Source organism: Quercus lobata, chromosome 4 (assembly GCF_001633185.2).
Source record: "Quercus lobata isolate SW786 chromosome 4, ValleyOak3.0 Primary Assembly, whole genome shotgun sequence".
Lineage (NCBI taxonomy): Eukaryota > Viridiplantae > Streptophyta > Magnoliopsida > Fagales > Fagaceae > Quercus > Quercus lobata.
The window spans coordinates 15,752,642-15,824,730 of record NC_044907.1 but is presented as its reverse complement, the minus strand read 5'-3'; the positions used below and the strand labels follow the sequence as shown (position 1 = coordinate 15,824,730).

Here is a 72,089-nt window from a genome sequence, read left to right as displayed (position 1 = left end):
ATGTTAATGACTTGTTTGGGCAATGCTCCTTTAACAAAATCACGAAGGTCAAAGTTGTCTTTGAAAATGTTATCAATAGGTCTTTTTCCTGTGAATATTTCCAATAATAATATGCCATAACTGTAGACATCACCATAAGTTGATATTTCGTTTCCCAAATCATATTCTGCAGTTGTACAGAACATTTACAATATGATTGACCTACTCATTTTGTTTACTTAAATTTGTAACCTCTGTCTTTCTTTACTTTATAGTTTCTTCCAGCCTTTCTCTCTAACATCTTTACCGTGGGTCTATCTACTTCCCTTCTTCTTCATCTTCCTTTCACAAGTAAAATCGTCTGCTTCATCTTGCCCCTGTTTTTTCTTTTCACCTTCTCTGTTCAGTGTTCACACTTTGAAGTCAGTTACTTAATTAGCCACGTGTAGGTATTTGGTTGGTTCTAGTTTCATCCTAGGTGTGGCAAAGTGGCTTTTTCACGTCTATGTTTGAGAACTCTACACAATTTAAGCAGCAGGTGCTTTAACAATTCAATGAGCTTTCTGGCCTGACTATGAATCCATCAAAAAGTGAGGTTATATTCTCTCAGTCTTAAATTTCAAACAAAAAATCTAAGCATTCAAAACTTAAAAGAGTGTTCTAATCATCTCAAATATTTTGGCCTTCCTCTCATCTCTTCAAAGAGTGTTCTCATCATCTCAAACATCTACATTATTTTTAGAAAAAAAATTTAGTTTCAACTAAATAAGCTGTTTCCAAACCAAACTCTTGTCAGCTTAAATGTTGTCACTGGCAGAGCGCAACTAATTCAGTCAATGCTATTTGGCATTCAAGTTTCTTAGACAAGTTCCTTCAATTTCAGTCCAATTCGTTCAAATTAGCAATCAAGTTTCTTACACAATATGATTAATCTTCATTCTTTATAGATTACCATGCTGGATGCAAGTGATTAGATACGATAGGAGCCATTTAGTCCAGGAAGTAGCAAAAACAGCATGCTTTATACGACAAGAACCCGGTGGTTACCAGATCAAAATTCCAAAATGTCATAAATAGGTCCAAAGTTATATAACCACAACGCAGAGCATTTTATTTGGGCTCAAAATTTCATAATTTAAAATGAATGAAATATTATGAAATTGATGGGTCAGGCTTGAGTTTCTAATAGCCTAGTATGTAAGAAATATCAATTTGGTAAAAACTGATTTCTTTATTTCATTGATTGATGATGAAAACTATATATACAATGCTAAAATACATACTCTGTAACTGACTTAACAACTAATCCTAGCTGGCACAGTAATAACTAACTGCTACACGCGTGAAAAAAAAAGCTAACTAACTCTAAAAGCTAAACTGCAGGTCGTTAAGTACGAGTTTCATTTACAGAACAAATGCTGCACTGCCGTTTATGCAGTAACTTCATTTTCTTCACTTGGCAACTCGAAGCTTGAGTCCCTGAAGGCTGTTCTTGTTCAAATTGCTTGGATGACTTCAACTCTACTTGTTCTGCTATTGATTCCTTAGCTGCCATAGTTGAATCTCCAAGTTGCTTCACTGCAACTTCCTTATGCTTCACTGCAAGTGCCTTCTGGTTTCGGCTTTGATATAGTAATAATGGTATTTCTTTTGGGCTATAAACTAGACCCAATCGTTCTTTAAAAATCATGACTTGGGGACATTGCTGACCATTCATTGATTCTTTTCTTGAATTATCAATTTCTTCATTGAGATTAAATATTAGAAATTTAAATATGCATCCAGTGTTGCATTATTTAAAATTTAATATAAAGTTATTTTGTGTATACTGTTGAATTTATAAAATAAAATATAATTAATTATGAAATCGCCTCTCTCTATTTATTTCAAGTAAACTTCAAAAAATATTATCTGAAAAAAAAAAGAGAAAAAAAATGATCTTGTTAAGCATGAAAGGACTTTCATTACAAGATTTACAGGTAACTATTGGGTGTAATGCAATAACCTTAACAGTATGATCTTGCAAGTACGTATCACTTTTTCACTTTTTCTTGTACATAATCATCAAATTATGGATGACAAACATCTGAATAGTGCTAATAATCTGATGACAAATTATCCAAGGATTGAAGTTGTAGCATTCTTTTGTGAAAAATGAAGGCAAACAAAAGAAGGAAGACAACAATTTTAATGTGGTTCGGCCATAAAAGCCTACATCCACAGAGTCTCTATTATTTTTTAAAGTAATGTTATAGCCACAAATTATTTCATAGATATGATTAACAAAAAAACAAAAAAAAAATCTATGACAAATACAAAATAAACTAATAAGTGATTGCTAAAAGAAACAAAAGGAGGTTCTACAAATCTAATTTTTTTTTCCAATATTATGCAAAATCAAAACCTCATCAAGTCATGATCGCACCTTCCAATGGAGAAATTGGCCCTGTGTACTAACTTGATCACACCTTCCAATGGGGTCATTGGTCCTCTATACCTACATTCAAGGAAGACAATCATCTCTTTAAACCATTGAACAGAGGGAAGTCTTTTTTTTTTTTAAAGGAGCAAGGTTGACCGGTGTGGCTTCCTTATTTGGGCGTAATCATAATAGCACCCTACTTGTTCTCGAGTGAGACTTCTGCGTGAGGAATTGGGAAGTCATTTCTATGTATAAGAAAAACATGCTTTGGTTTTCAAAATAGATTATAGAAATGGATTTTGGGTACTTGTGAGATAGTTAAGATTATAAACAACTATATCATTCCCAATAAATTAGTTAAATTTCTTACCCATTAAAGTTTCATACTTGGACATTCTCCCAAAAAAAAAAAAAAAAAAAAATCCTACTTGAAGTAATTTAAGCCCATGTATACATCAAAGTCATCAAAGATGTCTCTATATAAAGTACAGAGTGTTAGTACAGTGCCAATAATCTTAACCACACCAATGGTAGAAATCACCAAATCAAAAATAGCTTAAACGTCATTTTGATTTATGTATATTTCAACAAACATTTTGGGGGTGGGGGGGGGGGAGGGGGGGGGTGGGGGACGGGACTAAAAAGAGCTTATTCTAAATCATAGAAAACAAATTGGACTAATCTTAATCATATGAATAGCACCATCATGTAATCAAATTTCACATGGCATCAATATTATCAATTCCACTATAATAAAAGAAAGTACCGTGACAAGTAGATGACATTGTGTAGGCTATATGATCCCCCTCCCTCCATAAAGGTTAGAGCAACAAGTACTATAAGAAACAATTTACCTGTAAGTTAAAGTACTCTTTCTCCGCATATTCTAGTTCTAAGGAGTTTCTCTCTAATCAAATGCAACTGAGCTACAACATCAATCATGTTCATCCTTTCTCTTGGAGATTCCATAGAACAAGACACTCCAATTCCAAATATCAAAATCAAGCACTCCAGAATTTTGGGACTTCCTATTCGATTTTGAATGTGAGTATCATTTGTCCTTGTTTCCATATCTTCTCTTTCCCAAAGTATAATAGGATCCACAATGTTAATGACTCGTTCGGGCAATGCTCCTTTAACAAAATCATGAAGGTTCAAGTTGTCTTTGAAAATGTTAACAGTAGGTCTTTTTCCTGTTAACATCTCCAATAATAGTATGCCATAACTGTAGACATCACCACAAGTTGACACCTCGTTTCCCAAACCATATTCTACAATTGCACAGGACATTTACAATATGATTGATCTCTTGTTTCATATAAAAAAAAAATTATAGTAGCACAACTTTGAAAGAGCTCTTTAGTGGCATATAAAAGGAAAAAAATTATGAAAGGTGGAAATTTATTTCAGGACATGCTTCATCTTCTAAAAGGCTTCCTTAAGCTATTTCATGCTTGAAAGTACATCAAGAAATATTAAGAAAGAAAAGAATTTAATATTCAAAAATAGAAAAGGTACTCACCTGGAGGAGCATAACCAATTGTTCCTCTTAATCCAATAGAGCTTGATTGATTAGCATGACACTCTAGGGTGGCCTCAAGAAGGAACCTTGCCAAGCCAAAGTCCCCCACATGTCCAATCATTTCATCATCAAGAAGAACATTGCTAGGCTTGAGGTCGCAATGAACAATTGGTGCATGGCAATGATAATGAAGATATTTCAATGCATTTGCAACATCAATAGCAATATTCAATTTTTGAAGAAGATTCAAATTCTTTTGTTACTTAAGAACCTCATTTGTTCTTGAAATTGGATGCAACCACTCGTCTAGGCTGCCATTAGTCATGAACTCGTATACTAATGCTTTGAAATCATGACCTTGATAGTCAACACCTGAACATACTGTGAGTACCTTTACCAAATTCCAATGTCTGATATTTCGCAAAGCCTCACATTCAGCAATAAAACTTTTGGAAGCTCCATGGTGCAAAAGGTTGAGCACCTTAATAGCAACTATACGTCTATCTTGATCAAGAACTCCTCTATACACAAATCCAAAGCTTCCCACACCAATTAAATTAGTGGAGGAGAATGCATCTATAGCTTTTAGGAGACTTTGGTAAGATACATTCAAAAATATATTTTGTGAATTATTTAAAGTACTTTCTCTTCTCTTTCTTTTGAAACAAAAGAGAAGTAGAAATGAAACCATCAAAGATACTCCAAAAATTCCAGAAAGCATAGAGATTATTAGCTTTAAGGAATGAGTCAACTTCCTTTTCTTGAATTTATTGTATTTGCATACAGGAAGCTTGAACTTTGGCACTCCTCCACATAGCTCAGTATTTCCCTTAATTGAAGTTGCACTTGTGTTCCTGAAAACTCCCTCTGTTGGTACCTCACCCTTAAAATGGTTATAAGACAAATTCAATAACCTCAAGTAGATAAAGCTCTCCAAAAATTTTGGAATATTTCTAGAGAAATTGTTTTTAGAAAGATCTAAAACTTAAAGACCCCTTAATGATTCCAAAGATGAAGGAATGACACCTTAAAAGAAGTTTCTTCTCATGACTAGAAATTCTAGTTTCACACAGCTACCAAGACTTGTTGGAATTTTTCCAAAAAACATATTTTCAAAAATATCCAAAAATTCTAAATTTTTGAAATTTCCTACTTCTATAGGAAGGACACCAGTAAATTTGTTGGTTGACAAGTCTAGCAAATTTAGTGAGAATGAGAGACCAATGACTTGATATGATATGGTACCACTGAGATTGTTATTGGCAAGATTCAAATGAATCATATTTTGACACTGGACTAGACTCAAAGGGATGCTTCCTCGAAGATTATTAGCCTCCAAATTCAAGTTTATCAATAGAGTTAAATTTCCAAGAGAGAAAGGAATGTTCCCAGAGAAATTGTTTTGAGATAAATCCAAATCATGTAACTTTCAAAGTTTTCCAATTTCAAAAGGAATATTACCTGATATTTTAGTGTTCGGCATGCCCAGCACCTCCAAATTGATCAGATTTCCTATCCCAAGAGGAATGTTCTAAGATATTTTATTTTATTTCTAAACCCAAAGTTATTGGCAATGCACTTGGGCAACTCTCCCCCAAAGTTATTGCTGCCTATCTCTAAAACAATTAGATATGTAGAATTTGTCAAAGAACAGAGAAAACTCAAGTCATTTGCCCCTCCATTTCCAAGCTCATTATAAAATATGGTAAAAGTTGAAACTCTATATAACTTCTCCAAAGAAGGAACTCCTCCTCTTAGTTTATTAGTGGAAAGTTCAAGACACTTTATATTTGAGGCATTAGATATTGAAATAGGGATAGGTCCAGTAAATTGGTTAAAGAAAATGCTAAATTGTTCGATATTAGGTGGGCTGATACCTATATTCAACGGAAGATGCCCTTGGATTTGGTTGTTTCCTACATTAAACACAATTAACGAAGACAAATTGAAGATTGAGGGAGGAATTGTAGACAACCCATTTGTACTGATAGAAAAAAAAGTAAGTTTCGTCCATTGGCCAAAAGAATGAGGGATACTCCCACCCAAGTTATTATAAGATACACCAAACACTTCTAGAGAGGATAAGTTGCCGAAAGAAGGTGGGATACTTCCTGTCAAATTATTAATGTCAAAATTAATGTATCGGAGTTTTGACAAAGTGCCAAGAGTTGTAGGGATTTCCCCATCCAAATGGTTTCTACCGATACTAATGATTTTGAGGTTGGTGCAATGGGATAAATTTCTTGGAATTTTGCCAATATGTGCGTTATTGTACATTTGTAGGAATTGCAATCTGCGTAAACGGTCAATTTTTGAAGGAATTTCATTATGAAAGCTATTGTCTATGAGCGATAGAATCTTCAAAAAACTTAAATTACCAACATGTAGTGATATAGAGCCTACCAGTTTCGAATATTGCAGGTTCAACACAATGACCCTCTGATGTCGACGACCACAGGTAACCCCTTGTCATTGAAAAAAGTGGATGCTATCATTCAAGAGCTCAAAACCTGGAGAGGATCATCAGTGATCTTGGCTTTACACTCAAGCAACGCCAACCAGTCCGTCTCATTATTCCCGCCAACAACAAAGGTGACTAACAAGCCACACCACCAGAGAAGGATAAAAGCATGCATGAAAAAAGAAGAGGACGGTGGAGATGAACTCCACTGGGAAAGCCCCATATGCAATATGGTTGAAGAGGCAGTTGGTACAAGGGTGTATTGTGAGGGAAAGCTAATTTGGCTGTGTATAGAATCTCAAGAAGTGGCAAATTTATAAAGAGAGCGAGAGAGAAGAAATATGGAGCTAGGATTTTGGGGATTATAGTCAGTCTGATCATCTTTAATTAATCAGACCGTGTACCCATGATCCACGTGGAATGCTATAGTTTTGCCCCCTTTATATTAATGTATCGGAGTTTATTTGGTGTATTTTAAGCTTTTAACAATTGAGGATTTGGAAGTGCAGCGTCCGTACTCGGCTGAGCCCAAAATACACGTTTCCAGACCCTTCTGGTCTGTTTGGATGTTAAAAAATAGAGGGGAAGTAGAGTAGAGAGAAGGAGAGTAGTTCAATTACCTTGTTTGAGAGTTTTTTAAGGAAGGAGGGGGAGGGGTTTCAACTACCTCCAACCCCTCATTTTTAATTCCTCCAAATTGGAGAGATTTGGAGGGAGAGTAGAGCACATAAATTATTAAATATGTAAATTACCTAATTTACCCTAATTATATTAAAAAAATTACAAGATATTTTAACGTAAAAAAAAAAAAAAAACTGTAACCCTCTCACTTCTTAGTTGTCTGGCACGATACAATGTCATATGAGGCCTTTGATTCAAAAATTGGTTGTACTGCCAATGCTCACAATCTCTTGAGCTTGCCTCCATTATTGCTGAGCGCCTAAGAAGGAGGAGAATCACATCACAACAAGCTCTTTCCCTCTAGGCTTCTACAGTGAGGCTATAAGAGCCCACCAATGTGCTCTTTTTCTTATGTTAATAGCAGTTATATTAGCATTAGCACTATCGGATTTTCAGTTATTTATGTTGTGTATTGTGTGTATACTAAAAGGAAGAGTGATGGTTTGAGACACTATGAAAACACATTGGAATAAATGGATAACAATTTATTTATTCCATAAGAATATAAGATATGATTGCATTTTATTCTTGGTTGTGTGGTCCGGCCAGATAGTACAGTCAAAAGTTATTTCAAAGCTTATTATTTTAGATTTTTGTTATTTGAGATACCATTCAATTGATTCTAAAAATAAAGAATAGATTTTTTTTATTAACCAAAACTCTTATGCTTCAATGTCATTGTAAGCCCTTGCCGTAGTATTCAACATGGTGGTATGGCTGTGATTATTAAAATAGTCAAAATTCAATATTTTGTTGATTTTTTCAGTAAATAAACAAACCAAACATTTTTTTCTTATTTTAATTATTATCAAGGATGGTTTTTTTTTAGTATAATAAAAAAGTAGAAAAAATATTTAATCATAGACTAATGTTGATTATTTAATTCACATAAAAAAAATTATCAAAAAAAATATTCTAACAAATTAATCATAGACCAATGTTGCAAGTCTATTTTCAAATAGGGGTAAATTTGTCTATTTTAATCATTTCCTCTCCTCTCCATCCTAATTTTTAAAACATCCAAATAAGGGGAAGGGCTAATTACTCTCTTCCCCCTTACTAATTTTAAAAACATCCAAACAAGGTGGAGGGGAATCATTCCCCTCTACTCTCCTCCCCACTACTCTCCTCCCCTCTACTCCCCTCTACTCTCCTCCTCTCTACTCTCCTCTACTCTCCTCCCTCTCTAAACTTCCAAACAGGCCATTCAGCATGTCTCACACGCTTAAGTCTGATTAAGAGACATGGTTGCCGATGGTTGGCTTGAAGACTTAAGACAAGTTCATCAATTGAGCTATTCCATAAGTGTGGGCTGGAACCCACGTGTGCCACACACCCAACATCTTTTTTATTGTTAAATTTTGATAGATGCAACAAAAACAACAAAAAAAAAAAAAAAAAAGATTATTCGAACCATAGCTCTCATAAAAATTAGCTAACAATACTATTAAATTACAAGACTCTTAAGGTCTATTTGAATACTGTTTATTACTAAAAATTTAAAATACTGTAGCAAAATAATTTTTTAAATGTGTGAATAGTACCGTGGGATCCAGTTTTAAAAAAAAATACTTGCAGGTCTCGTAAATAGTTCATAGGAGCCACAAAAAACGCTGGACGCGCAAAAACGCTGAATGTGGCCGCTGTCCAACCATACACTTAGTATCTGTTTGGATACGAATGAAAACTCATGCGTCTGCGTTTTTGCCTTTTTCTTTTTCTTTTTACTAGCGCCTCTTGCACTATTCATGGGACATAAATAGTGCATTAAGACAAATGTACAATGTTTGGGGAAGTGAACAGTAACCTAAAAATTAATTTTTTTATTGTCAATGATATTCCACATGACCACATATTCATTGTCAATGATATTCCAATGAATCCAATCCATCCTATTCCTATGAAGAAATTTCTACGTAGTAGGAAAAAAAATGATGCTTCAATTATAAAGCAATTATCATTTTGATTATTTTTTTTAATAAGAATAGATTTTCATATTTGAGTTTACTTAACGTGAGTTTTTTTTTTTTTTTTTTTTTTTTTTTTAAATACTAAGTATTTTAACACATACCCGGAGAGTAGAAAATGTCTTATGAAAGCTGACAGTCTTAAAATACTTAACGAGCTAGATAGGCCATTTAGGACTTTCCAATTATAAAGCAATTATCACTTAGTTTAGGTTTTGAATAAAAAAAATGCATTAACTTTTCTAAGAGAGGTCCAATTTTTTGAAAACATAACCCCGTTACTTCTTCCAAAAAAAAAAAAACTAATGCTAAACAAATGCTAAACACATTTATTATTTTTCTCCCCCTTAAAAAAAAAAAAAAAAAAAAAAAAAAAAAAAAACTAATGGCTTAGACTTTAAGCATGCTTAGTATAAAGAATTTGATTGAATCCTTAATTAATTGCACTATAAGGATTTTTTTTTTTTTTAGTTACAAAGTGAAATAAGGGATTTGAATTCTAAATATTTTTATTGAAAATAACAAAAAATTCTATATAAGAGGTGAATTTTATTTTCATAGCATAGTGACTCAAAACGACGTGATGTTCAAAAAATAAGAAAACTTATGTGTGATTTTTTTTTTTTTTTTTTGGGAGATATTGCAGGGTCTAAAGTTGATAATTCAGGACCGCAAGTCAAGTTTGCCAAGATTTTTCCTTCTCAAAAAAAGTTTGCCAAGGTTTTCCAAAAGCATCTTTTGATTTTGTCTTTATATTTCATTGGCTGGGTAAGTTTTTGCAAAGATTTTCCGAAAACCTAACAACCATTATGTTTGTAATTTAGTGAATGTGCTTTTGCCTTTTGATCAAGTAATTAATCTCGAATCTCCACTTGGAAGGGGAGATTTCAAAGTATAGTTACTTAAAAGACTCTGCAAAGTCTAAAGTTGATAGTGCAAGACCGCTAGTCAAGTATGCCAAGATTTTCCAAAGGTAACTTTTGATTCTGCCTTTTTATTTCATCGGTTAGGTAAGTTTTGCAAAGATTTTCCAAAAACCTAACAAACATTATATTAGTATTTTAGTAAATGTGCTTTTGCCTTTTGATTGTGCCTTTTCTTCATACTTTGCAATTTTATGTGAAATAATTTAGGAAAAATACCCATACACCCCCCTAAACTTTGAACTAGTGGTCAAGACACCCCCTAAACTTTTTTATTGGTCAATTTACTCTCTAATCTATATACACTTGCCAAATCATTACTCTAGTTAGTTTCACATTAAAACACTAATGGCCTGTTTGGAAATTTAGAGAGGGAGGAGAGTAGAGGGGAGTAGAGGGGAGGGAGTAGAGGGGAATGGTTCCCCTCCACCTTGTTTGAATGTTTTAAAAATTAGGATGGAGAGGAGAGGAAATGATTAAAATAGACAAATTTACCCCTATTTAAAAATGGACTTGCAACATTGGTCTATTATTAATTTAGAAAGGGTAAATTGAGAAATTTATCTAGTCAATAATTTATCTACTCTACTCTCCCTCCAAATCTCTCCAATTTGGGGGAATTAAAAATGAGGGGTTTGAGGTGGTTGAAACCCCTCCAAACCCCTCCAAACTCCTCCCCCTCCTTCCTTAAAAAACTTCCAAACAAGATAATTGAATTACTCTCCCTCACTCTATTCTACTTCCCCTCCTTTTTTAAACTTCCGAACAGGCCATAAAGGAATATGAGCATGTGAGAAGCACATGACCTTTAAAAACTAACTAAATCACTATTTACACGATAAAAAGAAGAGAGAAAAGAAACTGACCGACAAATAAGAGAGAGAAAGACAGTAAATATTGAGCGGGCTAGCTAATTGTACCATGGTTGTGTTCAAGGGAAATTATTTTTGCTGGTTGCTTTTTGAATGATTGGTTGAAGTTGAAACCCAAGAGTGAATCTTTTCTTCTTCTTTTTTTCTTTTTCATTTTCTATTTTTGGGATGAACTCATGTTTGAAAAATCTTTTTATTTTTATTGAACACTATCTAATCGAGCATTCCCATCCATCCGGGGAGCTAAAAATGCAAAATAGCTCTCATTGTTTACAAAAAATGTACAAAACACATTCCACATTTCACATTCGGGAATGGAAAAATTTTACTTCCTACTACAGTTTGATCTACAGCAAGATGTGTGGGTTAAGATTGGGTTGAGATCATTTTTTTTTTTTTTTGGCACTCATATTAGCATAGGAAAACTAGTATCCTGTACAAAGATATACAGATTAAAAAAGAAGAAGATAAACGACTAATAGGTCGTACAGTAGCTTTTTCAGAAACTTTTGGGGAATGTGGTCTGTCTGATAATTTTTATTAGGATAAATTCCAGAAAACACCCCTGAGGTTTGGATTAATTACAGTTAGGTCAAAGATATTTAAAAAATGACCAATTTGGTCCTTAAAAGACAAAAAAACCCTTATACTGTTATTACCATTTTTATTTCCTCCATTACTTTTTTTTTCTCAATCCTGTCTGTCTCTCTGTTTCCTCTCTTCTTCCTCATACCTCTCCTTCTCCCTCTCATCCTCTCTCTCTCTCCAAGCCGATCCACTCTCCTCCCTTTCAAGCCTCTGTTTCTCTCATCCATGCCTCTTTTCTTCATAGTGGTGCGTGGGTTTGGTGGCTGTGAGTTGTGGTTTAGGTGGTTTTTGCGGTGGTGGTGCGTTTTCTAGTGGTTGGTTTTGGTTTGTCAATGATTTTTTTGGTGGGCTCTGATGTGGTTGGTTTGTGGGTTTTTTTTTTCTTTGGGTCTTGTGGCCAGCGGTGGTGGTGGGATCTAATGTTTGTGTGGCTTGTTTTGGGGTTTTTTTTTTTCTTTGGGTTTTCTGGCCGGCGGTGGTTTTCAGTGGTGGTGGTGGTGGTTTCCGGTATGGGGTGGATTTGCAGTGGAGGATGCTATGGTTTTTTGGATTTGCAGTGGAGGATACTAAAGGTTTTTTGGATTTGGGTCTTGATGCTATGGTTTGGCTAGGTTTTATGGCTGGTGGTGGTAGTAGCAGATCTGAGGTTAGAGAGGGAGAGTGGGGTTTTGGCTGTGAGAATCAAAGGAACCACCAAGAGGGAGAGTGGGAGAGCAGGTCTGTGAGGAAGAAAGACAAGAAAAGAAAAGTGTAACGGAGGGTTAAGAGGGATAACGGTGTAAGGGTTTTTTGGTCTTTTAAGGACCAAATTGGTCATTTTCAAAATATCTTGGACCTAACTGTAATTAACCCAAACCTCAGGGGTGTTTTCTGGAATTTACCCTTTTTATTAATCTAACCGTGTAATAAATGCCTAGACAGTGACCAATGATCCACATGGATTGCTGTAGTTTTTCCTGAATTCTCACATGCCACACTACTAATTATCCCCTTAACAATAAAGATTTGGAAAAGTATTGTGTCTGTACTCGATAAATTAATTTATATTGAAACATCAATTGACCATACACCTCTATGATCATTATGTATCTTGAAGATTAATTATGGATTAATACCATAAATAAACCAATGGTTTTTATTTAAATAAAGTTTTATTTCATGTTGTAAAATTGTAAATTGGGCGTGTCTTAAGTTTATTGAAATAGTTGGAGCACTTGCATTGGTCCAAGCAAAATGATCAAAAATGTAGAATTTCAGCTAATCAATCTTAAAAATTATTCACATCAATCTATTTAAAGTTATGCATATATAATCCATTTTTATTCTTCTTTTTTTTCTTTTTCTTTTTCTTTTTTTTTTCTTTTTTTTTGCTTTTTTCGAGAACAAAGGAAAAAATAGATAGTAATTGTGATATACGAGATAAGAGAGAAACAATCAAAAAAATTTTAAAAATTAATATTTTAATAAAATAAAAAATGTAATAGATACTATTATGTGAATTTTTTTTTTTTAAAGTGGTCTAAAAATAAACCGAAATTTTTGGGTGGAATATATTTATTTTCCTTTTATGGCCAAGATAAATATTGACTGAATTAAACGATTGCTGGACTTCCCACTTCGTACCCATCGTCGCTATCAAGTATGTGACCCATGTCTCACTAATCACTATGAGACATTAATCTAGTGCATAAAAAACTTTTCTGTCATAGGTGATTTTAGTTTTAGCTTTTTTTAGTCACAGCTTTCCTTTCTGACGTGCTTGATGAGTAATGCAGACATCATTTTTGGCATAATTTTATGCTACAACTTGCCATAATTTTGTGTTGCAACTTGTCATATGGTGAATTGTAATTGGAAAGTGTATGTCAGTAGGCCATGTGAGAACACATTTTTACCAATCACAACTCACCATATGGTGAGTTATGGCACAAAATTGTGCTAAAATTAGTATCCCTATCATTACTCCATGCTTGAGGCGCAAGTCACACATGGCCACATTCATTATTCAATCAATTGTACTCCTATGAAGAAATATCTAACATAGCAGGGGCAAAAAAAAATCTGTGCTCTAATTGATTATTATTATTACCAACGACAATTTTTTTTTTCAAGATTAACAAATTCATAGTGTTTATCCAAAACCCAAATCATTTATATACTATATAATAAAAAATGAGCTTAGAAGCTGTGGTTGCGCCAAGTGGCTACACTAAATTGCAAAAAAAACTTATTAAATTTCTTTTAAAAAAATTAAATTTAGTTAATTGATGGCATACAACTACTATATCTAAGAGAGACCAAATCAATTTGAATAGCAAAAACTAAAATAGTTCATCTATATCTTTTCTAATTTAACGTCTCATGGACTCTCTCTTTTTTTTTTTTTAACTATTTTTTTCCTTCACTTTTTTATTCTTTGGATAAACTCCAAAATACAGTTATATATGATTAAGGTTAATATAGATATAGAATTCTAAATACATAAGGCCTACGTTAATTGATATACTAAAATTGTTCATCCATATATTTTCTAATTTAACATCTCAAAACATATCATGGACTCATTTTTTAAAAACTATTTATTTTTTCCTTCACTTTTTTATTCTTTGGATAAACTCCAAAATTTAATATAGTGTTATGATTAACGTTAATATAGATATAGAGTTCTAAATACAAGAGGCCTTTTAATCTAAAATATTTCAAATTAGGTGTCTGAAATGCAAATTTTTTTATTTTTTATTTTTATATCTACAAAAGAGTTCTAATTAATTGATATACATCCTTTTTATCTAACTTTTCAGATTAGGTGCCTGATCATTTTTTTTTTAATCTAAAATTTTATGTTAGACATTAGTTTAGAATATTTTGCCATTTCCTCTCATTACACAGCACAATTTTTTGTTCATATCAACTTCTTCAATGTAGAGACGTTTTGTTCATATCAACTTCTTCAACGTGAAGTATAAATATATGTGATAAAATTATGATTTTTTACCACCTACCGTACAACTTTTTACTCTATTCTTCTCCCACCTACATAACCTTGTAGAGGTATGTATTTTTATATTTCATCAAATTGAATAGATTTTGTGTATTTTGTTTTGTCTTTTGTTAACCTTATTTCCTTAAGTTTTATCCAATTTATATGTTTATGGTTTGAGAATCAATCATTAAATATGGTTAGAGCTGATTTTATATTATTTTCTATATTGTTTTAAAAAAATTGTTATGAACTTGCATGTAAGATTTTTCTTTTTATAATTCTTCTCTCATGATCTCCCTTATTTTTATTGATATTAAAGTTTTTAGTTAACTACAAAGATAAAGTGGGTTCCAATTTTGTATATCATATATAAATTACACGTTTATGACATAGGTTCCAATGTTACTAGGTTGTTTCCATCCCTTAAATTTGATTTTGAGGACAATCTTCTTTTTAACTTTAATTTGATGGTAAATTGTTGATAACAATTTATTTATTTTGTTTATATTACCTTCAATTTTGATTTAGAGGACAATCTTATTTTTGGGTTATTCATGACTCTTAGATTAGAAGAATCCACTCAATGATATTTTCATAGAAGAAAACACAATAAATAAATTAAAAAAAACAACCCATCTTTTAAGAGTTGGTATACAGTGACATACATACACAAACTGATTTTTTTTTTTTTTTTGATTCTCATGTTAGCATAGGAAAACTAGCATCCTGTACAAAGATATGCAGATTAAAAAAGAAGAAGATAAACGACTAAGTCGTACAAGTGATTGAATTCATACGACATGTTAGTTAACAACTATCTTATAAGTGTTCGAATTATACAAGTCGTTGGTTCTGGGTTTTAGTTAACGTGTTGTCATTTTAGTTAGATTGGTTCATGTTTCATCCCAGGTATGGCAAAGTAGCTTTTTCAGAAACTTTTGGCGATTATGGTCGGTCTCATAATCTTTATTAATCAAACCGTGTAATAGACGCCTAGACGGTGACCCATGATCCTCATGGAATGCTATAGTTTTTCCTGAATTCTCTCACATGCCACACTACTAATTGTACCTTTAACAATTAAAGATTTGGAAAAGTGTACTGTCCATACTCGGTAAGTTAATTTATATTGAAACTTCAATTGACTATACACCTCTATGATCATTATGTGTCCTGAAGATTAATTATGGATTAATTCCATAAATAAACCAATGGTTTTTTATTCACACCTATTCACCTAGTCCATTTAACTTAACTGATAAAGTCTTTATCGGTTGAATAAGAATGATATGAGATTGCCTACACAAAAAACCGATAAATGTCTTGGTCTGATATTAAAAAACTATCATCAAAGAGCAAACGTCATAAGTTGAAATTCTCTATAAAAAATTAAAAAATAATAATAATAAAAAAAAAACAAAAAACTAATCGATTGATTAGATAATAAAGATGCCTCATGGACCTATATATCATGTTACTTTTCTTTTCTTATTTTTTATTTACTTTATTTTTAATATAAAAAATATCACTTTGTTGTGTTACTGTTATTGCACTCGAAACTTCTAATAATTCTCTATGTTCCAATGGAAAATCCTAAAGCAAACATAAGAACTGAATAGAGCTGTCAACCACGAATCTGATTATTAATCTTAGTCAAAAGAAAAACCTGGTTTTGTCTTTGCCAAACAGTTTGTAATTTGTTTTGCACCAATAAACTAAACTACTAAGTCTAGAGCTACACCGTTTGTCTATAATAATATGGAATCGTTATTATCAATGATGCAGCGAACATGCAAATTTAATTTAGTGTCAGTTTGAGAACAACTTATTTAACTAAAACTGAAAACTTTTTGTTGAAAACTGTAGATAAAGGTAAAAGTTAACTGAAATAATACAATAGAACTCATGAATAGCATCAAAAAGTGCAGTGAAATAATACAGTAGAACTCATGAATAGTACCAAAAAGTGCAATGGAACTTATGAATAGTATCGAAAATAAGTTGGTAAAAATAATCAATGCCAAAAGTACACTAGTGACAATTATATGCGGTGAATCCAGTGGTTTTATTATGCTAAGTCAACAAATTAGGAATATGATTTTTTTTTAGAGAGAGTTTCACGAATTCAATCCTAGATCTCTTATTCAAAAATCAGAGACTTTACCAATTTCTTATACAAGAAGAAAATTTTTAAAATTAAAAATTGTAACAGGTGCTATCAATAAACTTCAATAAGCGATAAATGCATTTAGAAAATAATTAATCTACTCATTTTACATGACTTCATCTTGAGGAGTCCTTAAATAGGCCCCTATGTCTATAGTGGTGTTTTAACATGCAAGTTTTTTTCTTAAGTCTGATTGCTCCATTAGGGAGCCCTATAGTGGCGTTTTAAATACCTATAGTGGTGTTTTTTTATGGAACTTGAGCTCATGGAGCTCAAGTTCCATGAAATTTATTTATTTATTTATTTTATTTATTTTTTTAAGTTTGATCGCCCCATACTCAATTTTCTACAAATCAAGTTTTACATTGAAACTTGATTTTGAGAAAATCGAGTTACAAAAGATGGGTATTTTCGAAATTAATTTAAGAAAGGGGGCAGAAGGCTGTATAATTTGTGTGAAAAGGGCATTGGCCCAGATTCCCTTTAATTACTGCATATGTTGTCGTTTTGTACGAAGTTAGTTTTCCTTGTGTATGCCGATATTATAAAATGCAAAAATGCTCTCAATACTGTTTACAAAAATGCACAAAACACATTCCACATTTGGGAATGCAAACAATTTACATCCTACTACAATTTTACCAAATTGTTCATTCAGGCATTTTAACAATTCCTTTGATATTTGAACTTAGAACCTATGCATCCAAAACCCATTTACAAGCATATTGCCTAAATGTGAGTTTTAATTAGCTTAACCGGTAAAGTTTCTAATTGTTAAATAAGAGATCTGAAGTTCAATTTATCATCAGGAGTAGATGCTATAAGTTGAAATTCTCTATTAAAAAAAAAAAAAAAAAGAGCATATTGCCTAAATGCATTCATGCACTCAAACACGTAAATTTCTCCTTAAATTAACAAAAAATAAAATAAAATAAAAATCTAGCTCATAAGGTAAAGACAATAATAAATAGACTGGCCAAGCCTAACTGTGTCTATCCTTTGCAATGGCACATTAACATAAGATTAGGCCCGATCTAAAATGAGCCTAGTCAAGCCGAACTAAATTAGTCCTAAACACACTAACTTTTGTTTAAAATTTGATTAGGTCTGATCCAGAATAAGCCCAGTTCTAATTGGCAATTGATCAAAAGTGATTGGGCCAAACCGAAGTTGAGCTTGAATCAAATGCTTGAACCGAGATCAAGAAAAAGGGGGAAAGACCAATTGGTACATTACAAGTCTACAACATCCCAAATCACATAAAATGAACCAATGCTCAAGTGCACAAAAAGAAAAAAGAGAAAAAAGAGAAAATTTCCCTCAAAATTTATAAAATTGGTTCAAATTACATTTTGAATGGATTAAATAATGACTGAAATTCACTAAAAATGAATTTGAACTACACCTTAAACAGTTGAAAATTCCCCAAAATGATTTGGAATCACACCTTCAATAAATAAAATTCATAAAAATTAATTTCTTATACACTTGAGTTGTTAAAATTCACAAAATAACTTTAAATTACATCTTCAATTGTTGAAATTAAATTCTCCATAATTAACTGAATTACACTTAAATTTTTAAGATTATCCAAAATTATTTTGATTACACATTACTCCATTCACATTGTTAAAATTAATTTAGAATTATACAATAAGTTGTTAAAAATGTTAAAATTCCCTAGGATTAGACCTTAGCCATTTCGAATCCACAACACATACCCATTATTAATTGTTGAAGGGAAAATCATCCTTTGGCTAGCACGGAAGAGTAAGGTCAAACTTTCCGTACCAGGCTCTTTAGTCAAAGGATGATCGATCCCATCAGTAACAATACGACCTGATTGTTTATCAAAATAAGATGGATTTATAAGTATGAAAAGAATGGTGAAAACCCAAATATAATTCAGAGGGAACACAATAAGAGGATAATATCACAGCAAGCAAGCGACAATGAATGAATATAGAAAACACAAAAAAAAAGTGCACATAGCTTCTAGCATTGAAATGTAGAGATACGCATTTTGTCTGATTCTCTTATGCTTGGTTCAAGGAATATATCAACTTGTTCTAATATGCTAGATTGGAATTCTTCTAAATATTTCAACTCTATGTGATTGTAGCACTCAAATAATTGATCTAGAGAAAATCCCCAATTTATCTTCCTTGTGTCTTGAGCAAAAGAAAAAACATCTTTTATTTTTTCCCTTAGTGTTGTACAAACCACTATTCTTTTTCCTTCAGTCGGTTTCAAAACTGTGTCTTAGTTTGCAGTCTCTCTCTCTCTCATAAAAACCGCAGGCACACAATATTTGCTTTATATATAAAGTACCTATTTCACCTTGAAATAGAATTCCATGTGGGCTGGACTTCTAGGTGCAACCGTGCACCCCATCATGATTGAAGGGTTTGTCAAATCCCACATTGATTGTTCTACATTTTCATTGCCTACGATATTCAAATCCATTGATATTCTTGGGAAGAAATTTCAAACATGAGAGGAAATATATCAATGCTCCAATTGATTATTATTGGCATGTAGGGGTGAAATCAATAATTTTTGCTTGAGGGGACAACTCCTATTTTTAAAAGTTATATCTTAAAAAATGTTTAATAGTTATAAATATTTAAAAAATTTTGAAAAAAAAAAATTCATTGCCAACGATATTCCAAAATTTCCTATGAAGAATTTCTAACATAGCAAGAAAGATATCAATGCTCAAATTGATTATTGTCAGCAAGCAGGGGCAGAATTAAGTATTTTTTCTTGAGGGGCCAATTCCTATTTTCATAAGCTATAACTTAAAAAATGATTAATAGTTACAAATATTATAAAGGAATTTTAAAAAAATTTGGAGGGGGATGGCCCTCACACCCTTAAATGTAGTTCTGCCCTTGTTGCAGGGATAAAAATTTATTTCAAGAATAACAAATTCATATTTAATATCTCATCCACTACATCCAAATGAGTTGGTATTAACTTGAAACATGATCGATTTTTTCCACCATCAGGTTGTATATTGTTAGATGGATCTTGGTGAAAGGAAAAAATGAAAAAGAAAAAAGATTTTGATACTAACTAAAAACGAGTAAGGATTTTTTATGGGCTAGATGGGCGGTCAAACAGAATGGAGGTCCATCAGGACTTAGGCTAGGTTTTGAATAAGAAACCCATTAACTTTTCTAAGAGAGGCCCAATTTCTTGAAAACCTAACCTGTTACATTTTTTTTTCTTTTTTTATTAACGAACCCCCTTACATCTTCCAAAAGGACCGAGACAAAACCCTAACTAAAAAAATTTATTATTATTTTCCCCTAAAAAATAATGGCTTATGACTTGAAGCATGCTTAGTACGTATATAAATTTGATTTTACTTAATTACTTGCACAGTGAATTCTTTTTTTTTTTTTTTTTAATAGTTACGACATATGAAATATTTAAATTTTAGATATGTTCATTGAATATAACAGAAGATGCTAATACAGTGAATTTTATTTTTATGACATAGTGACCCAAAACTACGTAATGTTCACAAAATAAAACAATAATAATAAAGACACCATGATACTAATCATGAAAATAACGTTCAGTAAAAATTAATTAATTAAATAATAAAACTAACTTCAGTGATAAAATTCACCAATTATTTGAATTGATGTAATAAATTTGAATACTACCGTGTCCATTATTATTATTATTATTTTGGGATACATGGATGTTTGATTAGGGGGATTTACTGTGTAGTCGATTTGTTTAAAGTCAGTTACTCGTTGCTCTTTTTGTGGGCCTTGTTGCCCAGTCTCATTTTTCTTTTAGGAAAGAATGTCTTTAATTTAAACTGTAAGTTCATAGTTCATTATATTACTATATTACTAATCAATGTTATTAATACTGTTTGGTAACCAATGGTTAAAGATTTAAACAAAAAATATAAATTATTACAATGTTTTGTATTTTCATACTTAACACAATCAATTCAATCAATGGTCAATGTTGTTTTATTTTTGTTTCTCAAAAAAAAAAATGTTGTTTTATTTTTATTATTATTAGTGCAACCATTATCTTTTAAAATTAGGGATCATTATGTGTCACTTTGAAAAGAAAAAAAATTATGTCAATTAATAGTTTTTATTAACTTTAGCCTTTAAGCTGTTTTAAAATGTAAGATTTCCCTTAATACTTTTTAGTGAAATTCCCAAATGTGTGACCATTTATTCTACAAGCCTTAAACCTATTTTATGGAAAAATCCTCAATTTTTATTTCATTACAATAATTTGATATGAACCAATAGAAATCTGAAATTTTAGTTATGAGAAATAAACAGTCTTTTTTTTCCTTCTCTGTTCATGTAAGGGATATGCTTCAAAATTCAAGCTTGTATGTCTTAAATTCTATCCTAGATATTCAATAGTCAATACCACACAGATATTGAATTCAGGATAGAAGTGCAAGAGAGTTTTATCTTAAAACATTAAGAAGTGTTATGTGCACAATATTTTCACAACACTTTTTAGGTGGTAAATTGTTATTGGTCCTAATTTAAACTCACTATTAAAATTCCTTGTTTGTCCACTAATAGCCAATAACAACTTAGATGCCACTTAAAATTTTTGAGAAAATATTATAAAAATGTTTAGAAAATAGCATTTCTATAAAAAAGTATTCAAATTGAGAAAATATGCATGAGGCTTAATGTGATGGGAATTTGGAGCTGCTTTAATTACTCGAGTAGTATATTTTAATTTGTCTCTATTGAAAAGATATGCATAACGTTTAATTTTATGGGAATTTGGAGATGTGACATGCATGAGTATTCTTAGGGGATGTGATGAGACCATTTGAGTATTGATTTTCTAAATTAACCTCACCAAAAATGATTATGAATTCGTATTGGGTACGCATGCAATTGCTTTCGCAAATAAGGATAATAATTTATTAGGAACAATATAGGGGAACCAACCATCATCATCCTCAACCAAAGCCCAAAGCAGGGGATGTATGTAATGGGTTGGAGTTTTCAAGTTGAACAAAAAGAAGCCTATCAAGTGTCAAGACATTGATAGTTTTTTCTATATCTTTTTTAAGTTTTAAATTCAAGAAATGCAAAGATGTTTTATTTATATAAATTCTTCTCACTTCTGAACATATTTTGAGTTTTTCTTGAATTGGAAATTCATCAAGTTCTTCATTAAGATTAAATATTAAAAATTTAAATATATATATTTAGTGTTGCATTATTTAAATTTTAAAATAACGTTATAGTTTGTATATAGTTAAATTCATAAAATAAAATCTAAATTAACCATGAAATAGACCATCTTTAATTATTTCAAGTAAATTAACTTCAAAAGATAATATTTGGAAAAAAATTCCAGTTAACATAAAAGGACTTTCATTATAAGATCTACAAGAAACTATTCGGTGCTTAGCAATAACCTTAATGGTATGATCTTGAAGTACAAATCGCTTTTTCTTGTACATAATCATCAAATTATGGGTGACAAACATCTTTATAGTGCTAATAATTTGTAGTGACAAAGGAACTAGTAACTACCAAACTAGAAGCCTTGTTGGCTACTGGTGCTATCCAAGGCTCGAATCTGTAAAATTCCTTTGTGAAAAATGAAGGCAAACAAAAGAAGGAAGACAACAATTTTAACGTGGTTCGGCCATAAAAGCCTACATCCACAGTCTCTATAATTTTTTAAAAGTAATATTACAGCCACAAATTATTCCATGGATATTAAAAAAAAAAAAAAAAAGATAAACTAATAAGTGAGTGTTAAAAGAAACAAAAGGAGGTGCTACAAATCTGATTATTTTGTTCCAACATTATACAAAATCAAAACCTCATTAAGTCATGATGCCTTCCAATAGGGTCACTGGCCATCTGTACCTGCATTCAAGGAGGAGAATTATCCCTCGAAATCATTGACTTAAGGGAAATCATTTCTATGTATAAGAAGAAGTTTTGGTTTTCAAAATAGTAAAGGGGATTCATAGTAATGCAAAAAGGTTCAATTTTCGAATCCTAAACTCATTAAATGTTTTATGGAAATGGTTATCCTGGTACTTGAGAGATAGTTAAGATTATAAACAACTAAATAATTCCCAGTAAATTAGTTAAACTTCTTACCCATTAAAATTCCATACTTAGAGTAATTCAAGCCTATGTCTACATCAAAGTCATCAAACACATCTCTATAAAAAGTACTGAGTGTAAGTACAATACCAGTAATCACTAATGGTAGAAATCACCAAACTGAAAATAGCTTAAATGTCATTTTCATTTATGAATTTTACAACAAACATTTTGAGGGGGGACGGGACAAAAAAGAGCATATTTTGAATCATAAAAAACAAATTAGATGAATCTTAATCATATGAACAGTACCATCATGTATTCAAATTTCACATAGCATCAATATTATCAATTTCGCTAGAATAAAAGAAAGTACCGTGACAAGCACATACCATTGTGTTGGATATATGATCCCCCTCCCTCCATAAAGGTTTGGAGGGGGTGTTAAGAGCAACAAGTACTGTGTCATGAACAATTTACCTGTAAATTGAGGTCTTTCTCGACGTCTTCTTGTTTTGAGGAGCTTGTCTCTAATCAAATGCAACTGAGCTACAACATCACTAATGTTCATCCTTTCTCTTGGAGATTCCATAGAACAAGAAACTCCAATTCCAAATATCAAAATCAAGCACTCCAGAATTTTGGGACATCCTATTCTATTTTGAATGTGAGTGTCATTTGTCCTAGTTTCCATATCTTCTCTTTCCAAAAGAATAATAGGATCCACAATGTTGATCACTCGTTCGGGCAAAGCTCCTCTAACAAAATCATGAATGTTCAAGTTGTCTTTGAAAATGTTATCAGTGGGCCTTTTTCCTGTGAACATCTCCAATAATAATATACCATAACTGTAGATATCACCAAAAGTTGACACCTCATTTCCCATACCATATTCTGCAATTGCACATAGCATTTAGAATATGATTGATCTAGTTTCATATTAAAAATAATAATAATATAATAGCACAACTTTGAAAGATATTTCTATCGGCATATAAAATGAAAAAAAATTATGAAAAGTAGAACTTTTTTATAGGACATGCTCCATCGTCTAAAAGACTTCCTTCAGTTATTTTCATGCTTGAAATTAGCACACTAAAAAATATTATGTAAAGAAAAGTATTTAATGTTCAAAAATGGAAAAGAAATTCACCTGGAGGAGCGTAACCAATTGTTCCTTTTAATCCGATAGAGCTTGATTGATTAGTGAAACACTCTTTGGTGGCCTCATGAAGGAACCTTGCTAAGCCAAAATCACCAACATGTCCAGTCATTTCATCATCAAGAAGAACATTGCTAGGCTTGAGGTCACAATGAACAATTGGTGAATGGCAACGACAATGAAGATATTCCAATGCATTTGCAACATCAATAGCAATATTCAGTCTTTGAAGAAAATTCAAATGTGTTTGTTCTTCAGGAACCTCATTTCTTTTTGAAACTGGATGCAACCACCCATCTAGGTTGCCGTTAGTCATGAACTCGTATACCAATGCTTTGAAATCATGACCTTGATAGTCAACACCTGAACATGCTGTGAGTACCTTCACTAGATTCCGATGTCTGATATTTCTCAAAGCCTCACATTCAGCAACAAAACTTTTTGAAGCTCCATGCTGCAAAAGGTTGAGCACCTTGATAGCAACTTTACGTCTGTCATGATCAAGAATTCCTCTATATACAGATCCAAAGCTACCCACACCAATTAAATTAGTGGTGGAGAATGCATCTGTAGCTTTTAGGAGACTACGGTAAGATACATTCAAAAGTAAATTTCCTGAATTACTTAAAATACTCTCTCTTCTTTTTCTTTTTAAAGTGCGTAGAAGTAAAAATAACATTACCAAAGTTACTCCAAGAAGGCCAGATAATATAGAGATTATTAGCTTCAAGGAAGGAGTCAAATTCCTCTTCTTGCATTTATTGGTTTTACATACAGGAAGATGAAACTTAGGCATGCCTCCACAAAGCTTACCGTTCCCCTTAATCACAGTTGCACTTGTGTTCTTGAAAACTCCATTTATGGGTACTTCACCATCAAAATCGTTATAAGACAAATTCAATAACTGCAAGTAGATAAAGCTCTCCAAAAATTTTGGAATATTTCCGGAGAAATTGTTTTTAGAAAGATCTAAAACTTGAAGACCCCTTAATGATTCCAAAGATGAAGGAATGACCCCTTGAAAGAAGTTGCTTCTCATTGCAAGAATTTCAAGTTTTACACAACTACCAATACTCGCAGGAATTTCACCAAACAACATGTTTTTAGAAATATCAAAGTGTTCTAGATTTTTTAAATTTGCTATTTCCATGGGAAGGACACCAGTAAATTTGTTGCTTGACAAGTCTATATAATATGGTGAGAATGAGAGACTATTGACTAGAGATGACATGGTACCACTAAGATTGTTATAGGCAAGATCCAATACATTCACTTTTTGACAGTTGCCTAGGCTTAAGGGGATACTTCCTTGAAGATTATTATCGCCTAAATACAATTTTATCAAAAGAGTTAAATTTCCAAGAGATGATGGCATATTCCCAAAGAAATTGTTTTGAGATAAAGCCAAGTTTTGTAACTTATGAAGCTTTCCAATATCAAAAGGAATATGACCTGATAATTTATTATTCTCCATATATAGTTCCTCCAAATTGGTCAAATTTCCTATTTCAGTAGGAATGTTTCCAGATATTTTATTATTATTTAGACGCAGACAGATGAGAGTAGTTGAGAAATTGGCAATGCACTTGGGCAACTCTCCCCCAAAGTTATTGGAGCTTATCTCTAAAATGGTTAGATATGTAGAATTTGTCAAAGAACAGAGAAAACTCAAGTCATTTGCCCCTCCATTTCCAAGCTCGTTAGTAGCCATGAGAGAAACTGAAACTTTATATAACTTCTCCAAAGAAGGAACTCCTCCTCTTAGTTTATTTTCGGTAAATTGAATTGACTTTAGATTTGAGGCATTAGATATTGAAATAGGGATAGGTCCAGTAAATTGATTCTTGGAAATGGAAAAATCTTCGATATTTGGTAGAGTGATACCTATGTCCGATGGAAGATGCCCTAGGATTTGGTTGACTCCTACATCAAACGTATTTAACGAAGACAAATTGAAGATTGAGGGAGGAATTCTTCCAGACAACCTATTTACACCGACACCAAAAAATGTAAGTTTCGTCAATTGGCCAAAAGAAGTAGGTATACTCCCCCCCAAGTTATTATAAGCTGCACCAAACACTTCTAGAGAGGATAAGTTTCCAATAGAAGGTGGGATACTTCCTGTCAAATTATTTACTACAAAAGAAACGAATCGGAGTTTTGACAAAGTGCCAAGAGTTGCAGGGATTTCCCCATCCAAAAGGTTGTAACCGAAATCAATGAAATTGAGGTTGGTGCAATGGGATAAATTTCTTGGAATTTTGTCGCTAATTGTGTTATTGGCCAATTGTAGGTCTTGCAATCTGCGTAAACGGTCAATTTCTGAAGGAATTTCATTATGAAAGCTGTTGTTTGAGAGTGTTAGATTCTTCAAAAAACTTAAATTACCAACATGTGGGGATATAGAGCCTACCAGTTTCGAAGATTGCAGGTCCAACTGAATGACCCTTTGATGTCGACGACCACAGGTAACCCCTCGCCATTGACAAAAGTGGATGCTAGCATTCCAAGAGCTCATAACCTGGAGAGGATCGTGAGTGATCTTGGCTTTGAACTCAAGCAACGCCAACCGGTCGGTCTCATTATTCCCGCCAACAACAGAGGTGACTAACAAGCCACACCACCAGAGAAGGATAAAAGCATGCATGAAAAAAGGAGAGGACGGTGGAGATGAACTCCACTGGGAAAGCCCCATATGCAATATGGTTGAGGAGGCAGTTGGTACAAGTGTGTATTGTGAGGGAAGGCTAATTTGGCTGTGTATAGAATCTCAAGAAGTGGCGAATTTATAAAGAGGGCGAGAGAGAAGAAATTTGGTGCGAGAATTTTGGGGATTATAGTTGGTCTGATCATCTTTAATTAACCAGACCGTGTACCCATGATCCACGTGGAATGCTATAGTTTTGCCTCTTTATTAAACCAATGGTGTGTTTAATGAAAACATAAAACACTGTAGTAAAATAATTTTTAAATGTGTGAATAGTACCGTGGGACCTATTTTTAATGAAAAAGTTGATAAAAAGTGTAATTTGTGGGTCCGTGAACAGTACATATGTACACTGTTCACTACAGAAAGTCAACAATTGCGGTTACTGTTCATTGAACAGTAACCGCAATACTCCAAATGAAAACGCGTGAAAAAAAAAAAAAAAAAAAACAGAAACGCAAAACGCTAAACGCAAAAGCAAAACTCAGGAACCAAACACACACTTGATCATCTTTAATTAATTAGACCGTGTACCCATGATCCACGTGGAATGCTATAGTTTTGCCCCCTTTATATTAAACCAAAGCTGTGTGTATTTGGTGTATTTTAAGTTTTAACAATTAAGGATTTGGATGTGCAGCGTCCATACTGGGCTGAGCCCAAAATACACGTTTCCAGACCCTACAGCGTGTCCCACACGCTTATGTCTGATTAAGAGACATGGTCGCAGATTTGGCTTGAAGATTTTAGAGACAATTTAGCTATTCCATCAAGTGTGGGCTGGAACCCACATGTGCCACACACCAACATCTTTTTTTATTGTTACTATTTGATAGTTGCAACCAAAAAAAAAAAAAAATTAATCGAACCATGGCTCTCATAAAGATGAGCAGACAATTCTACTAAATTACAAGATTTTTAAAGTAAATTTGAATATTGTTTATTATTAAAAATTAAAAATATTGTAATAAAATAATTTTTTAAATGTGTAAATAGTATTGTATGACTCAATTTTAATTTTTTTTTTAAATACTCACAGGTTTCGTAAACAGTACATAGGACCCACAAAAAACAATAGACACGCAAAAACGTTGGATGTGGCCGCTGTCCAACCATACACTTAGTATCCGTTTGGATACGGATGAAAACTCACGTGCCTGCATTTTTACCTTTTTTTTTTTGTTGACTAACATCTTTTGCATTGTTTATGGAATATAAACAGTACATTAAAGTAAATATACAGTATTTGAAAGAATAAACAATAACTTAAAACTTTTTTTTTTAACAATAAATTATTAATTTTTAACTAAATAAAAAGTATTCAAACATACCCTTAATGTCGTTATTTTTAAGCACCTAATCCTCTTCACTCTTCTCTCTTCTGCAACAAATGGCCGAATGACCTTTTCTTTTATTTCTTCACTTTTTTCTTCTTTTCTTCCTTTCACACTCTTCACATCAAGTCACAATAAATGCAAGCACACAGGCTTTCACTTTTGTACAGCGAACTTCTTTTTCTTCAGCCAATTTTCTTCTTCCTTCAGTGTGTCCCACACGCTTGAGTCTGATTAAGGCTTTGTTTGGTTGGAGGAGTGGAAAAATGGGAGGATGGAAAATTGTGGGAGGATGGAAAAGTGGGAGGATGTAAAATATTTAGTTTTTCCTCTTGTGTGTTTGGTTGGAGGAGTGGAAATTGAGAGGATGAAAAACTTTTTTGTTTGGTTGGAGAGAAAAAGAGGAGGATGGAAAATATAATTTATATAAATTGACTATTATGCCCTTGTTACATAATATGTAAGAAATAGATTTATTTATACTTATTAAATAATATAAAATTTATCACATCATATATATAAATTTATATTATTATTTTTATTGTTATAATGTAAAAATTACAATAGTGTACATATAAATTTAATTTGGGTAAAAAATTTTGTAACCAGCAAAAAGATGGTTAGCAAATTTACACTACATTCAACCCACAAAAACATGGTCAGCAAAGATGAAGGCTAGCAAACTTTAATAAAGTCAATACAAAATCCAAAAATGAAAACAAAATAGAGAATGAAAATCAGGTGGGTAGGTGCGAATGTAATGAGGGTAGGTAGGGAGGCTAATATGGTAAAAATGCTGGGAGAGAACTTTTCTCTCCCAACTTTTCCTCCCGAATTGGGGAGACACAAATTTGTGGGCCCGGAGAGAAAGTTTTCTCCTGGTTTTCCACTCCCTCTCATTTTCCTCCCTTCCCAAACAGCAGAAAATCCACATTTTCTCTCCTATATTTTCCATCCCTCCTAAATTCCATCCAACCAAACACAGTGTAAGAGACATGGTTGCAGATGGTTGGCTTGAAGACTTTAGAGACAAGCTGACTAAGAGACAAGCTTCTTCCTTCAGTGTGGGCTGGACGTGTGCCACACACCCAACATCTTTTTTATTGTTAAAAATTTGATAGTTGCAACAACCAAAAAAATATTATTCCATCCAAAACTCTCATACAGATGAACAGACAATACTATTAAATTATAAGGCTCTTAAGATCAATTTGGATATTATTTATTATTAAAAATTAAAAACTAAAAATATTATAATAAAATAATTTTTAAATATATAAATAATATCATAAGACCCAGTTTAAAATTTATTTTTTGAACAAAAAACTTGTGGATTCCGTAAACAATGCATAAAACCCACAAAAAATGCTAGATGCTCAAAAACGCTGGACATGACCGCTATCCAAACATACACTTAGTCTAGTTATTTTTAAGTAAGATTTTTCAATTTTTAATTTTAAAAATGTAATAGGTGCTATCAAAAAACTTCTATAATTTCTTTTTGTGTAAGAAATTGTAACTGGGGCTATCAAAAAACTTCTATAAGCGATAAATGCATTTGAAAAATAATTAGACTACTCATTTTATATAACTTTAGATCTTTTAATCAAAGTATATTCGTCTATTTATAAAAGCTCTTTATAACTTGTAGTTTTGATCATAAATCTATACAACAAAAAATTTCATCTAAACGTTTATTTTTTTACTAGTAACAAATTTCTTATTAAAAGATCCTTTTTTAGATTCAATTAATTCTTCTATTCTCTGTTTTTTTTTTTTTAAGTATGTATATTCATATTTTTTAATATACCTTTATTGGTTAAAAATATGTAGAAATAAAATAAACAAGATCTACAATAAAAATTCTAATCCAACTAGGATAAAATAAATTGTAAAGTGTAGTATGATAAAACCTTTTTTTTTTTTTGGCAAATTACAATTTACCCGCCTATAATTTGGCTGAAATTAAAGTTATTTACTTGTAATTTGAAATTTGACACTTTACCTACATAAGATTTGACCGAAATTTAAGTTGTCTACCTGTGGTTTGAAATCCCATGATGCAAATCTTTCATCGGTTTCTTTTTTATTTTATTTGATCTTGTATTTTTATTTTTTTTTTTAGATGAGAGAGATATAAAAGTGGAGCAAAATCAACTATTTAGCCATGTTTTTAACAAAGGTAGTTTACGAAACTCTACCTAAATATATGTGAGTAAAGCTTTCTCCTATAGATTTGAATTCTGGCCCTTGTTCCCACTACCCACAAGCACTTATACTTGTAAAGTGACCATTGTGCCAAGAGTACACTGTTATAAAACATAATTTATCAAATGCACTAGTATTTGTTTCAAACTGAATGGGTAATTCCATCAAATGAAAATATATAGGACAAAGTTTAGTTACAAAATCAATTATTGCCTAAGAGTACAACCTTACTCAATATCTTTTTATTGGAGATGAATTTTGATAAATCCACCATTGGATTAAATTTTCTTCTTATATTTTTCATACTTGCAAAATTTCTAAAAAATTAAAAATCAATAATTATGTCATCAATAAAATGTTTAAATTGTAAGTTTTTGTATTTTAAATTTATGCGTAAAATATAATATTGTAGATTATATAGTAAATAATATTTTATTAGTACAAAATTTGACATGTGTATTGAAAACGTAAAGAACATGCAATTCAATAGTTAGCTTTTTGAAATATGTTGTTGTACGGCACTGAGATCCCAAGACTCATATAGGCCCTGGGTCCAGGCCCAGCGGAACGGCCCCATTGCCCTAAGCCCTTCTTGAAACTGCCTTAGCGTAAAAACGAGTTTTGGGCCTTGAATTCTGAGAAGTGTTCGGCATAAGCTTTCCCGAACAAGCGTATAAACCGTGTCCGGGAAAATCATGATATGCTCGGGAAACTACATTATCGAGCATAATCGATTAAGCTGGAACCAAGTTCCAAGGCCATAATTGTTGCACCCCAGTCTCACCTAAACACCCACTTAAAACAAATAATATTGGACCTTCAATAGCACTAGCGGTGACTGTAATCATAATCTCCCCACTAACATTAGCTATAAATAGCAGAAGTTTGGGAGGAAGAGGGGGTTCAGAAAAATAGAGAGAAAACAGACAAGGGAGGAGAGAGATTAAGTGTTACTTTGAGTCTCTCTGCCGAGAACGACCTAGAGTAGGAAATCCTCAAACCCACTACAAATAAATTGTGAGCCCAAGTGAGTTAAGGCCCAACAGGCTCAACTCTGGTTCCCACAGTAGTAATGTTAATGATGTTAAATAAGATTATAGTCTTAGACTATAACCAACTTCGTAGCTAAAATTTGTCCAATAATATATTGTCAATTTAGTTAAATCTGTCATAATGTCGCTAAATTAAAATGATGAACGGATGAATTAAGTCTATCATGAAATGGGTCTAGTTCCTCATTTGCAGTTGATAATATATATATATATATATATATATGTATATATGTATGTATAAAATAAATGAAAGAAGAAAGGAAAAGAAAAGTAACATGACATGTAGGTCCATGAGGCATCTTTGTCATCTAATCAATGGGTTAGGTGAATAGGTGTGAATAGAAAACCAGTGGTTTATTTATGGTCTTAGTCCATAATTAATCTTCAGGACACATAATGATCGTAGAGGTGTATTGTTAATTGAAGTTTCAATATACATTGATTTACATATATAATTACTTTAGTTAGTTACTAGCCTCGTGCTCAGCGGCTCTTCTTTTTTTTTTGGTCAAAGGTTAACAATTTACATCTATTATAATTTGAAAATATATTTTTTTACAAAAAAATAAAAATGATAAATTTTAGAAATAAGCAACTGTAATTTCTTTCTTAAATGTGTGTTTGAAAGTGGTATAGTGATTTATAGAGAAAAGTTTGGGTAGGAAAAATAAGATGAACGTAATGGGAAAGAAGACTGAATTTTAGAAGTTCTCTTATTTTTTTTATTTTTTAAAATTGGGGGCTGTTTTACTTTTATTGGATGAAAAATGAATAAAAAATGCTAAATTTTTGGGAATAAAAATATGAATCTAAAGAAAAAAAAAATCTAAATTTTAGGAGTCTCCTTGTAATTCAAAATGAAATTTGTTATTTGACATTTTTGACTATATTTCTAAGAGACCTTTCATTGATGAAGGTATTTTTGAACCACATAAAAATTCAGTTGAAAGGGTGAAATTTCTTGTAGTTACAGATTATACAAGGATTAGTGACTCGTAATTCTACAAGACGTGCATGACAGTTAATGGGTCTCTAGTCTCTACATGACCACATTCATTTTTTTTCTAAATTTCCATTGCCAACTATATTCCAATCCACCATGTTCCCATGAAGAAATTTTTAACATAGCAGGGAAAAAAAAATTAATGCTTCAATTGATTATTATCGACAAGGACATTTATTTTATTTATTAATAAATTCGTAATCTTCACCCAAAAGACCAAAACCCACGTTATTGTTTAAGAATATTGGTGTTGATAAGGTTTTAATTTTTAGTCGTGGAATGCTGTTTGATGGATGTACAAAATGAGAAAGAAACAATTAAAAAATTAAAAAAATTTAATAAAATAAAAAATTATATTATTATGTGAATGTTTTTGAAAAACGGCCTAAAAAGAAATAAGTTTTATATTAAAATAAACAAAATTTTTGCATGAGATATATTTATTGAGTAATGCTATAGTTACAAACTATTTTACAATATTTCTAAAAAATGTTAATGTGACCAACTTCTTATTGCTTTTCATCTAGACCTACTATTAATATCACTTTTTCCTTTATCAATAATTACTCACTACATTAACAATTTGTAAAATTTTTTGTAAAAAAAATTATATCTCTAACATTATTCATATTTATTTGATTTTTATGTCTAAGATAGATAATGAGTGAATTAAAAGATTGCTAGACTTTGTAACCAAGGTCCACACTCCACATGCAAGTGACCCTTGTCACTATCATGAACCACCCAGTGCAATTAGTTGGAAAAGCATAACGATTAAGTATGAGACCCATGTATCATTGATACGTGGGTCCTACTTCAAAATTAAATCATTCATATGGTGCACAATAGTTTTTTTTGTCAATAAGAGATTTTAGCTTTTAAAAGAAATTGTAGTTAACCTATTAGCTATGTGAAGGTGTTAAAATTCAATCACTAATTGACACATAAAGATACTAGATTTAGGTGTGGGAAAAGATGTATTGCTAGCGTTAACTAGAGTTAGGAATAGAAATTTTTTTCAAAATACTAAAGAGAAAAAAAATCAATTGTCTTGTGTACGTTTGGAAATAGGGAGAGAAGGAGAAAAGAAAAGAGAATAATGTATTTCTTTTTCCTTTGTTTGGATTGCAATGAGAAAGAAAATGAAAAGAAAATATATGTTTCTTTTTACTTTTATACCCATATAAATGTTTTTTTTTTTTTTGATGGATATACCCATATAAATGTAAAAAATACATAAAATTTATGGGAAAATATGTAACTTCATGTCATATTATGTTATATATGTGGGTTTTATTATTTAAAAACCATTCTCTCCCTTCAATTCCACCCAATTTGGGCAGATTGCAAAGAACAAAGTACTTTTCAAACTTCTCATATATTTTTTGGTGCGAATTTTGAAAATCTAACCGTTTAATTTCATGTTCTTGTATTCTTAACATATATATCAAATTTCGTTCAAATTGGATATTATTTACTATTCGATCAATAAACTTATTTTTTTATACATAATTTTAGATCATAAAAATTTGAAATTTTAACATTTGTTTGATGAAATAGCAATTGATTTTTTATTTTCTTGAAGTTTTACTTGCATGAAGAATATAATAAAAACATGCAATCTAACGGTTAGATTTTCAAAATTCACACTCAATATAGAGATATATGTGGAATTTATAGAATTTCTTTCTAAATTAGTTTGGAGAGAAACTTTGTTTGATTGCAAATAAGAGATTTGAATTCTGAATATTTTTATTGAAAATAAAAAAAAATTCTATATAAGAGGTGAATTTTATTTTCATAGCATAGTGACTCAAAACTACGTGATGTTCAAAAAATAAGAAAACTTATGTGTGAATTTTTTTTTTTTTTTTTTTTTTGAGATATTGCAGAGTCTAAAGTTGATAATTCAGGACCGCAAGTCAAGTTTGCCAAGATTTTTCCTTCTCAAAAAATGTTTGCCAAGATTTTCCAAAAGCATCTTTTGATTTTTTCTTTTTATTTCATTGGCTGGGTTACTGGGTAAGTTTTTGCAAAGATTTTCCAAAAACCTGACAACCATTATGTTTGTAATTTAGTGAATGTGCTTTTGCTTTTTGATCAAGTAATTAATCTCGAATCTCCACTTGGAAGGGGAGATTTCAAAGTATAGTTACTTTAAAGACTCTGTAAAGTCTAAAGTTGATAGTGCAAGACCGCAAGTCAAGTATGCCAAGATTTTCCAAAGGTAACTTTTGATTCTGCCTTCTTATTTCATTGGTTAGGTAAGTTTTACAAAGATTTTCCAAAAACCTAACAACCATTATATTAGTATTTTAGTAAATGTGCTTTTGCCTTTTGATTGTGCCTTTTCATCATACTTTGCAATTTTATGTGAAATAATTTAGGAAAATACCCATACACCCCCTAAACTTTGAACTAGTAGCCGGCCAAGACACCCACTAAACTTTTTTATTGGTCAATTTACTCCCTAATCTATATACACTTGCCAAATCATTACTCTAGTTAGTTTCACGTTAAAACACTAACGGAATATAAGCATGTGAGAAGCACATGACCTTTAAAAACTAACTAAATCACTATTTACACGATAAAAGGAAGAGAGAAAAGAAACTGACCGGCAGAGAAGAGAGAGAAAGGCGGTAAATATTGAGCGGGCTAGCTGATTGTACCATGGTTGTGTTCAAGGGAAATTATTTTTGCTAGTCGCTTTTTGAATGATTGGTTGAAGTTGAAACCCAAGAGTGAATCCTTTTTTTTCTTTTTAATTTTCTATTTTTGGGATGAACCCATGTTTGAAAGATCTTTTTATTTTTATTGAACTCTATCTAATCAAGCATTCCCATCCATCCGGGGAGCTAAAAATGCAAAATAGCTCTCATTGCTTACAAAAATGCACAAAACACATTCCACATTTCACATTTGGGAATGGAAAAATTTTACATCCTGCTATAGTTTGATCTATGCAAGATGTGTGGGTTAAGATCGGGTTGAGATCATGGTTTTTTTTTTTTTTTTGGCACTCATATTAGTATAGGAAAACTAGCATCCTGTACAAAGATATACAGATTAAAAAAGAAGAAGATAAACGACTAAGTCGTATAGTAGCTTTTTCAGAATCTTTTGGGGAATGTGGTCGGTTTGATAATTTTTATTAATCAAACCGTGTAATAGACGCCTAGACGGTGACCCATATTCCACATGGAATGCTGTAGTTTTTCCTGAATTCTCACATGCCACACTACTAATTCTCCCCTTAAAAATAAAGATTTGGAAAAGTGTGGTGTCCGTACTCGGTAAATTAATTTATATTGAAACTTCAATTGACCATACAGCTCTATGATTATTATGTATCTTGAAGATTAATTATGGATTAATACCTTATATAAACCAATGGTTTTTATTTAAATAAAGTTTTATTTCATGTTGTAAAATTGTAAATTGGGCGTGTCTTAAGTTTATTGAAATAGTTGGAGCACTTGCATTGGTCCAAACAAAATGATCGAAGATGCAGAATTTTGGCTAATCAATCTTAAAAATTATTCACATCAATCCATTTAAAGTTATGCATATATAGTCCATTTTTATTCTTCTTTTTCTTTTCTTTTTTTTTTTTTTTCTTTTTCCGAGAACAAAGGAAAAAATAGATAGTAATTGTGATGTACGAGTTAAGAGAGAAACAATAAAAAAAATTTTAAAAATTAATATTTTAATAAAATAAAAAATGTAATAGATATTATTATGTGAATTTTTTTTTTTTAAAAAAAAGTGGTCTAAAAAAAATAAAATTTTTATACTAAAAATAAACCGAAATTTTTGGCTGGAATATATTTATTTGACTTTTATGGCCAAGATAGATATTGACTGAATTAAAAGATTGCTAGACTTCACACTTTGTACCCTCGTCATTGTCAAGTATGTGACCCATGTCTCACTATGAGACATTAATCTAGTGCATAAAAAACTTTTCTGTCACAGGTGATTTTAGTTTTAGCTTTTTTTAGTCACAGCTTTCCTTTCTGACGTCAATTTTTTTTTTCAAGATTAACAAATTCATAGTGTTCATCCAAAACCCACATCATCTATATACTATATAATAAAAAATGAGGTTAGAAGCTATGGTTGCGTCAAGTGACTGCACTAAATTGCAAAAAAGCTTATTAAATTTCTTTTAAAAAAATTAAATTTAGTTAATTGATGGCATACAACTAATATATCTAAGAGAGATCAAATCAGTTTGAATAGCAAAAACTAAAATAGTTCATCTATATCTTTTCTAATTTAACGTCTCATGGACTTTTTTTTTTTTTTAAACTATTTTTTTCCTTCACTTTTTTATTCTTTGGATAAACTCCAAAATACAGTTATATATGATTAACGTTAATATAGATATAAAATTCTAAATACATGAGGCCTACGTTAATTGATATACTAAAATTGTTCATTCATATATTTTCTAATTTAACATCTCAAAACATCTCATGGACTCATTTTTTAAAAACTATTTATTTTTTCCTTCACTTTTTTATTCTTTGGATAAACTCCAAAATTTAATATAGTGTTATGATTAACGTTAATATAGATATAGAGTTCTAAATACATGAGGCCTTTTAATCTAAAATATTTCAAATTAGGTGTCTGAAATACAAATATATTTTTTTTTATTTATCTACAAAAGAGTTCTAATTAATTGATATACATCCTTTTTATCTAACTTTTCAGATTAGGTGCCTGATCATTTTTTTTTTTTTAATCTAAAATTTTATTTTAGACATTAGTTTAGAATATTTTGCTATTTCCTCTCATTACATGGCACGATTTTTTGTTCATATCAACTTCTTCAATGTAGAGACGTTTTGTTCATATCAACTTCTTCAACATGAAGTATAAATATATGTGATAAAATTATGATCTTTTACTACCTACCGTACAACTTTTTACTCTATTCTTCTCCTACCTACAACATAACCTTGCAAAGGTATGTATTTTTATGTTTCATCAAATTGAATAGATTTTGTAGATTTTGTGTATTTCGTTTTTTCTTTTGTTAACCTTATTTCCTTAAGTTTTATCCAATTTATATGTTTATGGTTTGAGAATCAATCATTAAATATGGTTAGAGGTGACTTTATATTATTTTGTATATTATTTTAAAAAAATTGTTATGAACTTGCATGTAAGAATTTTCTTTTTATAATTCTTCTCTAACGATCTCCCTTATTTTTATTGATATTAAAGTTTTTAGTTTACTACAAAGATAAAGTGGGTTCCAATTTTGTATATCATATATAAATTACATGTTTATGACATAGGTTCCAATGTTACTAGGTTGTTTCCACCCCTTAATTTTGATTTCAAGGACAATCTTCTTTTTAACTTAAATTTTTTTTTTTTTTTTTGAGAAGGTTTTTAACTTTAATTTGATGGTAAATTGTTGATAACAATTTATTTATTTTGTTTATATTACCCTCAATTTTGATTTAGTGGACAATCTTATTTTGGGGTTATTCATGACTCTTAAATTAAAAGAATCCACTCAATGATATTTTCGTAGAAGAAAACACAATAAAAAACAACTCAACTTTTAAGAGTCGGTATACAGTGACGAACATGCACAAACTGATTTTATTTATTTATTTATTGATACTCATGTTAGCATAGGAAAACTAGCATCCTGTACAAAGATATACAGATTAAAAAAGAGGAAGATGAACGACTAAGTTGTACAGTTGATTGAGTTCGTACGACATGTCAGTTAACAACTATCTTATAAGTGTTCAAATTATACTACAAGTCGTTGGTTCCAGGTTTTAGTTAATGTGTTGTCGTTTTGCACGAAGTTAGTTACTTAATTAGCCACGTGTACCTATTAGATTGGTTCATGTCTCATCCTGGGTATGGCAAAGTAGCTTTTTCAGAAACTTTTGGAGGTTACGGTCCCAGTCCAAGATTGCAAGAAACTTTTGCGGATTATGGTCGGTCTAATAATCTTTATTAATCAAACCGTGTAATAGACGCCTAGACGGTGACCCATTATCCACGTGGAATGCTGTAGTTTTTCCTGAATTCTCACATGCCACACTACTAATTGTCCCCTTAACAATTAAAGATTTGGAAAAGTGTAATGTCCGTACTCAGTAAATTAATTTATATTGAAACTTCAATTGACTATACACCTCTATGATCATTATGTGTCCTGAAGATTAATTATGGATTAATACCATAAATAAACCAATGGTTTCTTATTCACACCTATTCACCTAATTCATTTAACTCAGTTGGTAAAATCTTTATTAGTTGAAGAAGAGTGATATGAGTTTCAATTTCAGCTTACACAAAAAATCGATAGATGTCTTGGTCTGATATTAAAAAACTATCATCAAAGAGCAAACATTATAAATTAAAATTCTCAAAAAAAAAAAAAAAAATCCATTGATTAGATAATAAAGATGCTTCATGGACATATATGTCATGTTACTTTTCCCCTATGGGGTGGGAATCTTATGACATATACTTTTCCCCTATGTAATCCTTTATGTCCATTTATTACATGCATTACTTTTCCCCTAGTCCTCATTGACTACGAGGACTTGAGCGATTACAGAGACATCCTTTTTTTTTTTTTTTTAAGATTATAGGGACATTTGATAAGAAAGAAAAGGGAGGAACCTGCTCCTATCAACCTCATTCAATATTTTCCAAAGCTTCTAAAATACTACGTTCACACTCAGTTTATTTATTTATATATATTTTTATTATGAAGTTCACACTCAACTATATAATTTATAATTTATAATTTATAATTTATTGAGGTGGTAGATTGTAAATGAAAAAAGAAAAAAGAAAAAATAGTGGTGAATGCATGCAATAAATGGACATAAAGTATCTATCACTTATACTATAGATCATCTCATCAGACCTTTATATGTTTATATTATACTTACAATGCAAATTGTATTATAGACACGCTAAAAGAGGCAAGTGTAAGTTTACCTTGCAAGTACAATGTAAACATAATTTTTTTTTTTTATTTCATCATGTTGTAAAATTGTAAATTAGGTGTCTTAAATTTATTGCAATAGTTGGAGTACTTGCATTGGTCCAAATAAAATGACCTAAATACAAAATTTTGGCCAACCAATCATAAAAATCATTCACATCTTTAAAGTTATGCATATATAGTCCATTTTTTTTCTTTTTTTTTTCTTTTTTCGAGAACAAAAGAAAAAATAGATGGTAATTGTGATGTATGAGATGAGAGAGAAACAATAAAAAAAATTTTAAAAATTAATATTTTAATAAAATAAAAAATATTATTTTGTGAATGTTTTTAAAAGTGGTATAAAAAGAAATAAAATTTTCTACTAAAATAAACTGAAATTTTTGTTTAGAATATATTTATTTGATTTTTTTGACTGATTTAAAAGATTTCTAGACTTCGTATCAAGGTCCACACTCCAATTATTCAGCTAAAAAAGAAGAAGGATCCACACTCCAAATACAGCTGGCCCTCGTCACTGTCAAGCACAGCCCAACACAATTATTACCTCTTAAAAGCGTAATGAGCAAGTATATGAGACATATAAGTCTCATTCGTCAACAAGTGATTTTAGTTTTAGCTTTTTTATTCACAGCTTTCCCATGTATCGTGCTGGGCGGATTGACGGGTCTCGCAAGTCACACGTAGTCACATTCATTATTCAATCCATTGTACTCCTATGAAAAACTATTTAGGCAAAAATTCAAAACTAATTCTCTAACTTTCAGTTTTTTTCATTTCAGTCCTCTAATTTTCAGTTTTGTCATTTTCATCCTCTAACTTTCAATTTTTGTCAATGCATGATTTCGTTAGAGTTCAATTAGCGACTACCGTTAAGGGTACTGAAACGATGCCGTTTTTCCTTTTTTTTTTTTTTTTTTTTTTAAATGGAATTAAAAGAAAATAAGAAAAATCTGTATAAAAAAAAAGTCATTCCCCTTACCTAAAACTAAAAACAAAGAAACATTGAGACACCCAAATGGGCCAAATCCCTAACGTGAGAATTTGGGGAAAAGGAAGAACTAGTCAGCGGTTTGAGAGAGAGAGACCAAGTCCGTTTAAGAGAGAGGTTGAGTTGGATTAAGAGAGAGAGACTAAATCGGTTTGAGAAAGGGATCGAGTATGAGAGAGAGACTGAATTGCAGGAATTCAATCATTGTTCTTATCAACTTCTAACTAAACATTTGTTTTGTTTTCATAGTTGAAAGATCAGGTATTAAAACTTATATTTATAGGAGCATCAATATCCAAGATGTTCCCAAGGAAGCAATGCAGGAGGTGGCTTTGGAAAACCAACGACCTTCTTGGTCACCTCCGTGTCCGTCACATGTATGCTCCACATTATCTCGGTCTCAATCTCTCTATCTCTGCAAATCAGTCTATCTCGGTCTCAATCTCTCTATCTCCATTTCGGTCTCTCTCCCAAACTCGATCTCTTTCTCAACTCAGTCTCTCTCTCTCTCTCTCTCTCTCTCTCTCTCTCTCTCTCTCCCTCTCTCTCTCTCTCTCTCTCTCTCAAATCGACTCACTCTCTCTCTCTCTCACAAACTGAACCATTATCCCCAAACATTTAAGGGTCGTCATTCCCCTAAAATGTTTTTTATTTTTTTTTTAATTTTTGTTATTTTCTTTTAATTCTGAAATTAAAAAAAAAAAAGAAAAAAAAAGGCAAAACAGCATCGTTTCGGTACCCTTAACGATTGGCCTAACCGAGCTCTAACAGAATCTTACATTGACAAAAATTGAAAGTTAGAGGACTGAAATGACAAAATTGAAAGTTAGAGGACTGAAATGAAAAAAGTTGAAAGTTAGAGGGTCAATTTTGGATTTTTGTCAAATATCTAACATAGCAGGGAAAAAAAAAAAAAATCAGTGCTCCAATTGATTATTATTATTATTATTATTATTAGGGACATTTTTTTTTTCAAGATTAACAAATTCATAGTGTTCATCCAAAACTGTCATCATAGTTAAAGAACGGTAAAATTATTAGTTTTTATTAAACTATTTGATGATACAGAAAATCGTTAGTTGAACTCCTCGTTAAGATAGATGGACAATGTCAAATCAATGGCTGTAGAATCCTGCAAAAATGGATAAGTAGGCTTGGAATACACCGGTGTGGTGTGTCCCAAGGAGCCTCCAACAAGTTAGTAAGATCAAAGCTCGATTGTACAAAGAAATTGCTTATTTGGCTATTACGGCAACTTCCAATAGGGTCAATGGCCCTCTGTACCTGCATTCAAGGAAGAAAATTACCTTTCTAAATCATTGAATTAAGGGAAATCATTTCTATGTATAGGAAGAACATGCTTTGGTTTTCAAAATAGATTGATGTTATGCGGTGAATGAAATTTTCCCTTGAAGAGTAAGGAATTGAAAAACTATTTTAGTTTTAGTCTTGCTACTAAGAGAATTCATAATAATGCAAGAAGGTTAAGTTGTTGAATCCCAAACTAATTAAATGTTCTATGGAAATGGTTATCCAGGTACCTGTGAGATAGTTAAGATTATAAACAACTAAATCCTTCCCAGCAATTTAGTTTTACCAAATACTTGGAGTAATTTAAGCCTATGTCTATGTCAAAGTCATCAAAGGCAGACTATAAAAAGTATAGTGTAAACATGTGCCAATACTCTCAACCACACCAGTAGGTATCACCAAATCGAAAATAGCTTAAACTTCATTTTGATTTTTGTGTTTTTCAACAAACATTTTTAATCAAATTGGATGAATAGTACCATCTTGTAATCAAATTTCCCATGGCATCAATATTATCAATTTCGCTAGAATAAAAGAAAGTATGTGACAAGAACATGGCATTGTGTAGGATATATGAGGAAAAAAACAAATAGAGAAAGAACTAAGAAAGAGATGATAAAAATAAAGAAAATTATCTATTGGTGCATAATTCATTTTTTTAAAATGATTTTAACAGAACACCAAATAATTTTTTTTTTTTTTTAAATGCATTCTACCGTAATGCATTTTTAAGAATGCATTCTACTGTAATGCATTTTTAAAAATGCATTTTTGCATACTTCTGCAAACTGCTAAATTTATTTAAATAAGTTAGCTCATCTGGTAAAGATCTGATAATTGAATAAGACATCTGAGATTCAATTCCCGCCTACACCAAAAATCGATTAGTGTCTTAGTCTGATAATAAAGATTTATCATCAGAAGCAGACATCATAGGTTGAAAGTTGAAACTATCTCCAAAAAAAAAAAAGGTATTCCAATGTTACATAGGCCTAAGTGTCATCAATGGGCTGGGTCGGGCTAGCCCACCCCATTTTTAATTGACCCATGCATTTAACAGCTCGCTTAGTCAAGAAGTTCGGCCAGGAGAAAAAACTCCAACCCATGGCCTTGCCCATGGGTAATGCCAATTTTATCTGTAGCAAGCTAGGGTATTGGGCAAGACCAAATGGGCTAGCCATTTAATTTTTTGATGGGGAAAAAAAAAATCAATTTCTTCTTTCTTTTTAATGGAAATAATCAAATTATTTTCTTTAAGGAAAAATCAAGAATTCAAAATTTATTTAAATTTTTAAGGTTAAAACCTAATAATTTTTTTAAGGTTATATATAGTTTTTCTTTTTCTATGTATTAATAAAAGAAAGTCCAAATTTAAGGTTAAAAAAAAAAAAAAAATCAAAGTTACTAAGCTACTGGCATAAAATATATTTAGAAATATAATTTAGCACAATCATTTTAATAAGTATCCTAGTGGTTAGGTGCATGGTCTTAAGATATTACTCTCAAATCTCAAGTTTAATCCCCACCCACTTATATTATTTTATTAAAAGTTTTGAGTTAATGAGCTGGGCTACTGGACCAGCCTGTGTCCGGTTTCGTTACTCTTACATAGGCTCTTACTCAGCTTAGTTCAACTCATAGGAACGACTAAAACACAGTAACAAAGACGTCTAATGAGGTAAATTGCTATTGCCACCAAATTAGAGACCTCAGTAATTCATACCTGATTTGCTACATTCATGAATAGATCAAGTTGGAGGGTAACATCATCTTCCTTTCCTTCAGTTCCAACCAAGAGATCATCCATAGCCATAAACTTCAACATATCAATGGAACAACGTGCACTTTTCAATATAATAATAATCTAAGTTTAATTTTTAGATAAGAGAAATCTTAACGCATAACACTCCCACATCTACACACGCACATGAAACAATACATTTGGTTTAAAAACCATTGGTTTATTTTTTAACAATGCATTTTTTTGATCAAATCATCAAATAGAACTAATTAAACTCTAAAAGAAATTGAAAGACTTTGTTGAAATTGTTTCTTTGTAAATTTCACCAAAAGCATACAACTAATTTCTTGAGTAATTTTAGATTGGTCCAGTAAAACAATTTAGTCTAGTAACGATGGGACCGAGCCCAATTCTTGCATTTAGCATCTCATATTTCCTTGGGCCTTTTAGCAGATCCATTATTCTGTATTGGGCTTGGGCTTGAGCTTGAGGAATCATTCAAAAAAGGGGCACCCCACTCTGTTTATAGATTTTTGTTTAACTAAGAGGCAAAGGGGATTTGGGGATAATTAAAATTTACTTCGGCTTTGGGATTCCTGTTTTAGATCAGTAGGTGAATCTTGGATAAATGTTCTTAACAACAACTATTAGTTCGGTTTGGGTTTGTTTTAGGCTGAAGGTTCTCGAGCTATCCATATTGAGTTGGGCATTAGTTAGCCCATAATATGGGTGTTTAGTAAATGTAAGTAGCATGTTATGACATGCTTTCCATGAAAAATAAAATATCTTAACATTATTTGGGAATTTTGACTTCGAAATAAAGCACCAAACCTTTTTCATTTGGATTTTTTTACTGAAGCTTTCAATTCCTACTAAGCACATCACATCTTGTACATTTTATTTTATTTAGGCTGTCACTCTTATTCAAGTATATTTCATACCAAACTAGAAATTCAGTAGTGATGAACTGATGCACACCATCTATAGATGGTATTGAGAGAGATGACATATGCACCTGAAACAGGGAATATCATCTCCTTCATTTGAGATAGCATGCCTTCGTGCTTGTTTTTTTGATAATTTGCAATACTATTAATCACGAAAAGGAAATAACAACATACTAAAATAGGGAGATTTCTTTGAATTTCCGCCGTTCCAAGAAAGTCATGGGATTAAGAAAGTGTCAGTTTTTGAGAGATTCATGTATTTTGGATTGAGTTCTTATACACTTACGACATATCATTTAAAAACATCTTATAAGTGCTCGAATTTTACTACAAGTCGTTGGTTCTAGTTTTTAGTTACTGTGTTGTCACTTTGCATGAAATCAAGTTACTTAATAATTAGCCATGTGTAGGTATTTGATTGGTTCATGTTTCATCTATCCTATGTGTGGCAAGGGTAATTATTGAGTACTCCCGGATTACTATAAATGTGTACTCCTTCTCTCACATAGTTGTGGATTCCACTAATTAAATTTATGGCAAGACCCACAATTTATGTATGAAGAGGGAGTAATGGAGTACGCATTTATAGTACTCCTGAATTATTCAATAATTTTCCATGTGAGCAAAGTGGCTCTTTCTTCAATATTTATGATTAAGTTGCTATTGGTATTACTGTTTAATGTATTCTATGGGGTTGGAAAGAAATTGACAAAATAATCATTGGGATATTTGTGTTTTTTGGGGGTAGTTTATTCATGTAGCATGGAGCTTTGTCTGAATTCAGACAACAATAAGGAAATGCGGTACATAGAATACTCTATGCACCGAATCAATCTGCTTCACCACCATATGATAACGGCCATTGTCATTTTCAATGGCGGGAATATTCTGTGTAAGGTCGCCACCGAGGATGATCGACATAGGCATGCATACATTTCCTATTTGTGTTTTTGCCAATGCTCTAATACAAGCTTTCATTTAGATAATGCTGAATTTGTTTGAAAGATGTTTTTAACATTTTCAACACAAAACATGTGAGTTATTGTTGTTTAAATATGACCCACCGATCTAGATTCTTTCCACTACTGAACATTCTTTGTTCTTTTCTTGAATTGGAAATTGATCAATTTCTTCATTAATATTAAATATTAGAAATTAAAATATATAAATATATAAATATATATATATATATATATATATATATATCTATATCTAGTATCGCATTATTCAGAATTTAAAATAACGTTATATTGTGTATACTTCAAAAGAAACTATCTCGAAAGCACAAAAAAAGAAAAAAGAAAAAGGAAAAAAAAAAAAAGGGAGAGATCTTGTTGAGCATAAAAGGCCCTCATTACAACACCAGCAAGCAACTATTGGGTGCTTCTCATAAAAGACCCTCATTAATGATATGATCTTGCAAGAACGTATTGCTTTTTCTTGTACGTAATCATCAAATTATGGGTGACAAACATTTGATTTAGTGCTAATAATTTCAGTGGCAAAGGAACCATTAATTAGCAAACCAGAAACCTTGATTGCTGCTAGTGTTATCCAATGCTCGAAACTGTAACGTTCCTTTTATAAAATCTAGTATGTAGCTCCGTGTATATGCACCGATACAATTAAAAATAATCATACTTACAATTCAAATTATACATTTTTTTAAAGAAAATGTTTAGATTATACATGATATTAGCTTACACTTTTTTAAAATCATACATTTCTAAAATATGAAATGGTTTCTCAGATGATTCATATGATTTAGAATTAATTGGTTTTAGACTCTTCGATTTTTAACCCAATAATTCACTGGCCAGAAAAATTAAAAACTTAGATAAACACATGGTGGAAAATTGGACTTCAATTGAAATCCAATTTTGAATCCAATTGGATTTGAACTCTTCAATTTTTACAATCAATAATTTACTTGGCACAAAATTAAATATTAAATAAACATGTGGTGCAAAATTGAGAATCCCATTTAAAATCTAATTGGATTTTCTCGAAGATTCGACTATTAATATATGTATATGTGTGTGTGTGTATATATATATGTATATATATATATATATATATATATATATATATTTATAGATGAAGTCAAACAAAAGAAGGAAGACAACAATTTTAATGTGATTTGGCCATAAAAGCCTACCACCACAGAATCTTTATTATTTTTTAAAGTAATATTACGGCTACAAATTATTTCATGGATAATATTACATAGAAAAAGGACAAATACAAGAAGCTAATATGCTACAAATTCATACAAAATCAAAACCTCTTCATCAAGTCATGATGGCACCTTCCGATACAAAATGAAAACCTCTTCAGGTCATGATGGCACCTTCCAATAAGGTCATTGGACCTCTGTACCTACATTCAAGGATGACAATTATCTCTCTAAATATGAAGGGAAATCGTTTCTATGTATGGGAAGAGCATTCTTTGGTTTTCAAAATAGATTGATGCTATGCGGTGAATGAGGTTTTTCCCTTCAAGAGGAAGGAATTGAAAAAAACTATTCATCACCCATAGCTTAAAAAACAACCATAGTAAGACTGTAAGAGGATTCAAAATAATGCTAGAAGGTTCAGTTGTTGAATCCCAAACTCATTAAATGTTTTATGGAAATGGTTATCCAGGTATTTGTGAGTAATTAATTAAGATTATAAACAACTAAATCGTTCCCAGTAAATTAGTTAAACTTCTTGGAGTAATTTAAGCCACTGTTTACATCAAAGTCATCAAAGGTGTCTCAATAAAAAGTTCGGAGTGTGAGTACAATGCCAATAATCTCAACCACACCTATGGCAGAGATAATCAAATCCGTAAATTGCTTAAACGTTATTTTGATTTATGTATTTTTCAACAAACAATTTGAGGAGGAGGGGACAAAAAAGGGCTCATTCTAAATCATAGAAAACAAATTGGAAAAATCTTAAAGGATAATTACACTTTACCCACCTGTGGTTTGCCTCTAATTTGATTTGCCTACTCGTGGTTTCATTTTTGACACTTTACCCACTTGTGATTCCCTCCATTACTTCTCTGTTACCCACCTCTATTAAAAAAGAAGGGTAAATAAGTCTTTTTACATCCATTTTATATCTCTCTCCTCCCAAAACAAGAAAAACCAAAAAAACAAAATAAAAACAAGATTAAAATTAGTTTCTCACCATTCACAAACATGAAGAACATACGTAAACATGAAGAACGTACACCTAGAAAACTAATGCAAATCAAACCAAGCAATACCATCAAAGTATAAACCACAAATCTATCAAAATATAACCCCAAAATATAGCACAACAATTGATCCCACGTTTTATACCAAATTGGCTTCAAAATTAAACCACAAAAAAGAGTCACAAATTGCTAGCAACACATTGAAAAAAAAAAAATACCTTAGAGAACTTTAATGGAACTTAAGAACAAATGAATTCAAACCCAGGCATATATTTGAAACCCCAATTTCAAATCCAGACATATATTTAAGACTTCTCAAACCCAGAAAAATTAAACTCAAATCAACCACTCCACAAATATCAATCCCAAGACCCACGGCGAGCTACTACCCACCGCCCCACGAACCCAAGTCCACCCACAACACCACGACCCCATGCTAATGCCCACTCTGACAACCAAATCTTAGATCGACCACCACCAAAACCTAAATCGTAACCTACACGTCACTCTCCTCAAAACCCAAACCCCAATCAATCATGCTCCTCCACAAATCAAAACCCAAACCCATAGATTGGCTTCGCCGATGACGGATCGGAGATGTTGGAGGTGGGTATGGCTTCACCGGCGTGAGGGAGATTTTTGCCTTGGTGGATTGGGTACATGCAGAGCTCAAAGTGGGTGAATGTGAGAAAAGAGAAGAAAAGGGAGAAAACTCACTGAACTGGCGTTGGAGTGTGGGTGGACATCAGACCTTCGACAAAGTGTGGGGTGGAGCTGCGTCTCTCTGTCGTTGGTGCATGGGGGTGGAGCTGAGGTGAGCTTAAGGATGAGTTTCGGGGTGTGTGAGGAGTGTGTGAGAGAAATGTGTGAGGAATGACAAATTCGGAAATCTATTGAAGGTAAAATGGAAAGGGAAATTCATTGACGGCATGGGAACTGGGAAGTTTATTTTATAGTCAAATTGATTTCTATTTTCAGTTTGACTTTATTTTCAGATTTTAGTTTACATGCATGTAAAACATTTTATTTTATTTTTCAGTTTGACCAATCCGAGTGTAAAACATTTTCAGATTTTAGTTTACATGCGAAACATATGCAGCTTTAATGATGATTCTTGGACTAGGAGTGGGTGCTAGAGCAAGTACTGTGTAATAAACAATTTACCTGTAAGTTGAAGTCTTTCTCGGCGGATTCTAATTCTAAGGAGCTTTTCTCTAATTAAATGCAACTGAGCTACAACATCACTAATGTCCATCCTTTCTCTTGGAGATTCTATAGAACAAGAAACTCCAATTCCAAATATCAAAATCAAGCACTCTAGAATTTTGGGACTTCCTATTTGATTTTGAATGTGAGCATCATTTGTCCTTGTTTCCATATCTTCTCTTTCCCAAAGGATAATAGGATCCACAATGTTAATCACTTGTTCGGGCAAAGCTCCTTTAACAAAATCATGAAGGTTCAAGTTGTTTTTGAAAATGTTATCAGTGGGCCTTTTTCCTGTAAACATCTCCAATAATAGTATGCCATAACTGTAGACATCACCATAAGTTGACACCTCGTTTCCCAAACCATATTCTGCAATTGCACATAAAATTTACAATATGATTGACAGTGTTTCATATTAAAAAAAAAAAAAAAATTCTAACAGCACAACTTTGAAAGAGCTCTTTAGTTGCATATAAAAGGTAAAAAATTATGACAAGTGGAAATTTCTTTCGGGACATGCTCCATCTTCTAGAAGGCTTCCTTAAGCTATTCCATGCTTGAAAGTACATCAAGAAATATTAAGAAAGAAAAAAAAAATTATTGTTCAAAAATAGAAAAGATACTCACCTGGAGGAGCATAACCAATTGTTCCTCTTAATCCGATAGAGCTTGATTGATTAGCATGACATTCTTGGCTGGCCTCACGAAGGAACCTTGCCAAGCCAAAGTCACCAACATGTCCAATCATTTCACCATCAAGAAGAACATTTCTAGGCTTAAGGTCGCAATGAGCAATTGGTGTATGACAATGATGATGAAGATATTCCAATGCATTTGCAACATCAATAGCAATATTCAGTCTTTGAAGAAGCTTCAAATTCATTTGCTCCTCAGGAACCTCATTTGTTCTTGAAATTGGATGCAACCACTCGTCTAGGTTGCCATTAGTCATGAACTCGTATACTAATGCTTTGAAATTATGACCTTGGTAGTCAACACTTGAACATGCTGTGAATACCTTTACCAGATTCCGATGTCTGATATTTCGCAAAGCCTCACATTCAGCAATGAAACTCTTTGAAGCTCCATGGTGCGAAAGATTGAGCACCTTGATAGCAACTACATGTCTATCTTGATCGAGAATTTCTCTATACACAGATCCATAGCTTCCCACACCAATTAAATTAGTGGAGGAGAATGCATCTGTAGCTTTTAGTAGACTTTGGTAAGATACATTAAAAAAAAAATTTTGTGAATTATTTAAAGTACTTTCTCTTCTCTTTCTTTTGAAAGAAAAGAGAAGTAGAAATGAAACCACCAAAGTTACACCAAAAATTCCAGAAAGTATAGAGATTATTAGCTTCAAGGAATGAGTCAACTTCCTTTTCTTGGATTTATTGTATTTGCATACAGGAAGCTTGAACTTTGGAACTCCTCCACATAGCTCAGTATTTCCCTTAATTGAAGTTGCACTTGTGTTCTTGAAAACTCCCTCTGTTGGTACCTTACCCTCAAAATGGTTATAAGACAAATTCAATAACTCCAAGAAGATAAAGCTCTCCAAAAATTTTGGAATATTTCCAGAGAAATTGTTTTTGGAAAGATCTAAAACTTGAAGACCCCTTAATGATTCCAAAGATGAAGGAATGACCCCTTGAAAGAAGTTGCTTCTCATGACTAGAAATTCTAGTTTTACACAGCTACCAAGACTTGTTGGAATTTTTCCAACAAACATATTTTCAGAAATATCCAAGAATTCTAAATTTTTGAAATTTCCTACTTCTATAGGAAGAACACCAGTAAATTTGTTGGCTGACAAGTCTAGAGTGATTAGTGAGAATGAGAGACCAATAACTTGATATGATATGGTACCACTGAGATTGTTATTGGCAAGAGTCAAATCATTCATATTTTGACACTTGACTAGACTCAAAGGGACGCTTCCTTGAAGATTATTAGCCTCTAAATTCAAGTTTATCAATAGAGTTAAATTTCCAAGAGAGGAAGGAATGTTCCCAAAGAAATTGTTTTGAGATAAATCCAAATCTTGTAACTTTCGAAGTTTTCCAATTTCAAAAGGAATGTTACCTGATAATTTAGTGTCGCCCAAGCCCACCACCTCCAAATTGATCAGATTTCCTATCCCAAGAGGAATGTTCCCAGATATTTTATTTTGTTCTAAACCCAAACTAGTGAGAGTAGTTGAGAAATTGACAATGCACTTGGGCAATTCTCCCTCAAAGTTATTTATTTGTATCAGCAAGTCCCTTAGATATGTGGCATTTGTTAAAGAACAAAGAAAACTCAAGTCATTTGCCCCTCCATTTCCAAGCTCATTCTCGAATATGGAAAAGTATAAAACTCTGTTTAACTTCTCCAAAGAAGGAACTTTTCCACTTAATTTATTTCTAGAAAATTGAAGTGTATGTAGATTTGAGGCATTAGATATTGAAATAGGGATAGGTCCAGTAAATTGATTGCCCATAATGCTTAAAAATTCGATATTTTGTAGGGTGATACCTATGTCAGATGGAAGGTGCCCTTGGATTTGGTTGAATCCTACATCAAAACTTTGTAACGAAGACAAATTGAAGATTGAACGAGGAATTCTTCCAAACAACCTATTTGAAGCTACAGCAAAAATTGTAAGTTTCGTCAATTGGCCAAAAGAATGAGGGATACTCCCACCCAAGTTATTAGATAATGCACCAAACACTTCTAGAGAGGATAAGTTACCGAAAAAAGGTGGGATACTTCCTATCAAATTATTTATTTCAAAAGAAACGAATTGGAGTTTTGACAAAGTGCCAAGAGTTGTAGGGATTTCCCCATCTAAAAGGTTGCGACCGAAATTAATGAATTTGAGGTTGGTGCAATGGGATAAATTTCTTGGAATTTTGCCACTAAGTGTGTTATTGTACATTTGTAGGATTTGCAATCTGCGTAAATGATCAATTTCTGAAGGAATTTCATTATGAAAGTTGTTGTTTAAGAGTGTTAGATTCTTCAAAAAACTTAAATTACCAACATGTGGTGATATAGAGCCTACCAGTTTCGAAGATTGCAGGTCCAACACAATGACCCTCTGATGTCGACGTCCACAAGTAACCCCTCGCCATAGACAAAAGTGGATGCTGTCATTCCAAGAGCTCAAAACCTGGAGAGGATCATTAGTGATCTTGGCTTTGAACTCAAGCAACGCCAACCGATCAGTCTCATTATTCCCGCCAACAACAGGGGTGACTAACAAGCCACACCACCAGAGAAGGATAAAAGCATGCATGAAAAAAGAAGAGGACGGTGGAGGTGAACTCCATTGGGAAAGCCCCATCTGCAATATGGTTGAAGAGGCAATTGGTACAAGTGTTTATTGTGAAGGAAGGCTAATTTGGCTATGTATAGAATCTCAAGAAGTGGCAAATTTATAACGATAGAGAGAGAGAAGAAATTTGGTGCAAGAATTTTGGGGGTTATGGTCAGTCTGATCATCTTTAATTAATCTCACCCTGTATACATGATCCACGTGGAATGCTATAGTTTTCCCCCCTTTATATTAAACCAAAGGTGTATTTATTTGGTGTATTTTAAGTTTTAACAATTAAAAGTGCGTTTGGTAGGGTTGTTAAATAATTTATTTTCAGTTTTTAAAGAATATTATACACTTTTTTACATACTTTTTCACCCATACGTATTATAAAAAATTACAAATAACATTACTCAAACCCCTCTACCAAACGAGACCTAAAGATATGGAAGTGTAGCATGCGTACTCGACTGAGCCAAAAATACATGTTTCTAGACTAAGCATGTGGGAACACGCTGAAGGAAGAAGAAAATTGGCTGAAGAAAAAGAAGTTGGCTGTACAAAAGTCAAAGCTTGTGTACTTAAATTTATTGTGACTTGATGTGAAGAGTGTCGAAGGAAGATTAGAAGAAAAAGGTTTAGAAATAAATGGAAATGCCTTTTGGCCATTTGTTGTAGAAGAGAGAAGAGTGAAGAGGATTAGGATCTGATGCTCACAGTCACGTTTAGTTCTAATTCTACAAGACGTGCATGACGGTTAATGGGTCTCCAGTCTCTACATGACCAAATTCATTTTTTTTCTAAATTTCCATTACCAACTATATTCCAATCCATCGTGATCTTATGAAGAAATTTTTAACATATCAGGAAAAAAAAAATTTTAATGCTTCAATTAATTATTATCAACAAGGACAATTTCTTTTTCTTTTTTTTAGATTAATAAATTCGTAATCTTCACCCAAAAGACCAAACCCACGTTATTGTTTAAGAATATTGGTGTTGATAAGATTTTGATTTTCAGTTGTGGAATGCTGTTTGATGGATGTACAAAATGAGAGAGAAACAATTAAAAATAAATAAATTTTAATAAATAAAAAATTTATATTATTATGTGAATGTTTTTCAAAAATGGCCTAAACAGAAATGAACTTTTATATTAAAATAAACGAAATTTTTGCATAAGATATATTTATTGAGTAATGCTACAGTTATGAACTATTTTACAATATTTTTACAAAATGTTAATGTGACTAACTTCTTATTGGTTTTCATCTAGACCTACTATTATTATCACTTTTTCCTTTTATCAATAATTACTCACTATATTAGTAATTTGTAAAAAATTTTGTAAAAAAATTTATATCTCTAATATTATTCATATTTATTTGATTTTTATGTCTAAGATAGATATTGAGTGAATTAAAAGAGAATAATGTATTTCTTTTCCCTTTGTTTGGATTGTAATGAGAAAGAAAATAAAGAGAAATTATATGTTTGTTTTTACTTTTATACCCATATAAATGTAAAAGATACATAAAAGTTATGGGCAAATATGTAATTTCATGTCATATTATGTTATGTATGTGGGCTCTACTATTTAAAAACCATTCTCTCCCTTCAATTCCACCCAATTTGGGCAGATTGCAAAGAATAAAGTTTACCTCTAAACTATTTTAGAAAGAAACTTTGTTCAATTGCAAATATGTGAAATCAAGAAAAATGATTTCTTCCTTTTTATTTCTTCCATGATAAACAAATAGAGGAAAGGACTACATATCTTCTCATTTCTCTTCTCTTCCTCTTTCCTCCAGCCTTTCCAAACAGATGTAAATTTCTCTAAATACCTGATTCCTTCCACACCTTAGACCCCACTTCCCACATGGGTGCACAGTAATCCTTGCCGGACTCCTAGTGCCACATTAGCCCAAACCCACCTTCCCCATTCCATCATCAATTACACAATGACTCACTCTCTCAAATTAGAGAAAGCAAGAAAGAAAATAAAGAGCGAGAGATATGGAGGTCAAAATCAAAGGACTTAACGTTTGACATGATAGGGTGTTTTAATGGGGTCCAAACGTATCAGCAAAATATTTTATATGAGAGAGAGAGAGAGAGAGAGAGAGACGGAAAGAAAGAGAGTGATGGGAAGTGCTAGTTTGCGTAAGAATCCAAGTAATCAAACGAAACAGGGACTCCCACACTCAAAACAGTCACTTTGGTTCATTCATTTTCTCGTTTGGTAACAGGGGTGTGCATGGTCGAGTTGGGTCGGGTTGAGGGGATTTTTTGACCCAACTCATCACATAAGTCCAACCCAACCCACATAGATTGGGTTGGGTCGGGTTGAACCCATGGATTGGACAATTTTTTTTTATTACTATTATTATTAAATTGAGCAAAAAAAATATATCACATTTGCCACCTGAGTTGATAAAAAAAAATTTACATTAATATATAAACTAATATTCCAACTTAGTTGGAAACAAAATATGTTTAAGTACTCAACTGAGTTGATAAACAAAATATAAATGAACTAGTATCCTAATTCACTTACAAATAAAATATACATGAGTTCCTAACTCAGTTATAAACAAAATATATCTAAAATTTTTTAAATTTTTTTTATTAATTATATAATATATCTAAATATATATTAAAAGGATTAATAAGATTTTATATTATATATGATAGTAGGAACTGAGGAAGTGCTTTACAGCTGGTTTTTTTTTTTAATTTATTAAATATATAATATATTTTAAACATATATTAAAATATGGTGGGTCTGGTCGGGTTTGGTGGGTTTGTAATTTTATAACCCATACCCAACCCGGCCTGCCATAAAAAAAAAAAATTGTAACCCAACCCGGTGGGTTGGGTTGGGTCGAGTCAGGTTCGGTGGGTAGACAGGTTTTCTACACACCCCTATTTGGTAACTTTCAAGTTCAGTGAGTCATCACTCTATATCAAAAAATGCCTCAGACAGTCATCAATTGGTTTTTTTCTACATGGCCATATTCAACGTTCCCTTGTGACGTGCTTGACGGATTAACGGGTCTTACAAGTCACACATGGCCACATTCATTATTCAATCCATCGTATTCCTATGAAGAAATTTCTAACATAGTTGGAAAAAAAAAATCAATGCTCAAGTTGAATATTAGCAATTTTTGTTTTTGTTAAGTGGTACAATTTTTTTTTTTTTTTTAATATAGACTAAGTTTGATTTCATTGCTTAGGTGCTCAGGGAAAAACACATATTTATAATAAGGTAGGGAAGAACAAACTGGCTACAGGGACTTGAGGGATTATAGAAATATCTTTTTTTTTTTCTTTCCTATTTTCTTTTTTTCCCCTCTGCTTAATAAGGGACACTTGACAGTAAAACAAAAGGGAGGAAACTTCCCCTATTGACCTCATTCAATATTGGACAAATGTTTTATTTTTTTATTTTTTTTATTGAAAGTGAATTATGATAAATTTACCGTTAGATTGAATTTTCTTATTATATCTTCTATGTTTGCAAATTTTCAAGAAAATCAAATATCGATAGCTATGTCATTAAAAAAAAAATCTAAATTCATGTTTTTGTAATGTTAAACTATGCATAGAAAATAAGTTTATGGATCAAATAGTAAATAATATTAAATTTAAAAGAAATTTGATATGCATATTAAGAACATAAAGAACATTTAATCCAATTATTAGATTTTCAAAATATGCAGTCATGTTAATTTTTTAGTGAGAGTTTAAAGCATTTTTCTTTAAACTAGTTTAGAAAGAAACTTTATCCAGCAATATTTTCCAAGGCTTCTAACCCTACTCGATTTTAGAACTTAGAAGTGAAATTTCCGAAATACTATGTTCCACTGAATTTTCTTTTAGCAAGTAGTTTTATAATTTGTTGAAGTGGGGGATTAAAAATTATAGAAAAAAACATGGTCATTCGTCTTAAATGTTATAAAAAGTGATGGATCACTTATGGTAGATCATTTCATCATGTGGTAAAATTGTGTGAGATTGCAAATTGGGTGGGTCTTAAATTTATTGAAAAATATAGTTATTGTACATACGATTTATTTGGTTTTTATGTGTAAGAGAGTTTTTTTTTTTTTTTTTTTTCTCTGATTAAGAAAAGGTGGAATAGTGGGAACAATTCACTTTCTAGAGTTAAACTCCCGCTCTAAATAACCTTGTTAACTCTGGTACTAATATTTTCCACGTCTTGAATCCAAGTGTTAAGATTAGATGGATGAGATACTTGATCACTTAACTCTTATAAATAACAAATAAATAAAAGTGAAATCTTGGAAGCAAGTGTGTAGAAATATGTGTTGGTAAACAATTTTTGTTCAAACACTGTTACTAAACGGGACCTAAGTTTATAGGAGAGTTATGATTAAATTGCAATAGATTGTTGGACTTCTGATTAGCCCTTGTCAAATTACATGGGTCACTGTCAAGGTATAGACAACCCAAAGCAATTTGTAGCTCACATAGTCACTGTTGAAAATAGTCCCCCGTATAGTGAGTCATGTTATAATTTCACAAGACGTGCACAATGGATTGAATGGTCTCTAGTATCCGCATGACCACATATTTATTGTCAATGATATTCCAATGAATCCAATCCATCGTATTCCTATGAAGAAATTTCTACGTAGTAGGAAAAAAAATGATGCTTCAATTATAAAGCAATTATAATTTTGATTTTTTTTTTTTAAATAAGAATAGATTTTCATATTTGAGTTTATTTAACATGAGCCCTTTTTTTTTAATACTAAGTATTTTAACACACACCAGGAGAGGAGAAAATGTCTTATGAAAGCTGACAGTCTTAAAATAATTAACGTGAGCTAGATAGGCCATTTAGGACTTTCCAATTATAAAACAATTATCACTTAGTTTAGGTTTTGAATAAAAAATGCATTAACTTTTCTAAGAGAGGTCCAATTTTTTGAAAACATAACCCCATTACTTCTTCCAAAAAAAAAAAAAAACTAATGCTAAACAAATGCTAAACACATTTATTATTTTTTCCCCCTTAAAAAAAAAAAAAAAAACTAATGGCTTAGACTTTAAGCATGCTTAGTGTAAAGAATTTGATTGAATCCTTAATTAATTGCACTATAAGGATTTTTTTTTCTTTTTTTTAGTTACAAAGTGAAATAAGAGATTTGAAATATTTGTATTGAAAGTAACAAAAAATTCTATATAAGAGGTGAATTTTATTTTCATAGCATAGTGACTCAAAACTACGTGATGTTCAAAAAATAAGAAAACTTATGTGTGAATTCTTTTTTTTTTTTTTTTTTTTTTGAGATATTGCAGAGTCTAAAGTTGATAATTCAGGACCGCAAGTCAAGTTTGTCAAGATTTTTCCTTCTCAAAAAAAGTTTGCCAAGATTTTCCAAAAGCATCTTTTGATTTTCCCTTTTTAATTCATTGGCTGGGTAAGCTTTTGCAAAGATTTTCCGAAAACCTAATAACCATTATATTTGTAATATAGTGAATGTGCTTTTGCTTTTTGATCAAGTAATTAATCTCGAATCTCCACTTGGAAGGGGAGATTTCAAAGTATAGTTACTTAAAAGACTCTGCAAAGTCTAAAGTTGATAGTGCAAGACCGCAAGTCAAGTTTGCCAAGATTTTCCAAAGGTATCTTTTGATTCTGCCTTTTTATTTCATCGGTTAGGTAAGTTTTGCAAAGATTTTCCAAAAACCTAACAACCATTATATGAGTATTTTAGTAAATGTGCTTTTGCCTTTTGATTGTGCCTTTTCATCATACTTTGCAATGTAATAATTTGGAAAAAATGCTCATACACCTCCTAAACTTTGAACTAGTGGCTAAGACACCTCCTAAACTTTTTTATTGGTCAATTTACTCCCTCAACTATATATACTTCCCAAATCAAGACTCCAGTTAGTTTCACGTTAAAACACTAACGAAATATGAGCATGTGAGAAGCATGTGACCTTTAAAAACTAACTAAATCACTATTTACACGATAAAAAGAAGAAAGGAGAAACTGACCGGCAGAGAAGAGAGAGAAAGGCAGTAAATATTGAGCGGGTTAGTTGATTGTACAATTAATGGTTGTGTTCAAGGGAAATTATTTTTTATGGTCGCTTTTTGAATGATTGGTTGAAGTTGAAACCCAACAATGAATCTTTTTTTTTTTTCTTTTTCTATTTTTGGGACGAACCCATGATTGAATCTCACACTGAAAAATCTTTTTATTTTTATTGGTCACCATCCATCCGGGGAGCTAAAAATGCAAAATAGCTCTCATTGTTTACAAAAATGCACAAAACACACTCCACATTTGGGAATGGAAAAATTTTACATCTTGCTACAGTTTGATCTATAGCAGGATGTGTGGTCGGTCTAATAATCTTTATTAATTAAACCGTGTAATAGACGCCTGGAGGGTGACCCATGATCTACATGGAATACTATAGTTTTTCCTGAATTCTCACATGCCACACTACTAATTATCCCCTTAACGATTAAAGATTTGGAAAAGTGTAGTGTCCGTACTCGGTAAATTAATTTATATTCAAACTTCAATTGACCATAGACCTCTATGATCATTATGTGTCCTGAAGATTAATTATGGATTAATACCATAAATAAACCAATGGTTTCTTATTCACACCTATTCAACTAATCCATTTAACTCAATTGGTAAAGTCTCTTATGGTTAAATAAGAGTGATATGAGGTTTAATCCCTGCCTACACAAAAACCCGATAAATGTCTTGATCTTATGATTAAAAGCTATCATCAAAGAGCAAACGGCATATGTTGAAATTCCCTCTCAAAAAAAAAAAAAAATAAATAAAACTAATCCATTGATTAGATAATAAAGATGCCTCATGGATCTATATGTCATGTTACTTTTCCCCTATGGGGTGAGAATTTTATAACATATACTTTCCCCCTATGTAATCATTTATATCCATTTATTAAATGCATTACTTTCCCCCTAGTCCTCATTGACTACGAGAACTTGAGCAATTATAGAGACATCCTTTTTTTTTTTTTTTTTTTTAGGGATTATAGGGACATTTGATAAGATAAAAAGGGAGGAACCTACTCCTATCTACCTCATTCAATATTTTCCAAAGCTTGTAAAATACTACGTTCATACTCAATTTTCTATCACTTATACTGTAGATTGTCTCATCAGAACTTTATATGTTTATATTGTACTTACAGCGTAAATTTGTATTGTAGACACAGTAAAAGAGGCAAATGCAAGTTTACCTTGCAAGTATGATGTAAACATAAGATTTTTTATTTCATCATGTTGTAAAATTGTAAATTGGGCGTGTCTTAAATTTATTGCAATAGTTGGAGCACATGCATTGGTCCAAATAAAATGACCTAAATGCAAAATTTTGGCCAATCTTAAAAATCATTCACGTCTTTAAAGTTATGCATTTATAGTCCCTTTTTATTCTTTTTTTTTTTTCGAGAATAAAGGAAAAAAAATAGATGGTAATTGTGATGTATGAGATGAGAAAGAAACAATAAAAAAATTAATATTTTAATAAAAAAAAAATTATTATGTGAATGTTTTTAAAAGTGGTCTAAAAAGAAATAAAATTTTATACTAAAATAAACTGAAATTTTTGCATGGAATATTTTTTTTGATTTTTATGGCTAAGATAGATATTGACAGACTTAAAAGATTTCTGGTCTTCGTAGCCAAGGTCTACACTCCAATTATTCAGCAAAAAAAAAAAGAAAAAAAAAGAAAAAGAAAAAGGAGGATACACACTCCAAATACAGCTGGCCCTCGTCACTGTCAAGCACAGTCCAGCACAATTATTACCTATTAAAAGCGTAATGAGCAAGTATATGAGACACGAGTCTCATTCGTCAACAAGTGATTTTAGGGTGTGATTTTTTTGGGTGAAAATCATTTTCAAAAATGCTTTTCTAGAAATGCGGGTGTTTGGTTGGTTCGAAAAATAGAATTTTCCAGAAATTGATTTCCGTTGACCAAAAAAACAAGGCTTTGTCTACGGAAATAAATTTCCGTTCCTATTTTCACTTCAAATGAATTTCGGAGAGAGAGAGAGAGAGAGAGAGAGAGAGAGAGAGAGCGAGCGAGAGGGAGAAGCACGCACGCACCGTTCGCACTCACCAGCACCAGTCCGCGCCGTTCACACGCACTAGCACCGTCGATCACGATCGACACTTCGTGATCTCGCCTTCGCGCCGATCACTATCGGCGCAGTGCTTCGCGAGATCGCGCCATCGATTGCGATCTCGCCTTTGCGCCGATCGCGATCTCACAAAGCGTCAATTGCGATCGACAGCGCGGTCATCGGACTGGAGCTCGTGAAGCATCGCGCCATCGAACCCAATCGAGCGTCGATCGCGATCTCGCCCCTCATTCGGGTTTTGTCCGTGTTTTTCTAGGTTTGTCTTTTCCTTCTTCTTTTCCAAACACCAGAAAATATTTTTCGAAAATTTTTTTGAAATGCAACCAAACATATGAAAACATTTTCCTTTCCGGAAAATGGAATATTTTCCACAAATGCTTTTACACGAACCAAACACAGCCTTAGTTCTAGCTTTTTTATTCACAGCTTTCCTTTGTATCGTGCTTGACGGATTGACAGGTCTTGCAAGTCACACGTAGTCACATTCATTATTCAATCCATCGTACACTTACGAAGAAATTTCTAACATAGCAGGAAAAAAAAAATCAGTGCTCCAATTGATTATTATTATTATTATTATCATCATCAGGGAAATTTTTTTTTTTCAAGATAAACAAATTCGTAGTGTTCATCCAAAACCGTCGTCATAGTTAAAGAATGGTAAAATTATTAGTTTTTATTATACTATTTGATGATGCAAAAAATCGTCAGTTGAACTCCTCATTAATACAGATGGACGATGTCAAATCAATGGCTGCAGAATCTTGCAAAAAGAGCTAAGTAGCCTTGGAATACACTGATGTGGTGTGTCCCAAGGAGCCTCCAACGAGTTAGTCAGTAAGATCAAAGCTCAATTGTACATAGAAATTACTTATTTGGCTAGAGTTGTTGTGCATATTTTGCATACATTTGTTGTGATTTTTTGTGCCTTTTTATAGGTCTTTGTCCCTCAAGATGGGTGTAAATGCCTCTCTTTATGATTATGGATCCATTGGTAATGAATGCGGGGGCATTATAGATTTCAATGGTCTTCTGCTCATTGGTTCGTCGATTACACTTTTGCCTGTTCAGTGTGTTAACCGTTACTTATGTCATTTATGGAGAACTCATTTAATGTCTACTGTAGTCATCTATTACATGGACGATGCTGGTTTTTATCTTTTTCTGCTATACAATGGACGAGGGTCATTTTTCTCCTCTTTAGTTGCCCCTCTATTCCTACCATCTTATTTATAGACATGGTTGGAATATTCGGTCTCGTCATGACACATGTCAGTCTATGATTACTTGGGTGTGTTGGAGCCATTTTTTGGGTTTCCCCAGACATGGTAAAATAGGCCAAAATTTGTTGACCCAACCCGAATCTGCCCATTTTATCATGAATTAAAAATGGGACAACTCGCAACCCGCCCATTTTTTGCGGGCCAACCCAACCTGATCTGACTAACCCATCGAGCCTTTTTTATTTATTTATTTTTTCTAAAAAATATTTAGACTACATATCATGGTGCTAAGTTTATAGACATAAGTGCATAAAGCACTACACATACACTATTTAGCCATTTAGTAGCCACCAGTGGTAGTGGCCATTCCCCATTTATTAAAAAATTATTAATTAAAAGAAAATAAATACAAAGGCAAAAGCATCTACACTACTAAACGTATAACACAAAGTTAAATACTAAGTAGTAGATGAAAAAAATACAAAAGACAAAAGCAATTACAACTACACGTCTGCACTACTAAACATCTAACACTAAGTTAAATACTAAGTAATAGAGGAAAAAAAAAAAATACAAAATGAAAAATCATTTACAACTACCCGTCTACACTACTAAACGTTTAACACTAAGTCAAATACTAAGACTAAGTAACAAACACTAAATCTAACTAGCATAATACAAAACCAAAGCAAAAGAAAAAGTCCAAAAATCCATATCATTAGTGAATTTTGAATTAGAAGTGTGTAAACTTAATATATACTTTTTGTGCTCCTTAAAATCTATCTCTTTCTCAAGTTGTAAATTTGTAATTATAAGCATTATGGCTACGAGTTATTAACATGGAAGATTTTGTTATTATGAGTGTAAAGAATTTTACTTAGGCACAAAACAGTCAAAATTGGAAAGATATGGAAAGTTTTATGTTTATTGGTTTGTTTGTTTTTTTCCCTTTACATGTATACTAATAACACAAATAGTCTATTAATAGTAGGTGCCCACTTAATGAAAAAAAAAAAAAACAAAAACAAAAACAAAGGGTATTATGTACAATTTGTTTCTTTGATTGATTTGATTTATTCTCTCCAAAAACTTGTCATTTATTTTTTTATTTTTTATTTTTTTTTAATGTGAAAATACAGGTCAGCCTAAACCCACCTAACCCGCCCGTAACCTGATTGGTCCAACCCATTTTCAACCCGTTTAAAATGGGTCGTATTTTAACCCGACAAGTTTAGCCCGCAACCCAATTAACCCAACCAGACCCTACCATTTGCCATGTTTCCCATGCATTATTTTTCGAGCTTTTATTTCTTTCCTCTCCAAGTGTTTCTTCTAGGTCTTCTTCTTGGTTTTCCTTTACTTGGTGTCTTAGTTCTTGGCAAGTCTTCTTAGCTCTCTCTTTGTTTCTTGCCTATATCATTATGTGTGAATGATGATAGTTCGTATCATGTATTAACGATACTATTTTTAATGATTCACCATGTATGAGTGATGATAGTTTGTATTGTGTATCAACGATACTTTTTTAATGATTCATCATGTATGAACGATGATAGTTTGTATTTTTTCATGATTCATCGTGTATGGATGATGATAGTTTGTATTGTGCATCAACGATACTTTTAATAATTCATCATGTATGAACAATGATAGTTTGTATCATGTATCAACGATACTTTTTAATGATTCATTGTGTATGAACGATGATAGTTTGTCTCGTGTATCAACAATACTTTTTAATGATTCATCACGTATGAAAGATGATAGTTTGTATCGGGTATCAAAGATATTTTTTAATGATTCGTCATGTATGAATGATGATATTGTATCGTGTATCAACGATACTTTTTTAATGATTCAACGTGTATGAAGGATGATAATTTTTATCTTTTAAGTTATGGTTTTCCACATAACATTTATGTTGGCTTTATTCCATGACAAAAAGTATTGTAATTGCATTAATTTATTTCCTTGTGTTTTGTAGGATTTAATTGTAATGGATTTAGTATTAAGTTGGTGAAGATTTGATCAAGACAGTTGAAGGTCACATGAGGAGCACATGCCAGAAGCTAAAGAGTCAATGTATCTCACGACTTATCTCGCGATTAGGCCAACTTGCGAGATGACCCACGAGATGCATTGATAGCTGGGATTTTAAGTGTGACACTTATACCCTTCACCCATACTAAATATATCCTCATTACCCACAAAATTGTAAGGAGGGTATTCAAAAGAAAACCCAAGAAAGCTTTCAACAACACCCACCTTGTTAGAGAGAGCTACTCATCCTCAAGAGAGAAATCCTTGTAGTCTCTTCTCCTCTCCTCTCCCATTGTTATACCTTGACAGGAGATTTGTACATAAACACAATCCACACCCATTTAGAGTAGATGGTGTTTTGGAGCTTGGGAAGCATTGGCTGTTTCTCAAAATATGCTGGTGAGGCTTGGCGATGCAATTGGACAGTATTGCGGGATTTAGGAAGCTAGTGAAGACAAAACTTTGAGAAGTTCGTTGGTAGCTGGAGGTTGGAGGCCTCAAGAACATTGGGTAGATTAGGCTTGAAGGGTCTTTTTGGTATCCTTGTACTCCATCTTATTCACTAGTGGATCGTTTCGGTTTGAAGGGCAGCGAAGAGCTTTTTACGCCGAGTTCTTCGGTCTTCCTCTTCGATAACACATAGCCATGTTATCTTGGGTTTGAGTCTCTTTTCCCTACTGCCCTTTGCATATTTGTCTTGCACTTATATGTTCATCCATGCAATTGTTGAATGTTTCGTTTGATTAATTTGCTAATCACATATATTTTGCATTAAGTGTTAAGCCTAAAATTAATCAAGCCGTAATTAAGAATTGGGGGTCTAAACAAGCTCTAAGTGTGTATCGACAATACTTATTAATGATTCATCATGTATGAATGATGATAATTTGTATTGTGCATTAATTATGTATATCATGTATCAATGATATACTTTGTATCATGTATTAATGATATATCAGGTATTAATGATAATAATTTGTCTCATGTATTAACAATGATAATTTCTTGTATTAACGATTTATTGTATATTAACGATGTATATCATGTATCAACGATATACTTTGCGTCATGTATTAATGATTTATCATGTATTAACAATGGTAATTTGTATCATGTATTAATGATAATAATTTGTATTGTGTATTAATGATAATAATTTGTATTGTGTATTAACGATGATGATCTTAGACTTTCCATACATATATATGTAGAAGCATACTATATTTTATCAGTATTTTTCATGAGTTATGTATTTTTATGGAAAATTATTTCGTCTCTCTAAAGACTTCACTTTTATTGAGATAAAAGGACTTGAATGGAATACAACTTCAATGGAAACAAAGCTAATCCTTGGAAGGGATATGAATTAAGAAAAATACTATGGGGCCTTACTGGTAATACATTTTTTGATGCTCAATATTTCATGGACGAGGTGATATGTTCCCTATTGTGAGGAACAGACAAGGTCTACCAAACTGAATCTTTTGATTTTGGTCCTTCTTCTAGATGGTGATCTATGTGTTTGTCTTGTTTCTTTCTTTCGCTAACAATTCCTTTGGACCTCTATATTCATATATTTCTGTGGCTTGTGAAGCAACTCTATCATTGTCTTTGGTGGAGTTTTGGTGATGGAGAAATAGAAGTCTCCAGGAAACAATCCAGCTTGGAATGTGGTCAATGTAATTTGGTCTTCTACCTCATTGACTTGCAACTCCTCCTTGTTGAAGCGATCTACATATTGCCTCATTGATTCTCCTTCTACTTGTTGGATATTCAGCAAGTGGCCCGTGGGCTTCTTGTGGTGTTGTCCCCTTATGAAATGACGAACAAAATTCTCACTTAGTTGTTCAAAATTAGCAATTGTACTTGGTGATATCTTGTTGAATTGCATTCTGGCTATGCCTTTTAGTGTAGTTAGGAATGCTCTACACATGACTTTGTTTGGTGTCATCTATAGGTGCATCAAAGTCTTGAAGGACTCGACATGGTCTAGGGGGTCTTTTAATCCATTGAAGGATTTGAGCTATGGAAGTTGGAATCATGCCGTCTAGGTTGGATGCAGATTTGTCCGAATCTGCATGTCTCAGTTCATCCATTTTTCTCTTCATGTAGCGGAACATCTCTTCCATCCTTGAGAATTTTCTCCCTTAGGTGTTCTTCTCCTATGATTCAATGGATCAGCTGTCTCCTCATCATTGTTGTTCTCCTTCCTTTCTTCATTTCTTTGATCACTTTAGGCTTCAGCGATCTGCCTTAACTCTGAATTTTGCCATGTCAATTCATCGACACTTGCTATTAGAGTCTAAATTTTCTATGCTACTTGAGTGGAATCCATCTAGTATCAAGTGGAATTCTTTTGTAAAAGAAAGGGAAATTGTATGGCTTTGCAAACGTCCCCACAGAAGGCGCCAAACTAATGATGCAAAAAAGTCATTAGTTGAACTCCTCGTCAATACAAATGGACGATGTCAAATCAACGGCTGCAAAATCCAGCAAAAAGGGATAAGTAGGCTTGGAATACACCAATGTGGTGTGTGCTAAGGAGCCTCCAACAAGCTAGTCAGTAAGATCAAAGCTCAATTGTACTAAGAAATTGCTTATTTGACTAGATAGTTGTTGTGAATATGTTGCATACTTTTGTTGTGATTCTTTTTGCCTTATTGTAGGTCTTTGCCCCTTAGTATGGGAGCAAATGCCTCTCTTTATGATTATGGATCCATTGGTAATGAACGTGGGGGTGTTATAAAATTCAATGGTCTTTTGCTCGTTAGTCTGTCAGTTATGCTTTTTCTTGTTTGGCGCGTTAACCATTTCTCATGTCATTTATGAGGAACTCATTTAATCTTTACTGTAGTCGTCCAATACATGAACAAAGCTGGTTTTTCTCTTCTTTTGCTATACAATGGACGGGGATGATTTTTCTCCTCTTCACTATTCATGTAAAATTTACATTATAAAATAAATATGTGTAAAATGTTATACATTTTCATGCAAATGTGTATAATATTTTACATTTTTTAGGTGTGGATAATGTTTGAAATTTGAATTGCTAAGTGCTGTTGGTGGAAGGATTTTTTTTTTTATTTTTTTTTTATTTTTAAGTTTTTGATATTCAAGTTTACTTAACGTGGGCCAGATATGCCCTTCAGGACTTTCCAATTATAAAGCGATTATGATTGGGTTAATCTATTTTAGTAGAATTTGTTTGAAGAAGGACTTGGGCTAGTTTAATAGGTTTTTTGACTTTTGAAGAAGAAACCCAAAAACTTTTCTAATAAGAGAGGCCCAATTTATTGAAACAATAATCCCCTTACTTCTTCCAAAAACCTTAATAAACACATTTTATTATTATTTTTTTCCCCCCAAAAAAAATAGTGGTGAATGCATGTAATAATTGGACCTAAAGAGTGTGTTTGGATACCGCTTATTTTGCTAAAAACTAAAAATTTATTGCCGAAAACACTGTAGTAAAATATTTTTTATTGCTACAAATTACTGTTCACCCATTTTTAGCACTTGGTTGGTCCATGAACAGTACCATGGACCAGTCGAAAAAAATGCACTGGAAACAAACGCAAACGCAATCGTTGGAAACAAATGCACCCTTTAGTATTTATCACTTATATTTTAGATCATTTTATCATACTTTTATATGTTTGTATTGTACTTACAATGCAAAGTTGTATTATAGATACAAAAAAGAGGCCAATGTAAGTTTAACTTGCAAGTACAATGTAAACATAAAATTTTATTTCATCATGTTGTAAAATTGTAAATTGGGCGTGTCTTAAATTTATTAAAATAGTTGGAGCACTTGCATCGGTCCATGAAAAATGACCTAAATGCTAAATTTTGACCAATTAATCTTAAAATTACTCACATCAATCTATTTAAAGTTATGCATCTATGGTCCATTTTTCATTTTAGCTACTCTAGTCTAGTAAATTTTCATTTTTAGGTACTCTAGTCTAGTAAATTTTCATTCTATGATCCATTTTTCTTCATTTTTCTTTTTCTTTTTTTGAGAATGAAGGAAAAATAAGATGGTAATTTTGATGTACGAGATGTGGAGAAACAATTAAAATTTTAATAAAATAAAAAATATAATATATATTATTATGTTAATGTTTTTGAAAGGTGGTATAAGAAGTAATAAATTTTTAAACTAAAATAGACCGAAAATTTTGCCTAGGAAATATTTATTTGACTTTAATGTCTAAGAATATTAGTATTGGTGGTGCCAAAAATTTAGCAATTTGGTATTATAAAAGGTTTCTTTATCTATTTGACCACCCCACTTTAAAAACACTCAACATCAGTGATTTTATTTTAGCATTCAACACAATAAAATAATATAAACAACATAATAAAATAATATATTTACTACAATAAAAAATAACCACCACCACTAACACAACTTTTAATAAAATATATTTTTTTTACCATCTTAGCTAGTTGTGCACTATAGTTCAACAGCCAAATTTTTTGGCTTTCCCTCCATCCTTGCAACATGCTTTTTAGTTTTGGTAGTGCTAAAAATAGCAATATGGTTTTTTAGCTCCACCAATACTAATGCTCTAAGTTAGCCAATGACTGTGTATGTTCTAATAAGTCTTACTATTTACTAAAAAAAATGATATTTATCCTACATTGGTTGTGTGTGTTTAGTGTTTGTTATTTATAACCCTAATCTACAACTACAAAGGTTAGGCCCTTTTGTAGTTGTACTTTGGTTATGTAATGTATTATAAATCCGGTTTAAAACACTAATATTACTATTTTCATGCGTGTTTTAATAAGTATTATTGTTTATTAAAAAAAAAAAAAAAAAAAAGGTACCCACTCCACATGCGGCTGGTCCTTGTCACTATCAAGAACGGCCCAATACAATTAATTGGAAAAGCGCAATGTGTAAGTGGGAACCCATATGTCACTGATATGCGGGTCTTACTTCAAAAATGAGTCTAATTGGTCTGGTGCATAATAATTTTTTCTGTCAACCCATCATCCATAGGAAGGTGTTAAAATTCAATCAAGAATTGACACGTAAACATACTAAATTTAAGCATGCGAAGAGGTGCATCCCTACTGTTTTAACCAGAGTTGGAATAGAAATGTTTTCCAAAATAATAAAGAACAGCTTTCCTTTGTTGCTTACATAGTCACAGATCTAAATATCTAATTAAAAATGGTCAAGGGGTTTTGTTCTACATGGCCACATTCAGTGTTCCTTAATTTGTGACGTGCTTGACGGATTGATGGGTCTCACAAGTCACACGTCACACATTCATTATTCAATCCATCGTATTTCTATGATGAAATTTCTACCATAGCAGGAAAAAAGATATATATATATATATATATATATATATAAATCAATGCTCAAATTGAATACTAACAATTTTTGTTTTTGCTAAGTGGCACAATTGGGTGTTTTTTTTTTTTTTTTTTTTTTGTGTGAAGACAGACCGAGTTTGATTTCACTACTTAGATACCCGGGAAAAAGCACATATTTATAATAAGGTAGGGAAGAGCAAATTGGCTACAGGGACTTGAGGGATTATATAAATATCTTTTTTTTTTCCTATTTTCCTTTTTTCCCCTTCACTTAATAAGGGACATTTGACAATAAAACAAAAGGGAGGAAACTTCCCCTATCGACCTCATTCAATATTGGAAAAATGATTTTTTTTCAGACTCTTCCTTTTTCTTTTTCTTTTTCTTTTCTTTTTTTTTTTTATTGAAAGTGAATTATGATAAATTTATCATTAGATTGAATTTTATTTTTATATCATCTATGTTCGCAAAATTTCAAGAAAATCTATCAATAGCTATGTAATCAAGCAATTATCTAAATTCATGTTTTTGTAGTTTTAAATTATGCATAAAAAAATAAGTTTATGGATCAAATAGTAAATAATATTGAATTTGAACAAAATTTGACATGCATGTTAAGAACCTAAAGAACATTTAATCTAATTGCTAGATTTTCCAAATATGCAATCATATTAAAGAACAAAAGATTCTAACAAGAGGTGAATTTTATTTTCATAACATAGTGACTCAAAATTGCATGATGTTCAAAAAATAAGAAAATAATATAGACTACATTATACTAATCATGGTATTTTAGACCTAGTTTCATCCCTAATTTATTGGGTGCTGTTCTGTCAAAACAGAGGGTTTGATTTCACTGCATAAGTGCTCAAATTAACCTTTTAAAAAGAAAAAAAAAAGTGCTCAAATTAAAGCACATGTATAATTAAGAAGGTAGCGAAGAGCAAACCACTTGCGAATGAACTTGAGCGATGTGGTACACATCATACCTAATCTTTTGGATTAGGAGGACTAGAAGGATTATAGTGATTTCTTTCTTTTCATTTTTTTTTCTTCTTCTTTTGACAAGGGACATTTGATAATAAAACAAAGTGGATGAGCCTTCCTATCTACCTTGTTCAATATTTTCTAAAGCTTGTAACCCTGCTCAATTTTAAATGTCAAATATACCAAATGTGAGGTTAACACCAATTTTTATAACTTGTTAAAGTGGTTGATTGTAAGTAGTAAAAAAAAGTGGATAAAAAGTATCCATCACTCATAGTGTATGACTTCCCTGTATTGTGAAATTGTGTATGAAATTGATGTGTCTTAGATTTATAGAAATAGTTATGGGACATATATATTTATTTGGCTTTTATGCAATGGCGGAGCCACACATAAGGGTAGGGGGGCCAAGGTCCCCCAAAATTTAAAAAAATCATTTTAAATTATGTATATTATTTACATTTTAAAAAATGTAGCTTGTAAAAATTGAAGTCCCCCCCCCCACCCAAAATTTGATTCATTTCAGTGGTACTCTTAAAAGAAAGAGAAATTATACTTAAAATCATATAATTTAAGAGGTTTAACAAATTAAACTATGTAGAAAATGATAAATATTTGTACATGTCTAACATAAGAAATACACAGACTTTATATGCTCATTAAAATTTAGAAGATGATAAATTCTCTCAGTAAATTAATTTTGTGTGTGTGTGTGTGTGTGTGTGGAGGTTTGTCTTAACTAATATATTAGTATCACAACTTGGCCCCCAAAACTAAAATTTCTGGCTTCGCCTTTGCTTTTATGTGTAAGAGTAATCTAATCTGCCATTATCAAATACACAAGGTCACCTTACTAACTATGAGAATGAATGAGGTAAAGTCCATAGCTGACCCTTGACCCTTGTGACTAAAAATGGTCCCACGTACAAGGGGTCATGTTCTAATTCTACAAGACGTGCATGGCGGACTGACAGGTCTCTCAAGTTCCACCTTGATTATTCTACATTTTCATTGCCTACAATATTCCAATCCATCGTATTCCTAGGAAGAAATTTCTAATAGGGGCGAAATCAAGAATTTTAGCTTGTGGGACAACTCTTAATTTTAAAAGCTATATCTTAAAAAATGTTTAATAGTTATAAATATTATAAAGGGTTTTAAAAAAAATTTGAGCCCTCACACACTTGACTGTAATTCCGCCCCTATTGGCAGGGACAAAAATTTATTTCAAGAATAACAAATTCATAGGTCTCATATATTACATCCAAACGAAGTGGTATTACATGTAGTCGAAACATGATAGATTGTATCTACCAAGGATGTCTATTATTGGATGGATGTTGGTGAAAGAAAAAGGAAAATAGATTTTGATACCAGAGATGACTAAACGTGGGCTAGATGGCCATTTAACTATTAAGCAGAAGTGGAGGCCCATTAGCACTTAGGCTAGGTTTCCGAAAAGAAACCCATTAGCTTTTCTAAGTGAGGCCCAATTTCTTGAAAACATAACCCCGTTACTCCTTTTTTTTCTTTTTTATTTACAAATCCCATTACTTCTTCCAAAAAAAAAAAAAAAACCCCAATAATGGCATACGACTTTAAGCATGCTTTGGATATAAATTTGACTTTGCTTAATCAATTGCACGGTAAGATTTTTTTAGATGGTTACAACAGATGAGAGATTTAAACTCTAGATACGTTCATTGGACACAAATATACAATAAAAGATCTCAATAAACAGTGAATTTTATTTTCATGGCATAGTGACCCAAAATTACATGATGGTCACAAAATAAGAAAATAAGACATGATACTAATCACGAAACCAACTTTCCATACAAATTAATTAATAAAATAATGAAACCAACTTCAGTGAGAACATTACACAGTTTTGGGCCATTATGCCATTAAAATAAAACTCACCATAGTTTTGGGATACATAGATGTTGGGGGTAGGGGGATTTACTGTGTAGTCGTTTTGTTTAAAGTCAGTTAGGCTTGGTTTTTACTAGAATTTTGAGGATTTGGGGGTTTGATGATGATAATCCCGACTCCTTATTAGTTGAGATGCCAGGTGAATGTGCTTTTAGGGCTTGTTTGGATGGAGGGGAGAAGGAGGGGGAGTGGAGGGGAGTAGAGTAGAGTTGGCTAAAAATATACTAATTTTGTGCTAAATCTACTCTACTCTACTCTACTCCCCCTCCCTCAACCTCAATCCAAACGGACCATTAAGGTTACTATTGAGAACCCATGGAAGCACAACAAATGCTCGCATAGAAAGGTGTCTGGCCATTATTTTCTACATACCTTAAAAAGCCAATTAAGGTTATGATACCTTAAAAAGCCAACGGCGGTCGACCAAGTACATCTTCACAGGCTTCAAACACAAAGAACACAAAGAAGAGAAAAAAGTTGAAAATTGCATTGTTGTTTTTTTGGATTATATTTGTCATCGTTCTCATTTCATTAGATTCAACAAAAAAAGTATCAGATTGCAGATAATTACTCATTTT

The 72,089-nt window shown here is 32.0% G+C and overlaps 2 protein-coding genes and 1 pseudogene across 2 annotated transcripts; all 3 read right to left on the bottom strand.

The window, feature by feature from the left end:
- Positions 1-2,444: 2,444 nt before the first annotated feature.
- On the bottom strand, positions 2,445-6,607 carry LOC115984690 (annotated as a pseudogene).
- A 15,557-nt stretch (positions 6,608-22,164) lies between these two features.
- Positions 22,165-26,687, bottom strand: LOC115984225 (probable LRR receptor-like serine/threonine-protein kinase At3g47570). Its single transcript, XM_031107197.1, has 3 exons — positions 23,802-26,687; positions 23,129-23,542; positions 22,165-22,462 (listed from the first exon to the last, which is right to left on the bottom strand). The coding sequence occupies exons 1-3, from the start codon at positions 26,503-26,505 to the stop codon at positions 22,446-22,448; spliced, it is 3,135 nt and encodes a 1,044-aa protein (XP_030963057.1). The 5' UTR covers positions 26,506-26,687; the 3' UTR covers positions 22,165-22,445.
- A 14,528-nt stretch (positions 26,688-41,215) lies between these two features.
- Positions 41,216-51,836, bottom strand: LOC115984689 (probable LRR receptor-like serine/threonine-protein kinase At3g47570). Its single transcript, XM_031107708.1, has 4 exons — positions 49,133-51,836; positions 48,461-48,874; positions 43,140-43,195; positions 41,216-41,389 (listed from the first exon to the last, which is right to left on the bottom strand). The coding sequence occupies exons 1-4, from the start codon at positions 51,834-51,836 to the stop codon at positions 41,216-41,218; spliced, it is 3,348 nt and encodes a 1,115-aa protein (XP_030963568.1).
- Between the last annotated feature and the right edge of the window lie 20,253 nt (positions 51,837-72,089).

Coding starts and splice junctions, on each gene's coding strand:
- LOC115984689 (XM_031107708.1), bottom strand. CDS start 51,836: ATGGGGCTTTCCCAATGGAGTTCACCTCCACCGTCCTCTTCTTTTTTC. Junction 43,196..48,460: donor AGAAAGACTTCAACTTACAG/GTAAATTGTTTA, acceptor TTGGAACTGAAG/GAAAGGAAGATGATGTTACC. Junction 41,390..43,139: donor TCATGAATGTAGCAAATCAG/GTATGAATTACT, acceptor CCTTGAATGCAG/GTACAGAGGGCCATTGACCC.
- LOC115984225 (XM_031107197.1), bottom strand. CDS start 26,505: ATGGGGCTTTCCCAGTGGAGTTCATCTCCACCGTCCTCTCCTTTTTTC. Junction 23,543..23,801: donor AATTGGTTACGCTCCTCCAG/GTGAATTTCTTT, acceptor GTGCAATTGCAG/AATATGGTATGGGAAATGAG.